Genomic DNA, 60,440 nt, shown 5'->3' with positions numbered 1-60,440 from the left:
TTTTGCAAAATGAACAAATTTTCATTCTATTCTTCAATAACTGGCTTTGGATTCTCCCATTAACGTACGACCGAGGAAAGGTTTTCGATCAATTATCATATAATTAACCAATTTAATAATAAATGAATATAATCATATTATATTCTATCCTATAGTTTGATATCACAAATCTACTACAGTAATTTCTCATCCACTTGATATAAATCATATTTATATCTAATTTCCTCTAAAATAATGTATCTCATACACTTAGTCAATTATATCATATATAATTAACCAGTCCAATTATATCATATATAATCGAACTCTCTCTTGTCAATTTGAACATTTCAAACTGACCTAGACACTGATTCTCGACTTTATCCAAGCTATCCAGAGGACCTAATGGACTTGTAGCTCAAAGCTCCAACAGTACGTGAATAGCTGACTAAACCTTTTAGCCATGAGATCCACCATCCATTAACTATCAAACATTCTACTAAAGACCAACAATTGAACTCTTTTTACCACAGATATATTTTTATGTCCATCGGATATAACTAATCATGAGTACGATGACCCTTCATAGATGCTCGTAAGTACAGTTGGGCCAATTTACTGTTTTGCCCCTGTAGTTACATCTCACTCCTTAAGTACCACTGATTCCTCTAATGAACAATACAACATAATCCAACTATGTGTGAACACCTCTCGGGCCAAGAGAAGGTGTGTGGCGCCATATCGTTCAAGCCCTGGAATCAGCCCTTAAGGGAGCTATCTATCTACTTATCCCTGCCTCGGGGAAGGAGTGAATTCGATCTTGTGTAGCTGAGTTCTCAACTCCCAAATCAGAAGAATCCCCAAAATGGTACATTTGAATCGGTGACCTAGCCACTCACACCCATATAAATCAAATGACCGCTCTCAATGGCAGGAGTCCCCAACTTACTCAAGATTGAGGACATGTTACCTATGGTCATTCTAGTGAAGTGAAGTCTTTGTCATGAACAGTGTTATGAGACGTTAACACTTCGTGATCAGGTCTTATACAAACTTTTTGTATAGAATGCCCCTGCTTACATGTCCCCTATACGAATGATCAGGATCAGACCATCTGTGACTAGTCACAACATTTGTGACCATTCCACAAAGCAGGTCGCATCCATAGCGTTATCAGGATAAGGTTTCCCTTCTATATCCATATACTACAGACCATTTTGGTTATCACTCAAGACATGATCCACTTGTATGTCACCACATATATGCTTAAGTTACATACAGATAACCAGGGATTTTATGTTTATTGGTTTATGATAAAGCAAATAAAACATACAACTGAGCAAAAAACAAGATGTGAAGTAAATATCATATATTATACAACACAAGCGTTTGTACAAACTATTTACACACTACATGACACGAGACTTTAAGGTATCAACCCCAACACGTGTCACCCTGGGAGTGACCTCCATACAAAAAGTGGATGTATGAGTCAATAACAAGGTAAACGGGGGAAGCAGTTTATAGTAAGTGGGTGAAGGAAATGTGTCAACATATCTTGCGCTCTCTTCCGTTAGTTTGGACCGTGAGATTCCTATGTTGCGCCTGTTGGTTAGCTTTAAGCAGTCATTTGCTAGTTATTTAACGATGGATATCCCCACGAAGGGTTGTAACATAGGATTCGAAACAACTCAAGCTTCAGAGATGGATAAGATTTCTTAGGTCCATTTCCAACCTTGACTCTTCACTTCGGTAGCATAGTTAGGGCCGACCTCTGGCATCTAAAAATGGAGGGTTACACTTACAAAATTATTAAATGTTGATAATTTCTGACCAAAATCGGTACCTAAATGACTATTGGAATATGAGTTATTCTGGAGATAGTATTTAGTCAATAATGTCTTGCTGTAGTATTGTTGCAAAAGAATAATCTTGGGTACATTGTTAATTTGCTAAAACTTGATTAGATTTAAAAGTAATTCACTTATAGAATTTGTTTATAATTTCAGAATGACAAGTTCGATAATAAAATTGTTAGCATCGGATAAACTAATTGAGGATAATTATGTAGCCTGGAAATCAAATTTGAACATATTTATCCTAAAGTGGGTATGTTTGAATCTATATGACATACAATATGTAATATGAATTCAAAGATTAATTTAAACATCCATCTGATGCATAATTAAATTAGTTTAAACAGAAAAAATGGGATCAATTTTGGAATTCTAATGCAAAATTAATTCATTAAATTAATATAGCTATTATATTAATTAAATAATACAAAGGGAATTAGGTAAAAAACAACTGCAGCTAAACCGTCCTCGCGTGCGCCGCCAACACTCCGTCAAAACTCAGAGCGTTGAAATGCTATGACTATTTTGCATTGCGTCTGCCTCTCAGCGTTGTAATATTGCGATAGCAGCGTTCCGACACTAAGCGACATAATGTTATTGTTCACATTGTTTTCGGCTCCAAACTTCCCCAAACACTTCTGTTTCTTCCTGATCTCTTCAGCAATCATTGCTCTTTCCATTGACATGGACTTATAGACTCGAATCAAGAATTAAATTGCCCAAAAAATACAATGAGCCCTTACCATTTAATCAAATTAAAAGTAATCTACGTGCCAAAATCGAAAACATCCAATCTTGCAAACCGACATTCAAACATTCCAAATGCATAATAATAAACAGACCTCTAAATTGAATTTGTTTCGAAAAATACGAAGAACGTGGATGCAATAAATTGGCTCTGACACCAATTGAAAGGATCAAATCCTACAGTAGAAGCGTTGTTAACGCCTTCCATCTTGCAGTTCAATTTTTACATAAACAAAATAAGTATACTAAAACAGAATATAAACATGTAATATAACATGCTTTAGGGAAAAAGATTAGAACCATTCTTACCTTTGTAGATTCCTAAGCTTCATGAACAATTATCATTAAGTTCCAATGAATGGCTCCTCGAACGATCTTAATCACGAACGATTTCTTTAACAATCTTGAACACTACCACAACAGTAATCGTTATTTCCTAGGATTCCGATAAAAGGATAGGTGGTATCCAACTATTGGCAAAGTGAGAGAATAAAAGGGTTTTTGAGAGTATAGAGGATTCTCTTTGTAGCTTAGGGAAAATTTTGCACAATAACACTTATGTGTTGTGTATTGTCAGTATATGTGTCTCCCAAAGGATTCATAGGGAGTTCTTTATATAGAGAAGAGCCAAACCCTTTTCCTAATCCCTTTTCTATTTCCCTTTTCCAGAATTAATTAATTAGCACAATTAAATAACATTTATTTAAATTAATTTGCACATTAATTAAATAATTATTTATACATTAAATTAAATTTAATGTATATATATTTAATTATCATAAACATCGTATGTATATGTGTGATACCTCTCTATTAATTAATTATTGTGAATCTAATTCACTTGAATTAATTAATTAAATATTGTTCAGATATTACTCTCTAATTTAATTTGAATTATAAATCATATTCATAGTCAATTATATATTAACCACATTAGTATATGGTTTCCTCAAATTAATTTGAACAATTCAAACCATTCCTCTTAAAATATCCTCTAGTGAGCTAACAAAGGGACCTGTAGATTAGAAACTCCAACGATATGAGATTAATTGGCTAAACTCATTAAACAAGTTAATCAATATTCGTTAACTGTAGGTACATTCCACTAAAGACCCACAACTGCACTCCTCCTACTATAGATATATTTTTGTGTCCAAGATATAGACCAATAATAACAAGTTAGTTCTTCACGAGTGTTCGTAACTCCAACTGGTCAAATTACCGTTTTACCCTTGGGTTACCTCTAATTCCTTAAGTACCAGTTCTCCTCTAATGTACAGCTTGTTTATGGTCCAACTAATAAGTAGAAACCTCTATCGGGCCAGTGAGAGGGTATGACCCTTTGTTCAAGTCTTGGATACATCACTTAAGGGAACATTCATCTACTTACCCTTAAGGCGGGAATAAGTGAATTCCATCTTGTATGTTCCCAACTCCGCACTCGATCTTGTCCTCAAAATGGTAGACATATTGGATTGGCGAATTGGTCATCCTCACCTAGAGATGTCCACAAGGCGGGACGGGACAGGGAAGGCTTCCCCGTCCCCATCCCCGTGGGAAAAATCCCCCCCCCCCCCCCCCCCCCTTTTTTTTAATATATTCATTTTAGCAATTTTGTTTATTCTCAACTAAATAAAATTATATATATTAAATGAGTTATTTCCAATAAACTTTTCATTAAAAGAAAATAGTTACAAATCATTATAAAAATAATACTATTTTATGTGTAAAAATATAATTTAATCCTACAATTTCTAAAAGTTAAATTTTAAATCTTACAATATCATAATCAAGCTTTCCATTTAAATACTACAACATTTATGGCATAAGGTAGAAAGTCTTAAATGTTAAATCAATTTAGAAATGTATTAACGTACAAAAATGTTGAAATGAAAATTAGAAAATAACTAACTTTTCATACCCACATATTTTGTAAAAGTATATAATAATAATAATATAATATATAATAATAATAATAATATATATAATAATAATAAGTAATTATTATTATATAAATATAATTATATAATATATTAATCGGGGAGGAGGGGGAGGGGCGGGGATCCTCGTTTAGCCAACAGAAAAAAAAGTTATCCCCACTCCCTCCCCCATTCCCTGTCTAATTGGGGACTTCCCGCGAGGTAAATGGACATCCTTACCCTCACCCATACAAATCAAAGAATAATCCCTCGTGAACAGAAGTTCATAATATACTCAGACTAAGTTGCCTAGGTCATCTCATTGAAATAGAAACCTAACTAGTTAACGACGTTACATCTAGTGGTTACTATTTTGTGGTCCGGTCTTATGCAAACTCATTGCATAGGATACCCCACTCGTATGTTAACTACACGAACGCGTTGGATAATTGTGTTTGTATCAAATATAAAGTGGGTCGTATCCACAGTGTTACCAAGATAAGGTATCCAACCTTATCTCTATACTATAGACCCTTCAGATTGTATATTAAATATTGATCCTTGTATGTCTCCAAACTCATAAGGTAGCATTGAATATTAGTTTATTGGATTTATGGTTATCAAGATAAAAATAGACAAAAACACGAAGAATAACATATTATTGAATTAATATCTATAACTCATTATTGATGACGATCAATTAATAACATTTACTATCTACGAGTTTTAGAACATAAAACCCAAGACAAGGAACATTTATTTTTTTTTAAAGAATTTCAAATGTTCGAATTAAATAAAGAAATTAATTTTATTAGATATAATTAATATAATGTATATTGATAAACTATAATATAAAGTTAATTTTGAATGAGATTAAAAAAAATACGCTTTATAATATAACATAGATTTTCATTTGAATAAGATTCAAATATTAATTATGTTGAATGAGATTCATATTAAAATTATAAATTATAAGAGAGTAACATATTTGAATATGATTCAATATAATTTAATTAAATATGTGATATATAATTAATTTCATTTATTTAATTATATGTTAAACTAGATTTAATATTAAATTAAATAAATAATTAGATAACTCCCCTTAAGGGGTGATCCAACGTGTGAGGAGGAGTAACTTCTCCTCCAGCTCAAATCCTTCCCTCCCTCAAAATGATGAGATCAATGGTAGAAGAAACATACGTATTTTTGAGATATTGAAAAATTCTCTTAAAATTTATTTCAATAAATTTTAAGAACAAAGAAAAGTTCTCTGTGAGAAATTTTGTTTTTCCTTCCCTTGATTCTTTCATAATTCTCGGATCTTACCATCCATTTCTAATAAGCAAATAGCAGGTAAGATATTAATGGTAGTGTCCATTTGGTGTCCAATTCGTAATTGAAGAGATCGTGATTGCAACGAAGGTTTGGAGAAGTTCGAATAAGTAGTCTTCAAAGGTAATCCCTTTTCTCTTGATTTCTTCATTGTTGAAGCATGCTTAATTTCTCTGTATATTTGAAACGTAAGTTAAAAACACACGTGCTTTCGTTATGAGATTCAATCCCATAAGAACAATCCTACCTTAATAATATAATATGCCAAGTTTGAGGCTTAAACGGATGAAACTAAAAGTTTATGATTGAAAATTGATATAAAATATGTTTAGGTTAAAATTGATTTTTTCCCCCAAAAGGAAAATAATGAGTATCATGAGATTATTAGATTTTTTCCTAGTTGAGTTTCAACGGATACACATAAAATATAAATGGAAGAATATTATCTATATCATGAAACTCAAACTATGTCTAACTTAGGGGTATTGCGACACTCTATGTTTTAGGGCAAGATTGATTTGAATTTTTGGAGAATATATATATATATTTTTGTCGTCTGGTTAAATTGAATTTAATTGGATCAATTGGAATATTAGTTTGAGGTTTTAATTTGAGAAATTAAATTGAATAAAATTAAATAATAAATATATCTAATTTGTTAAGGTTTTTAATTAGCTCTCGAATTCATTATCTTAATCTCTATTTGATAATTATTTGATTTTTGATTTTTAGTTATTTAAAATAAACCTACAAACATCTCTTATACCTCTAGATTTCTTACTTTGTAATCTAATTTATATCTCCATTTTTTTTTAAAAAAAAAATCAAGCCAAAATTTGAAAACTAAAAAAGTTATTTTTTTAAAATTTGTTTTTGTTTTTAGAATTTGGCTAAAATTTCTATTCTTATGCTTAAAAAATATGCAAATCAGTGTAGAAAAATGGAGAAAATAAACTTAATTTTAAAAAACAAAAAAAAGAAGAAATTATTACTTAAGTGTTTTTCTAAGTAGAATGGTAAAAAAGAGTACTTCAATTGAACAAATCAACATGTAAAACATAATCTACTCGTCAAGGATGGCTTTCAGGTTAGACTTATGAAAGGTTGAGACGATGAGCATGGAAAGTTAAAATATGAGCAATAGAGTTTGACAATTGACAAGAAGGAAGCCTTGGATTGAACGGCATTGATATAAGTTGTAGGAAGAATGAATAAAAAAAACCTCAAACCTCATTAGCGTATCTAAATTTTCAGATGGTCTGGAAATTGGTTTAAGTCCAAAGTGAGAATATGCTAGCTTCAAAAGCCTCCAATCCAAGAGGTCGGAGGTTCAATCTCTCACCCCACATTAATTTTAATAAATAAATATAATTTCTTTTAAAAGAAGAAAAAAAGGCAAAACCAAAAAAAAAAAAAAAAAAAAGTTAGACAACTAGACAAAACATGACAATAGGTTATGCGAGCTCAACCAAACTAGATAAAAGAAAATGGCTTTCTATGGCAAACATAACATCACCATAGAAATCAAGAACAATTGCTCCAATACCTACATCTCACCAAGGTTTATAATGTCGATGTCGACGGAATATCGATGTCTTAATTTTACGGAAATTTTGATGGAAATATCGATTTCGATAGACATTTTTGGAAAAATTATAAAAACAAAAAAAATCAATAAATAAATTTAGATTAGTAAATAAACATTTTATGATTTCCAAATAAGTTAATATATCTATTATTTATATAATATCTATATTAGTGGCATTTTAATGATTATTTATTTTTTTATGTTTTGTGAGTTTCTCTATATTGTAATAAAAACGAACCATAAAAATACGAAAATATGGATCAAAATTTCAACATTTGCACGGAAATTTAATACTGCGATCCGAATATACCGTGCATCGCCCTCACCGACGTATCGTATCACAACGGGTGCAGTTTGGTTCGCGAGTTTAGAAACTAAATTTTGGGTTCAACCCGAACCAAACCGGTTTATATATATAAGATTCCAAGCCACGCTTAGTCGCTCTCTCTCGTTCATCTCTCTCCCGTTCATCTGCACTACCGCCGGCCGTCCTCCGTCGCGCCGCCGTTCGTTCTTTGCCGCTCTGTTATTCTCGTGAGTCATTTCCTTCTAACCTTAACTTTTTCTTTCGTTCATCATCCACGCCTCGAATTTCTAAGATTGGAGATTCGATGCAGACAATCGAGTAGAAACCTCCGACTCCGGCTAACAAAAAACCTCCGATCACAAGTCCAGCTTCATCTGCAATCCTTTCTTGTTTTCGCCCGATCTCGATTCCTAGCTTCACTCCCTCTTACTCCTGATTTTCACCAACAATCTTGGAGTTTCAGCTACGATTGCTTCCAACTATTAACCTAAAACCCATTGTTCGATTTCTCAGCTGTACATTTTCGATCTCACGACTTTTAGTTTCGTTTCTAGTTTATTTCAGCTCGTTGCTTCTGCCTATCTCGCTATGAATTGGAGATCTGACCCCATTTGGGATCATTTTCCCCGCCCCTGATCCCGCTTAATCTGATGGGGATTTTCAGTTCGAACTCTTCATTTTTTGATTCAAATGTTTTTCTTGTTTTGTTAATTGGGATCGGTAGTATAATTGTTTATAACTTGTTTTCGTAGCTACATCTCGTAAATGGCTTTGTTTATAACTTGTTTTCGTAGCTACATCTCGTAAATGGCTGGTAAAGCTCAAATTCCTACAAAAAACTCAGCGCTTATTTCTATGATTGCTGATGAGGTACGCCCAATATATTTCGCTATTGCAACAGCTTTTCTGGGTACCTTAAACTATTGAATTGAATTGTGGTTGAACAGGTGTTGATATTACGTACACATTTGATCTTTATTGTTATACGTTTTTACATTTTGGTGTTTGGTTTTATTTATATAGATAAATCATCCATTTATGTGATCTTATTGTTATGCCATATGTGATTCAAGTACCTCGTAAACCTGTGTCTTAATAAGTTTTTACATACCAATTGTAGAAGTAGGATCTTTGGCAAGCAATAAGCACTTAAATAATACAATTCGAGTGTACCATCTTCCTTCAGTCTTTTCCCTTCCCAGATGCTTTTACAAGCCCTTGGATACCTACTTCAGTGAGGACTACACAATCGTCCTGGATTCCCTCATCGCGAATTTCATGTGGGATATCCGCTGTTTTATTTTCAAATTATTTCTGAAATGAAATCAAAGAAAATACTAAATAATAGTACGAATTATCATACGAGCCTTGTTCAACTGTGCCCACGGACCCGTAAGCCCTCTGCTTCCTCGGGTATAATTAAGCATCTAGATAAATGATAATGATAGGGTCCAACTCATTCTATTGTGTTGTGCATCATGAACTATGCATGGGTGTAGGTTGTATGTTTAAACTAAATCATCTTCATAATAGGATACGGTGGTTGGATTCCTTCTTGCTGGAGTTGGTAACGTTGACCTACGAAGAAAAACAAACTACCTTATAGTGGACTCAAGTAAGTATCCCTTTGATCCAAATTGCTTGTAACTTTGATTTTTTATTTCACTCGTAACTCTGACATCCTATAATCTATGTCATAGTGTCTAAATCCAGTGAAATTCCCCATTGTTGAAATCATTGTTATTTAACAGTCTGTTTTGAACTTTTCATAAAAAGATTTCCAGTGATACGGATGATATTCTGAATCAGCTTTCAAATATGTTTTTCTACTTTTAATAAGAAACAATTTCATGTAGAGCTATGAATTTACAAAAGAGGGGCAAAGCCCCCAATCTAAGGAGTTACATAAAGTCTCTCCATTTGGACAGAAGAAAATTATAGCTCTTAGTGGTGAAAGAGTGGAGAACATTTACACCAAGAAACAACCAAAAGAACTATAGCCTAGAAAGTTTGTGGAATAACAGATCCTTATCTTGAAGAATCTGATGTCCCTGCCCGAAAGCCGTCGACGATAATACTCTAATCTAATAAGGGCGTGAGAAAGCGAGAAGTTATGTTAAATATATGAAATTGGAAAAGCATTATGCATGACATTACTTAGGTAAATATAAATATTTATATTTATTAATGTCTTGTGTGTGCTTCTTTAATTTTCATGAATTGATTGATATAAGTGTTATATTAATAAAATTGAAAATCATTGCATTTGCATTGAGCATGACATAAACATAGTATAATATAATTGTTATACTAAAGACATGAAATGCATGTAACATGGTTTTCTAATTAATTAGAATTTGATGGTTAATTAATCAAACCATAGAAATGATTAGCCCATTACATAGTCCATTTTAGGGATTGGCGACTTACCCAAGTCACTGAACGTTCCAAAAATGGGGTACTATCGGGTCGGGTGAATTCAATAGCTAGCTTTCTCTACTTTAACACTTCGTTCACTGCTGGCTCGGAGTGAGCAATTTCAATAATCGGGTTCATTGATATTCCTGGTATAGTAGATGCTACCACACATACAATCATACTTAATTCGATGGAATTGTTTCCAATCTCCAAAAAAATCCCACTTGTTTCGAACTTGGAGGCATTCCTATTGAATACCCCCGCATTCAGGTGATACCCACCTTCACTTATTCTCCCCTGGATGCAGGAATAGCGACATGGACTAAATGTCCAATTTCTCAATTCTGACACAAGGTACTTATTAGATCTAATAAGTATTATTGAACGTAAATCAGTGCACGAGCCTATGCAAACAGGGTTAAAAGTGGATCGGGAATCTAACCCAGCGAAGAAAATGCCTACGACTAAGTCAGGCGCACCTACCTGCGAGCCATGACTGCGCTCTTTCATGATATGATGAACAAGGAAATGGGGGTCTATGTCGATGACATGATCGACAAGTCTTGGGTGGAAGAAGGTCTAGGGGGGACCGCCTTTAACATGTGAGGGGAAGACTAAGCTCAAACCATTGGAAACGGAATTGTAACTTTCTTCTTGTTATTGAGAGAGTGGTATTCTCCGCCCCTGTCAAATCTAGTCTAGGGGGAGAACTGGAAGAGAGAAGGAAAAAGAGCAAAGGATTTACAAGTCTAATGGGAGAAGAATGGCTGACCTTCTGATGGTTCCTTTCTTACCAAATAGTCCAACAGAAAGTTCTAGTGAAGTTCATCTGTAGGAGCGTTTTCTCCCTTTTGAATGGGTGTCTCCCAAGTGTAAGAGAGGAGAGAATAGGGTCATTTGGAAGAGCAGTGGACCACCCAATAATTTTGAGAATAATATCCCAAAATGACCGTTTATATGAAATAAACATTTGGCCTTGTGATTCTCAACTATTTTTGCATAGAGAGCACCATTGTGGGGAGATAGATATACAGGGCACTCAACTTTGGAGTTTGTCGTGTGTATTGATAAGTTTGTGGCTGACTTCCCAAAGGAATGTTTCAATCTTCCAAAAACATCTATCCTGTCTGTGAGTGAGATGGATAGAAGAGTAATCACTCATTAAGGCAACATACACTTCAACTTCAGCCATTTTATATTTCTTCTAAGCTTCAAGTTCCAAATATCAGACCCCTTACCTTCAACGTGAGGAAGATCATATATCAAAGGAAATCTTCTAGCAATTTTAACCTCTCCAAGCCAAATCTCATTCCAGAGTGAAACATTAGCTCCATCTCAAATTCTGTAACAACACGACCAAGGTCAAATTGTTAAACTTTAAAGTAGCCTTCCAAGGATTTTTTGCAGCAGTAACAGTGGAGAGCATCTAGCTTATTAGCCTGACGAGGCTTCCTTAATTAAGATTCTATTTGGGCAAGCTCCGATCCTGAATCACCCGTCATTTCCGAGAGATAATGATCAAGATCACTGGATAACCTCTATGCCCTAAACCTCCTCGTGTTGGGCTTTTAATTCCGACTCCAATCTTCATCCCTTTGATTAACATTTACAGGGAGTGTTGATGAGGTTTCTGACTTCCCTGTTGTTTGGTTTGTCTATTTCGCTAAATTTTGCTCTGTAAGTTTGCAACTTGAAGTTGGTCTAATATAAAGACCCAATTTCCGGAGTTGATGGACTAGCTCTTTGGAGATTGGATGATGCTCTGTATCTTCTATTTGATAACTAGGAGAAGAGGCTCTTGACTGTCTGCTCTTATTATATTATAATCTTTTCCTTTCACCAGAGTTGTCAACTGAGTAATTTGGGCTGCTTGCTCATCTTCGTCTTGTTCTGCTTGATAAATTGGAGAATTAGGCCCTTGTCTTTTACTTCTTATTATCTCTTTTCTTGCATCTGATTTGAGTTTCTTAAATTTTGGTGCCTGGAGAATCTTCAGCCAGGGTAGTGATTTACATTTCCTCCATACAAATCTTTGTTGCTTTTTCAGATTCTGTTAGCCTAAATAGGTCGGTGCTGTTTATAACCCAATCTTCCTCCCTTTGACTATCATCTAGGATTTCCGGTTGAGAATAATCTCCCTCTCAACTTGACACCCTTGAGGTTGACACCGTGCCCAATCTCTCTATTTTTCCTTTTTGTGACTTCTATTTATTTTGGGAAATATCTTCCATAGTGGAATGAATGGGCCCAGTTGTAATTTTGGACTATGACGCCCCAGTAATTGTCTTCAACTTCAATTACCACTTGCATGACATAATCCAAGGACGAGCATTTGTTATTATATTCAAATGAAACCTTCACGCGCTTCACCTAGCTTTTTGAAAGTATACGCATGCCATGAATGCAGGGACAAGTTTCTAAGTTTCAACCAACCACCGTTACATTGAACCACATCCACCCTTCCATGTACAAGATTATAAAAGGGTCCCTGTCTTCAAATTTAATCGCATAAGGGCGTATGATCATCTATCCTCTGTTCATGGTGAGGCGTCTTGCAAAATCTGAGTAAGAGAATTTGAGAAGTGCCTTATTGGGGTAATTGGGTGTGGTCTCAGGATAATTGGGCCTTATCGGGGTAGTTGGGTCTGTTATGAAAAGCTTCTAAGATCTTCTCCCATTCGTCTGTTTTGTCAGCCAGCCATTTAATGCATATAAGTCTGAGGAAAACACTGTATTCTTTTCTGTAATCTTGTTTTTCCTTCCTTTTTGCTACTTATCGAAATCTATAGTGAAGATTTAGATTTTCTTCCTATATTGCATTTTCTGTCCTGAAGGTCGTTGTGAAGTCAAGGAATGATGGTCGGAGAAAAAAGTGGGTGGGAACGGTGGTTGAAGGGTTAAGAGTGTCGATCATTCAGGTAGGTGGGATTGGTGTTGGTTTGGGGTTTGGTCAGGAGAGGAGAGAGAACAGGCATACTATTTGAATTTTTTGTCTTTTGGTGACCACAGAGTTGTTCTAAAATGCTTTAATTAGAAAGCATCACAACCACTAAAATATTTTGAGCAATTAATTCCAGCATCTTGCAGTATAGGAGGGTTGAAAGCAGCAATGCTAAGGGATTGTTTGAGTGCTGTTCTCGACCATTTTCTCTTTTTAAGGACGAAAGTTCAGTGAGAAATAGATGTCATTCTTGTTTATTCTTGTAAAAGATGCACCACTTGGGAGGACATTGAGTGATTTTCCCTTTGAACCAGATCACCCCCTTCCCTCCCCTCTTAAACTATAGGACACTTTGAGCTAAAATCAAGATTTACCTACAAAATCTCCAATGGAAGTTCGGTGAAAAACAGATGATATGCTTGTCTTGATCCACCGAGAGGCCCACCAAAGAATCTGCTGTAGTAAACCGATCTTTGTAGCAAGGATAACAGTTTTTTTAATATTAATCTTTCTAATGGAATGTATTTAAAATGTTTTCATGGACTATTGTACTGATATCTCGGAGACCGCATTTGGTTTGATGCCACGTTCCCGATAGCTCAACGATTGAACCAAAAACAATTTTTCGATGTTTGATAGGAATCTGTTCATCTTACTCAATAGGTTTACAGAGCTGCTGTTTTGTGTCATTTTGTGTGATTACATTTTTTTCCATTTTATTCAAATATGCATTTGGACTCATATTTCTGTCCTCTCTTTGTCTCAAAAGTTTGAACTGTAATGTCTCAGAGACGACTGTTAAACAAATTGAAGATGCTTTCAAAGAGTTCACTACAAGGGAGGATATTGCAATAGTGATGATTAGTCAATATGTAAGTTGTTTTTTGAAAACTCTTTCTTTCTAATGCAAGTGTCATATGACTTATTTTCTTTCTAATGCAAGTGTCATACGACTTATTTTCTATCTAATGCAAGTGTCATATGACTTGTTTTATTATTATTATTTTAACATATATATATATATATTTTGAGTTTTAGGTTGCAAACATGATCAGGTTTCTGGTAGATAGCTATAACAAGCCAATTCCTGCAATATTGGAGATTCCTTCCAAGGATCATCCATATGACCCTGCACACGATTCAGTTCTTTCACGAGTAAAGAACCTGTTTTCTACCGAATCGGTGGCATCTGGGAGGCGTTAAAATGATATTGTAACTTTTGTCCCAACTTTTTATGAACTCATCCACCTTTCTTCAAACATGCTGCTCTTGGCGTTCCCTGCTTTCTGCCTTGAATTTTATTTTGTAATGATTCTATTCATATCGATCACTCTAATAAAACTCGAAAAGTACTTGGCATCAGAGGAGCATGCGAGTGTCCAAGCACCTTAGAATGCCATCATTTTTCTTGTACCTTAATTCCTACATTTGAAACAGCAACTTGGGGCATTACATCTACATATGTCAAATATCCTCTTGGTGCATGTTTGGCAAAAACCAAACACTGTTGTAATTACTCTTCTATTTGAAGGTACTTTTGGAGATTGAAGAACTACTTGTTCTTATTGCCTTCATAAATATTTTATTAGTTTTCAATCTACATTATTTAGTGGAAATTATTGTCAGATTCTTGAATTTGTGTTTACTTTGTTGGATTTAATGTGGGTTCTGAGTTGGTGGAAATTATGAATTTTGCTGGAACTTCTTTGGTGCCCACAAATCCTGGATCCCTTTATGTTTGTCAATCTGAATTGGGATTATTATTTGTTTCCTCAACTCTTCATGGATAAGAAACTTTGTCAATTATTTAGTTCTGGTTAAGAAACTTGTCAATTATTTAGCTCTGGGTTTTAGTTTTTGAAAATTTAATCTAATTTAAATTTTTTTATTTTTTTTATTTAGAGTCCATTTGAATTGATTAGAAAAAAAGATTTTTTTTAAAAAAAATCATTTTAATTTAAACTATTTTGATAAAAATGGTTTTAAATGAACTTTAAAAGTATTTCAAAAGTTATTTTGAATGGTTGTCAAATACTTCATTTTTTTTTTTAAATGATTTATTTTCAAAATTAAACACATTCTTTACTTTCTACCAATGTTTTAAGAACCAAACCAAGTTTTGAAAAAAAAAATTAGGCTTCGTTTGGTAACAATTTCGTTTTATATTTTTTATTTTTGAAAATTATGTCTGTTTTCTCACATTTTCTTATAGTGGTTTGCATTTTCCTTGGGTAAAAAAAAAAAAAGTAATTCTTAGCCAAATTTAGAAAACAAAAACGAGTTTTTAAAAACTATTTTTTTAATTTTTCAAATTTTGGCTTTATTTTTTAAAACATAGATAAAAAGTAGATAAGAAAGCAAGAAATTAAGAGGTGGAATGGTTGTTTGTAGTCTTATTTTTTTTTTAAAAAAAATAAAAACTAAGGTCTCGTTTGGTAATGTTTTTTGTTTTTGAAAAGTAAGCATATAAGCACTACTTCCACCTTTAAATTTCTTTTTTTCTTATCTAATTTTCACCAATGGTTTAAAAAACAAAGCCAAAATTTGAAAACTAAAAAAAGTGCTTTAAAAAATTGTTTTTATTTTTAGAATTTGACTAAATATTTAATCATTGTATTTTGAAAAATATGCAAATCATTGTAAGAAATGGAAAGAAAATAAATTTAATTTTTAAAAATAAAAAAATAAAAAAGAAATGGTTACTAAATGAGGCATACATGGTTACCAAACAGGGTTTTAAAAAATTATTTTTGTTTTTACAATTTGGTAAAAATTCAACTCTTACACAAAAAGGATAAAAAAACATTATAAGAAATAGAGAGATAATAAGTTTAATTTAAAAAACCCAATTGCTTATCAAGTAGAAATTTAAAAGATGGTCTTAGCATTGACAAAAGATATATATAAAGCTAGTACAAGTTTTATTTATTGAGAAATCTCTCTTTCTATATATATGTGTGGTAATTTTAGGTGGGTTTAAGAAGGTAAAATTTATTTCTTTATCCTATTGGAAACTAAATTTTATTGAGTGAATTAAAAATACAGAAAGAGAACGAAACCTCATGCCAGTGAAATTACAAAGGGTTTTCCAATTGGCCAAAACATCTACGATTGCTAAGAAGAGAGTAATATTTCCATCAACATAAAAGCAGTTACTAACCCCATATCAAGAATTTTAAAATTCATGCAAATTTAGGATTGATATGATATAAAAATATGAAGTATATATTATGTAACAATTACAAACTAAAGTAAATATTATTAAAGAAAAGAAAACAAAAATATTATATTAAACGTGACCTCATTTATCACATACGATAGTATTTTGGTAAGAGGAAAATTAAAAATGATATCCATCTTTCAGAGAAGAAAAAACTTTCTAATTAGATTAAAAAAAATACCTCGCACGAGCTTCACGAGCTACATATTGGACTATTGTATTTTCAGCTCTAGACAACAATGACAAAAACTCACATCAGCCATTAGCGATGACACAGAACAAATAGCATCAGTGATATTTTATGCTTTCCATCAGACACTCCAAGCAACTAGTCAGAACATTAGTAACTTCCACAGCGTCTGACTCAACGATGGAAGGTAAGTATAGTGCCAAATGCATCTTCAAAATCTACTCTTTTCTTGACCTTTCTTTCTCAAATTTGGTCCAAAACCACCACAAGGCTATCAACGGATGGGAGGAAAGATGCGAGAATAGGGAGATAAAACGGATTCTTTCACATACTTGTTGGAGTTAGTGGTGTCAGGAACCCAATGGATCTCGCTCATATTTGGTGTTTCTACAAACACCATCTTGAACTCTCCTACCTTCTCTATCTTCCCTCTCTTCCCTGCCCTCAACACCAGATTGTTGTTTCGGCTGTACGAAAATATCCCATTCGTTAATCGTATAATGTCGCTTGGCTCAACGACGTCGCACTCGTCTCCCCATAGCTGGAAGTGAACTGCTGCTGTCTCGTCGGCCACCAGTGATTGGCATGCCTTGTTTTGTCCTTCCATTATTGTCATGCCTTTCTCCAAAACTATGAATTGTGTATTGACATTGTTCTGGGCTGCTGGCACCAAATCCTTGAGAGCTATCATCATTTATCTGCTTTTTTTCTACTCAAACAAGCAACCAAACAATATTCAATAAAAAAACTGGACTTAGTGATGCGATTTGAAAATGTCGTGTGATCTGAACATGTGGGCTATTGGTTCATGGAATGGAACAATCATATCACTATATGAATTCTTTTTCTAAGCTAAAAGTCTTGAGTACGATTTGATAACTAGTTGGTTTTTGAAAATTAAGTTTATATACACACTTGACACTACTTTGGCACATTTATAGTTTTATTAACTACTTTTAAGAGTGATTTAAAAAATCAATCCAAGTTTTGAAAATTTAGAAAGTAGTTTTTGTGTTTGAAATGTAGCTCAAAATTCAAATGTTTTCATAGTAAAAATGAAAATCATGGTAGAGTTAAACGGTGAGAAAATATACATAATTTTCAAAATTCAAATGGCAACCAAACAAATATAGTCTTTTGTATTTTTCATTTTGAAGATTTGTCTCATAATTTTGGATATCACCTAACAAGAATACTCAAAAACACGAAGTACAACAAAGAACATTACAAATAGAAATATATATTGCAATAACAATCCCTAACCTTTCGAGAGAGCTAGACTCTTCCACATTTCCGACAAGGAACTCACAACCAAATTCTTCACACCTTTCCTCTTAACCCACTCCCATAATTTATAACCAAATGTCCTAATAAGCTCGCTATCTAATTACTATGATGCCCCTTTTAATAATCATACTAATATTCTACTAATAATCATACTATCTCCATAACCAGAGGACTTACAGATTTTCATCTTTTATAAGGAAACATTTGAATTCATAGCCAAATTTTGACTTCTGTGTTTATGATTTAGTCTCTAATCTTTGTGTTAGGTGAGATTTTATATACATGTAGTTTTTAAAGTCTAGAAACACAATTGGAAGGACGATTATATAAAACAGTCTAAAACTAAAGCAAAAATACATGAAAGGTTCAAAAACATCACTCAGGCATTTGTACAAACAGGTGGAGGACGCTGTCCAGACGGCCATTACAAAAGCTAATTCCTTACTTCAATAGACCTTTTCCCACACAAAATGGAAAAACAATAATGAAGTTCCTTCTGTTTTTAGAGAAGGAAATTCAATTTCAAGGTATAAGAAAAATAGAAATCAAACTTTGATTCAAAACCCATTGTTATGTCAAAATTACAGTAACAAATAGAAACAGAAAAATGCATTTAAAAAAAAAAGAAGAAGAAATAGAAACTTTACCAACTGGTCAAATACTTCGACTGAATAGTCACAATTTTCCGGCAAAAGATGAGAAATTCCGGCAACAAAAGTTTCTCCAACTTGGCTTTAAAGAGTACGAAGAGTTGGAGTTTTTCCCCACTCCCCTGTCCTCAAAGAGAATGAAAATCAGTACTCACAGCCTTTCATGAAAAGATTTGGTTTTTTTTTAAATTAGAAATTCATTAGATGAAAAAAATATATATATATAGAGGCATACAAAAACTAAGTCCAACTCAAAAGAGAGAGGAATCTCTCTTTTGAAGGACTCCAACTATATAAAATGGATGAGATTTTTGAACGGATAGTCAAAAATTGTTGGCCAAAAAGAAAACTGACCCACCCCTCTAAAAATTAAGTATTTGATCTCCTCCTTACGTCATTTGTCAGGTGAAATTATCGGAAAGATCAAAAGATTTATGTTTTCAAAATTTAGGTCCAATTTCATTTGGACATCCTATTTTGGGATACTCCATATGAATTTTTCAAGATAGAACTTATATGGTATTATAAAGTTATCAAAACCAAAGAATAACAAGAGACCAAACCTCAAAAGATCCAACTAACCTGCTAAACAATGTATTATTCCGTTCCCACATGACCAAAAAGCAGCACATACACCGCCATCTTTTAGTCCATTTTTCTAAAAAGACAGATAGAGGAGAAACTCTCATTCATTATTATTTGTGCAATCATCTAATAGAGTGAACTCATTTTTGGATACAACATGATGTTCATTCATCAAAATTTAGGAATTTAACATAAAACAGTCTCAAACATCCTACCATCCTGATCTAGCACTAAGACATTCAAAAAGTAGAGCCACTTACCTTAATACCAATTCGAAAACTGTTTGGCTCTAACTTGTTCTTGGATCCACCTAGTTAAATATATATAAAAAAATTAATAACAAATTTATACTAATCTAAAAAATTTAATGTAACGTCTAGAAACCTGTCCATGCTGTTTGGGAGGGTTACTCACCAATAATCCTCGTCGTTCGAAAAGCTTTTCGATCGGTCTGAAACTGATAAGAGAATAATTCCAGAGGACCTTAGAGCGTAAAAGGAATACGAAGGCTTGGTCTAGCTCTTGTTTGTTTGTGTTTGAAAGGGAACAAAATGGGAAATTGGGTATATAGCAACTTTTGAGATTGCATTTAGAAATATGGCAAAAAGAAAAATTCTTTAGATTTTTAGCAAATTGACTAATCCTGAGATTGCCCTTAATGAGTTCTAAAATGGCCTCATCATCATTTAAATTCTTGATTTTCCGATCTAATTAGATTTAAATTTTAAATTTATGTAAATCTATTCTAGCATATCTTTTTTAGAAAAATCACAAAAATATTTGTAACAATAATTACATAAATGTAAATATTTTTAAATATTTAAATACAATGTATTTTTTTTTTTTTTTTTTTTTTTTTTTGTATTTAATTTGGTAATTGGTAGATCGGGGAGGTAAATGAAATTTAGTATATTTTACTAAATTTATTTATTTATATATATAATATATATATATATATATATATATATTTTGCGCGCGCTCGGTAAATTATAGGTAGGGATTTGGTAAGTATATTTGTTCTGCGCTATTTTATTAGTTAAATTTTGGTAGAAATAAATCAAATCTTTTTTGAATTATTCTTCCTAGATTTTTGGGATTAGTTGAATTTTGAGATTCAGGAGTATTTTCATCTTTTGCTAATTAGTATTTTGGGTTCATAGAGATCTTCGTCTTTTTGTTAATGAGTATTTTCTATTTAAAAATTTTGATTTGCTATATTTATAATTTTGAAACCTATTTAATCTTTACATTTTGCTATTTCAAATAAGTTGTTTTTATGAAGATGATGTTAGCATGGGTGAAAGTATCTTGGATTTTTTTTTGGTACGTATAGCGTTTTCATCCGCATCTTTATGACTATTGTCCCACCCCACGAATGTATGAAATATAATCTTATAGTTACATTAGAGCACACTTAGGAATGGTCATGTCTATTGCAATCTTGTGGAATGGAGAAAGACTTTGACCGTGATAGAGATGCTAACCCTTCCTAACAAATGTGGTAGTGCGCTTTGATGTAACTTCATCTGTTTGTGAGGGGCGAGTCATTAATCAGTTCATCGGACAAAAATCTCTAGTATCTTTACATTCTTATATTTTTTATTTGTTCATCAATCTAATTTTCGCTGATCGTAATCTTTCTTCAATTTTCACCGATCTTTTCAATCAAAGATTAATTCTCTTTTATCTAATTCTATTGAAATTAAATAAAAAAAAATGATATTGCATCGCCTGAGTGGTTATTAGGAGGCATATACATTTGTTGTTCATATCCCACTGTTATGAAGAGAATCATATTATGACAGTCTTGTTAAATAATTTTTTAAAATCATACCCAATGTTCCTTTACTTTGAAGTAACGAGAAGAATAGTAAAAGAGTAATATATCATTTGGAAAATTGTGAAGTTGGCCAATTCAAACAAATATATTTTACTTTTAGGAACATCTACAACTACATAATTAACAATATTAACCAACATTTTTATATTTATTTCCACTTTGACATATACATTTTTTTAAAAAATATTCTATTGACTTTCAATTATGAATGCAATAAGAGTGCATTCAAGGATTTCCCATATAAATTTAAAAAGTATAGGTCATAGTAATTTCATTTTAAAAGTTGTCCTTTTTAAATTAAGTTGGACATGGTCCTTTAATTTTCAAGACATGAGCTTTACGATATGAATATGTTTTTGTTTCGTTACCATTAAAAAAATCAACTACTTAACTTTCTTTTCTTTTAATTTTAAACGGTTATACTAGTGTATTATTTTTATTTGTAGGCAGACCTAGACCATAAATATAAAGTATCATGATAATGACATGTTTGAACAAGAGATAAACCATAAATATAAAATATCACTATAAAGACATGTTTGAACAAGAATTACCTTCTTCCTTGTTACAACTGCTTGATAGTCACATCTAAGTCATATACCTCGTATATAAATGTGATTTAGAATATAGAAATAAATTATCAATATCTAACAATAAAGATAGTTTTTAACGAACAATCACATCTTTTGCCTTTAAAATTTCATAAATTTCTATTGTTTTTCCCCCTTTAAATTAGTTACAATCATTCAAGTCAAACTAAAAAGTTAATATCTTAGAGTTAAAAAGAAGTTTGTACTTGAGTGCAAAGTTGTGAAAATGAAATTTCTAGATAGCTGCAAATTTTAATAATAAATACTATTAGATTTGGTAGAATAGAGTTATTTAACAAGTCAGAGATCAAATACCCCTATTTAATATCTTAATTACATTTTTTTTTTACTGATGTACTAAAATAAACTTTAACGTGCACATGTTATGGACTAGTAGTTATAGTTTTACTAAAAGTGCCCATGTTTTTACAAAATTTAAAAAAATTTCATATTTTAAAAAGCTCTAATGGAAAGCTTAATCCGGAAAAGATCAAATAAAGGCAGAATAAAAGCCATAATCAAAAGAAAACTGAGACCAAATGGAACGTAACTCTTCAGAAGCCAACCAACATTTCATCAATAATACAAGAGCATTCACCTCAATGTTTACAAAGAAATTGCTTTTATGAATTGAGCAGAATAACGCCCCCCAAGTATTGATATTTGCCAAATTAGTAAAAATAAAATTAAAAAAAGAATGGAGCAGCAAGAATTCTGAGCCTCAGAATGAAACTACTTTAATACTCTCCAAAATGTATAATGAGAAGGGAAACAAACTTAGTCTTTGTGTGAGTAGTTATCAATCTGAAGGAACTTGGCATATCGATCGGCCTTCGCTCCTGATTTGTGATCATAATATTCAACAACTGCAGCGCCAGCAAGAGCAGCTAAGGTAAAAGCCTGTGCGTGTAACCTGAAAGTGATTGGAAATTAATGCAAATATAAGCCATCTAAAATGTTCTGTTATGAAAAACTTCTATACGTCTTTCCCCTAAACAAAGACCTCTGGCTTCTCCAACTTTCCAAACCAGAAAATATAGGAAAACAATGGTTTAAATGCAATTTTGGCACTCAAACTTCTGTCAAGTTTTTCAATTTGAACCCTAATATTTGATCCTTCGCGAACTTTCATCGACTTTCTACTTATGGTCGCCCATGTTCGGAATCTCAAATGTAATAGTCAAACTTCCACTAAAATGGTGTATGAAAGTAATATACACAGATAATGAAATAATGAGAAGAGCTACAATGAAGGATGGTTTAATACATGTAAATAATTCTGATCATGTAGTCAAAGATTGTGAAAAAAAAAATTGTATAAAGATGTCCTTAAATGGTTTCTCTATATAAAGAACAAGCCAAAGCTTTAATCCGAAAAGGCACCAAAAAAGCTTGTGCTGGGCAGTTCAATTAAAGGCCTTGAACTGATGGTATAAATAGAATAGTTAAAATTTCTAAGCTGATGGTGTAAATAGAATAGTTAAAATTTCTAAGCTGATGGTGTAAATAGAATAGTTAAAATTTCCAAAAAAGCTTATGTTGAGCACTTCAATGAGGCCATGATCTGTAGAAGGCCACAAAAGCACAGAAGGCAAAAGCTAAGAGTGTTTTGGTATTCATCAACAAAACAAAAGCAGATTGAGTGCTGCCTGAAAGCTGTTTCCAATTACAGTTTTCAGAATTCTAAAACGAAGATTTAAGAGCAAACACGATCAAGCAGGTGTTTGTTAAAGAGAATCCAAAATTGTTCTACTTACAAAACCATGGACTCAATTATCAAGTACATAACAAATTTAACCTTTCTCAAGCCATCCAAAACATCCATTCAAACAAAATTAAGGGGGCAATAACCTCTGATTTCTCTGAATAGCTCCAGACCATCCTCAAGATTTTAAAATCCAGCCAGATCCCCAAAAGAGGGATGGTTTTTACAGACTTCCATCGAGAAAGGCTAATTCATAAATTTATTCAAGTATAAAAAGTCCATATATAATCGGCACTAGCAGAACCCGAAAACCAGAATTAAGAAAAAAACATCAATAATCAAAACACAAAATTAGAAACTCACCTAGCGTGGATGATCTTCACGCTGGTCTTCATATTCGGTTGAGACCAATTGTACGCAATAGAACCCACAATTCCGCTAAGCCAGAGAGACCCTTCACCCCAAACAACAACAACAATTCAATCATAACCCAAAATCGTACCCCCAAAACGAAATTTCTTATGTAATAAAAAGATTAAACATAATCAATCAATGAATCAATCGGAAATCAAGAACATGAAATAGCGGAGAAGAGTGTGTGATGAGTTGATTTTTACCAACGGTGCGAAGCTTGTGCTCGGAAACCCAGTCCCTGAGAGATTCGAGTTTGCCCTTGGATTCAGCCATGGATGACGGGAACAGAAATCAGCGAAGGAAACTGAAGAGAGAGAAGAGAGAAAGTACGATGGTTTCGGAAATTAGGAGAATGGCGAATTTATAGGGAGAGATTTATGGGAGAAAGGAGGAAAAGTCGAATTTGCCAAACGCTTGAAAATCGGTGGGCGGCGGGCGGGGGAGAACAAAACCATGTTGCTCAAATAATAAACATAAAAAATTATTATTACTATTATTTTTTAGAAAAATATTTTTTTTGGTCTATGATGTTTTAAATGTCTCTATTCTCTCTCTCCCCTCTTCGTCCTTCATCTCTCTCTAGTTCTCTCAACATGAATAGAAAATTTTCAGAAAGTGACATTTTATCGTAAATATGAAAAAATCAAAATGACAACTTTTTAAAGGTATAAAGATCAAAATGATAACTTTTTAAAAATATAAATATCTAAATGAATCAAAGATAAAAGTAGAAGGACTAAAATGAATATTTTTAAAGTTTAGATACCAAAATGAATCAAAATTAAAAGTATAAAAACTAAAATAAATCATTTAAAAATATAGAGATCAAAATGAACAAGATTAAAAATATAAGAATTAAAGTAGTATTTAAACCATTATTCTTTCTTTAAAAAAATCCATTATTAACTAAAAACTTACGATTTCTTTACTGCTCCCCTGCTTTTTTTCTCATGAATTTGCAAATTTCGCTAACATGAAAATAAAAAAAAGAAAACTAATGGACCGGTCGATTATTCCCAACCAAACCGCCCGGTTTGGTCGACCCAAAAAATGAATAGGAAGGAACGGCCCCAAACGATCTTCCCCGTCGGATTCAAGCTTCAGTTCCTATAAATCAGTCTCAAATTTTCCACGCACCAGTCTCTCTATCACCATCAATTCTTTCATTACCCCTCTTCGGAAGGGTAAGATTCAAGGTTGAATTTGTAACTTTTTTCTTCCAGATCCATTTTTTAAGAAAAATTATGACCATCAGTACCCACTTCCTTGTGTATTCTAGTCAGAGTTAGAATTGAATCAACCATTCATCTTTTAATCTCTCTTTGCCTGTTGGGTTTTAGTTTGATTGTGATATTGTCTATGGAAACAACTAAACCTTTTGGATTGAATTAGTTGAAGAATGAAAAACTTGATGATTGTGTACTATTGTTATTTGGATTTTTATAGGGCAGTTATAGGATAGCCATTGCCTTTTGAACTATCCTTATTTACATGTTGTGTTTATGTCTGTTTTTTTTTTTTTTTTTTTTCATTTTTCGTTGTAATGTTGACTGATTCAGTGAGAACAATAGAGGCAGTGAAGCTAATTTGCTTGGAGACTATTACAAATTAGAGGTCATGAATGAAAAACAACGTGGTCTACTTCTTAGGGAATCTGATCGCTTCCCACCTCCACAAGGTTGCTTTCCCCATTTCCATCTTCTTTTACAACTATTATTACTGTTCATAGCGTCTAATTCTTGTTTTTGTTTGTTTTCCATTGTTAGGAGTGAGGTTATCTTATGGAACGGCAGGTTTTAGGGAAGATGCATCGGTGCTTCTATCGACGGTGTATAGGGTGGGAATCCTAGCGGCTTTGAGAGCATTGAAAACCGGGAGAGTGATCGGGTTGATGATCACGGCCTCTCACAATAAAGTATCTGATAATGGGGTAAAAGTTGCTGACCCGAGTGGTGGAATGCTCACCCAAGAGTGGGAGCCCTTTGCCAATGCCCTTGCCAACGCGCCTTCCTCGCAAGATCTTGTTCGAGTATGGCTATCAATTACATTGCCTTGGTTTTCTTAGTTTCTTCTTATTTGGTTAACAATTGATGAGGGTGAAATTCGAGACTTGGCACATGGAGGAAGAAAGTTGGGGAGCAACTGTCTTTTTTTGTTTTTATTTTATTTTATTCATGTTTTTTTATTTTCGTTAGAGTTGTTACTCTTTCGTAGAGGAGTGAGTTTGTTATTATTTCTCATTTATTTGCGTTAACATAACTGGACATGGAACCTAAGATGTTCAATGTAATTTAATTGATAAGCAGTTAATCAATGAGTTTGCGGAGAAGGAAAATATCTTATTAGATGGATCAAAATCAGCTCATGTTCTGGTGGCAAGAGATACGAGGCCAAGTGGAGAAGTACTACTTGATGCTGCTAAACATGTATTTTCCCTTCATTTGAAATAGTAATTCATTTTGTTTCTTGTGTTGTGATCGTTTTTCCTTTACTCTTGGTTGAAATAGTGTTCATTTTGTTCACTTGAACTGTTAAACTTGATGAAGGGAATTGGCTCAATCATTTGGGTTGATGCTCGTGATATGGGAATTTTGACGACCCCACAGTTGCATTGGATGGTTCGTATACAGAATAAAGGCTTGAGAGGATCAGAACTTGATTACTTCTATGAGCTCTCAGAATCCTTCAGGTTGTTTTATTTTATTTACTTCGTTGAGAAATTGACTTATTTGGAATCCTTCGTGAAAGGACTTTTATGTTTGATAGGTGCTTGTTCAATTCAAACCCAAATAATAGTAAACTCAATGATTGGGATAACCAGTTGGTTGTTGATGGGGCTAATGGTGTTGGTGGACAGAAGTTAGAACTTTTGAAGGAAAAGTTGAATGGTCTAGCTATTGAGATTCGTAATTCAGGAAAAGGAGAAGGTGTACTCAATGAAGGAGTAGGTGCTGATTTTGTTCAGAAAGAGAAGATAGTTCCATGTAGCTTTGGTTCACAAGATGTTGGAATCAGGTTTGTCACTGCTATGTTGTTGATTAATAGAGCTTTTTATGGTTATGAAAATTTTTATGATGAAGTTGCTTGGCATCATATCACTTGAGAAATATCTTGATCTTCCCTGCACAGAAATAATCATTGGTTTTGCAAACAAATATTTAGTCAATATGGCAATCTGGTAGGTGCAAATTGAAACAATACACTTTTCCCCTCAGATTGTGTGTAATGTTTCTCACACTCCACGTTATTGACATCTTTTGAATCTTTTGAAGTTATATGGAGATAACTGTAAGCCGGTTATAGTTTGTTGATAATAGACGGGCTTCTACTTGCTTTTTAGCATTATGTCATACAGAATAGGCCCCTTTATTTTCCCATCATCATCATGTTAGGATACCGGTCACCTGCAACTATAAAATATCCCTTCTCAGAACGGAGCAATGCTCTCGATCTTTATTTATAAACTTTCTGAGAAATATTACAGCAAATGACAAAGAAATCTCCAGGAAAACAAGGAAACAGCATTACTCTCCTTCCAGCACCTTTTAGAGGGCTTGTATCCTCTCCAATAGACCTCACTCGGTCTCACAAAAATGGCCTGCCTTCCCCCATATTCCAGACCCCTTTTTATATCTAATTTGCCCCTCATGGTCCCCATTCCCCTAACAAATTTCGTGACACCTAATGCTGCCCCCCCACCCCCCACCTCTCTAACGATTTTCAGAATATTCCTTAACCTCCCAATTCCTCTCCAATTCCTTTTCTACCCTTCCGTTTATAAGTGTGTATTATTGGTGGTCTTACACATCATTATGGACCTTTGGGATAGATATCAATTTTTAGTCATAACAAGTTCAATCTATATCTTTTTATGGTTGAGAATGACACTATGATTAATCAGAGTTCGCATTGAATGCTTGAATGCTTCTAGCTTTTCAGGTGTGCTAGTTTTGATGGAGATGCTGATCGACTCGTATATTTTACTGTGCCATCAGAAAGTAGAAATAGGATCAATCTTGTTGATGGGGACAAGATATTATCTTTATTTGCTATATTCATCAAGGAACAGTTAACAATTTTGGCCGCAAGGAGCAAGACCAGCAAAATTGCCTTTCAGCCCCGCCTTGGTGTTGTGCAAACTGCTTATGCAAATGGAGCATCAACTCGATATCTTAAAGAGTTGGGACTGGAAGTAGAGTTCACTCCAACGGGAGTAAAGTACTTGCACGAGAAAGCCGCTGAATATGACATTGGGATCTATTTTGAAGCAAATGGTCATGGGACTATCTTGTTCTCAGATTACTTCCTTACCGTGTTACAACCCATTTATTGGGAGCTATCTGATATATCTGCAGGTAATATTGGTTACTGCATTTCTTATTTGGCTGAATCACTGTTGGAGGTTGTATTATGAATAATAGGGGTTGACATACTAATAATTGCTTGAGGAGTTTGTTAGGGTGGAGTGATTACGAATAGAGAGGAAGTTATGAAATTTGGGGAAGGAAACATATTGGGAATTAATTTATGTGGGAAATAGAGAGCCCACTCGTAAGCCATTTATCATTACAGTTTTCTTTTTATATTAACATACAATCAGGATCCTAACAACTATATTTTGAGTGTGAAAGCTACTTTATTATGCATTTCAGATTCGGAACCATGCAAGGCAGCCTTGAGATTACTAGCCGTCAGCCAATTGATCAACCAAGCTGTGGGAGATGCTCTGAGTGGCTTGCTTCTAGTTGAGGCTATTCTACGACACAAAAATTGGTCGATTCATAAATGGAGTGAGCTTTATCAAGACTTACCGAGTAGGCAGCTCAAGGTTTGTTTATCTGTTTCTTCGTTATGAAGCAAGTTTACTATTGTATTCCATTTTTTATTTTTGAGAGAAAAGAGGCAAAATTTACGTTGGTTAAGTAGCTTGTTATTAGTGTTCTGTTTTTAGAGCTTTCTTTTGGATGGTTTTTTAGGAGATTTATCAAGTGTTGGTTTTATTCTTGATGTAGAGTTCATCATAAATCTTCTAACGAGTATCTCTCTCTTATTTCTAAGCAATACAATTAAAATGTGAATTCACAATTTTCTCTCTGAAGGAGGTGAATTTTGCTTGTCAGGATTGAAAAGTTAAAAAAACTGTTGCTAGTGGTGAACATAAGCATTTTTATAACTTCGTATAACTTGATGTAATTCTCACGTGACCATCAGAAGATAACATTTCCTTGTTTCGACAGTGGCAGAACCAAATTTGGCAATTCTGTAATAAAAGTTTGGAGGGGCAAAAATTGGAAGGAAAACTTGATGTAAATTTTTAATTAGGGGGAAATTGTTCCCATCCTTCCTTTATCATTCTGCTATGTGTGTGACCATAACATAATTAATGGCATGGTTCGAATGATTTTTTTAGTGCTTAAAAAAGTCTTTTTAAGTGATTAATAATTTTAAAGTGAAAAAAATATTAAGCACTTGAAAAGTATTTCTAAACCATCCCTAATTCAACCATTGTGGTTGGTCAGATTATAAGACTGGGAGGATGTTTGTGTGTTGCTTTTGTATGCAACTATTTGAAGAAGATTCATCTTTCAGTTCTTTGATTAGAGCATTGACTCTTTCTTCGTTAACTTTCAGGTGAAAGTTGTTGATAGAACTGCAGTCGAGACAAACAACGCAGAAACGGAGGTTGTGAAGCCACCTGGGATACAAGAAGCAATCAATTTGGAAACAGGTAATCTTTATTTGCTTAGTTAATTTTATTGCAAGTTTCAAATGACAATGCACATTTATCTTTCTCCACCCTTTTACAGTCTCGTTTTTGGTTTCCACTTTAGTTGTTTATTTAAAACTAAACAACTGGTAGGGCTGTTTTAGATCAACAGTAGGTAAAAATTTTTGAACCGACGACAGCCATGTGATTCAGATGTTTGAGCAGATCCTAGTGAGATTTCTGATTCTGTTGTGTTCTCTTTGCTTCTCTCTGGAGGTCAAACTCTAAAAGTGTTATGTAATTATTCCCCCTTTTCGGATTTTGCCATCTCCTTGCGAATTCTAGTATATTTCGTCCTTTTGAATAGGACCTGTTCCTTATATTCCATTTCAACTAAACTAGATAGATAGACTGTTTCTTTTATTAGAGATTGTTTCTTCTTTGAAATTGGACTACACGGTATCTCCTTGATCAGCTCTATATTCATTATTCTCATACCTTTTCTTCAAAAAATAGTGTCCACGATCGGCTTCATTTTTTGTTGCAGCAAAATATCCTGAAGGACGTTGTTTCATAAGACCATCAGGAACCGAGGATGTTATTCGTGTTTACGCAGAGGCATCTACGCAGGAAGCAGCGGATGATCTAGCAACCTCAGTAGCGAAACTAGTAGACCAATTCCTCGGGGCTGGCAGCTCGAAGTAAGCAGACAGATTAAGGAACGACCATTATGTGCATGATGGTTCCACTTAAATCTTTCCATGGATGCTTATAAACTTATGAACCTGAAGTTTTAGTATTTCTATAATTTAATAATTGCTGAAGTAATTCATTCTTTGAGCTTCGTCAGCAAGTGATTCTTTTTCTTTTAGATGTATGCTTTTGCATTCTCCACAAGAGAACATCGGAATTGAACAGACTTTTCAGTAGCATTTGCCTGTCTTTATGTTTCAGAACTGGGTTTAATTTCTTTCTTCAGAAAGCTTTCTTTTTTAATGCCAAATTACACAAGCATTTGAAGACCTTGTCTGAAAAGCTAAATTCAGCTTAGCTCACAATGGTAATTGGCATAGTCTTTCACCTTAGAGGTTGGAGGTTAGATCCCCCATTCCAACAGTTGAACTAAAAAAAACAATAAACAAGAACCTACATTAAAAACTTTTCACTAGCATCTTCTTTCTCATCCTTGAGAAGTTAGGTGGTTCGTTATTGATTCCTCTCTTGCTTTTGGGACTTGTTGAGCAAGTTGTTGTAGCTCAAATCGGACTTGAGCATGTTATCAAACTGCATTTATATCATTAGCACTCTGTGCCTTGGCTTTAGACTCATCAAGATATTTCTGATAAATATAGGAAACAAATCCCCAAAGAGCCAACACTAAAGCCATGGCCTTCACCCCATTCATTTTGTCATGAAAAAATATCACTGCTAAAATTGGAACCACAGGCAAAGCCAATGTGCTAATCACATTAGAGAATAGTGAAGACACTTCAAAAATCAACCCCAACAAACCAATGGAAGAGACTTGCCATGCCACTGCAGTCCAAACCAGAGTCATAACATAGGAAACTCTCCCTTTTCCATATCCCCTCATCTCATCTCTCAAGCCTCGCCATTCACCACTTCCAAAAAGTCCGACAACACAACAGCAACTCGCCACAAACGAAGGATATATTTGCATATCCAACACTGTGGAGAACGTTTCCCTCTTTATAACCTTCTCAAAACACACTTGAAGAAGACAAAGATACAACGAATAAGTAGCAGATGCACCGAGTGTGCAAAGGAACCCGATTACATACTTTCCTTTACTAGAGCAAGTCACGGTGTCAGACTCAGAATTGAATGCTAAAAGGGAAGCCGAAACCATGAGGAGGACGAGGGAATTGAGTATGTAAGGAGTAAACTTTTGAGCATTGAGAAAGAAACTAAGAACTGCATTGAAAGCCAATTGGGTTGCACAAAGAAGTGAGTAAGTAGAGACAGGAAGATAGAGAAGGCCATAAGAATACATCAAGTTGTCTCCTATCAAAAGAAGGCCAAAAGCAAAGCAAATGAAGGCAAATGTGAGAAAATTTGGCTGTTTGGAGGAAGATTTGGTGGGTTGGGAAAAAAACCAAAGGAAAGGAAGGAGAATTGGGAAACCAGCTGATTGAACCAATGTGGCCATCCATTTGCTATTCCCTCCTTTTTCATAATAAAGTCTTCCCAAGAGAGTTGCAGCAGATTGGCCACACACAAGAAAAAGAGTGTAGAAACCGATGCGACTCCACCGCGTGTACCGTTTGAGTTTTCGAGTTTTGTTTGAACTCTGCTCTCTTTGGTTACCTGATCAAAATCCATATGAGTTAACAAAAAGAATCCTTGTTTCTATTTTTTTTCCCATAACATGTGAAAAAAAAATAATAAATAAAAAAAGGATTCTACCTGTTCTATGAAGTTGAGCTTGTTCAATTGTCTCCTCCATGAAGATCTTGAGGCTTTGGGATGAACAAAGGATCTGTGTGAAGTTTAGTTGAGAAAAGAAGTGTTATAGGAAAGTGAAGGAAAATGAACTTTATAAACTTACAAACTCACAAGAAGTTCTTGGGGTTTGACTGAAATTATAGACATGATTACTCAAATGTCAAACTTTGAAGTGCTTTTATTGGCTGTGGTGATTGAAAGTCAACTAGACAAGTTTGAATTGGCCATGTTTTTGAAACTCTGATTAATGATCACATTTGAATTGAATCATGAGGAGTTGTATGAATGAGGATCACAAAAAAAAAAAAAAAAAAAAAAAAAAAAGAAAAAAAAAAGAAAGAAGTTATTAATGGAGGTGTTCCGTTTTCTCACGATATCCGCTTTTAATGGGTAGAGATTCTCTGTTTAGACAGAAAAGAGGAAAAAAATTTCTGTAAGTTAAATAGAGATTCTCGTCTCTACCCTAGTCTCTACCTCGTTTACCTATTTTTAAATTTATTATAATAACTATTGTTATGCTATTATTTTTATTATTATTTACATGTTACACACCATGAATATGTTTGAATTAAATATTTTAATTTAGATTATATATATATACAAATTCGATAGATAATTTATTTCTTCTACTGGAAACTTGGGTGATTTTTCTTTAACTTTAAATTGTCCATGTAGAATTGATGATATAAAAAGAGTTTGTGAGAAATTTAATTAGGGTCGTTTTCAAATAAAAGTGAATGAGTCAACTTATTTACAAATATAGAAAAAATTCATTGTCTATCATTGATCTATCGCGGTCTATCACTGATAGACATTGATATTTTATTATATCTGAAAATATTTTTAGCAGTTTTACTATTTCAACAATTACCTATTTAATTATTGAATTAACATTTTTTAATTGTAGTTATTTAAGTTAATTGATTTTTTCTTTTAAAAAAACAAAATGTGGAAAAAAAAAACTGTTGTGGGCAAATCGTTGTAGAGATAATTGTTTTAAATAGCAAAATTGTCTAGAAATATTTTCAAATATAACAAAATTTAACAAATAGACACTTATAGATAGTGATATCTATTAGCGTCATTAACACTATATGTCTATCAATATCTAGACAATGACATTTTACTATAATTTTTAATATATATATTTATTGAGGGAGCACTACCTTCATGCTCACTTCTCTTAGAATGATCCATCTACCTAAAACTAGATACTTATTCATATTTTTTACTCATAACATATCGAGAGGTTGGAGAAATAGAAGGAAGGAGATAAAGGAGATAAAGATAGTTTAAAAAAAAAAAAATCTCGACATTTCTTGACATCTTAAGGAAATGACTATTAGAGCAAAAATACAGAAAACAAAGAGACAAGTTGTCAAAGGACTTGGCGTGAATAAAATAATCAGTAGAAAAAGAACAGAAAACGAAAATAAGAATCAGCTTATCAATGCCTCAATCCAACATATCGTATTTTAAATTAAATTGTTAGGGTAAAATACATTTATAGTCCTTGAGCTTTGGAGTTAATGTTTATTTAATCCATGAAGTTTCAAAAGCTACATTTTACTCTATGAGATTTGAAAAATAGTTATACATAGTCCTTAAACTCAAATAGATCGTTAGTTGACTAACAGAAAAACGACTTACCGACAATTCTTGATAATTTTTTCTTATGATAAAATATTGTAATGTGACATTTAATTTTCTTTCGTTCTTTTCTTTTTTCTTTTCCCACCTCGTTCATCTTCTTCTTCTGCGAACTTAGCCAGCAAATTACTTCTTGATCTAAAACAAATAATAAAGACATTGCATCATCGCAATATGGGGTCACAAATTTAATCATAGTCGTTGTGGGGAAGAATCATTACTGTCATATTTCAACAATCACAACCATGAATTTCACCCCTGAAACCCTTCTAAATTTCACAATTGTTAACTAAGAAAAGGGAAATCAAGCAAGCAATTATTCAAACCCAAATCTCTCCAATTTCACCCAATTAATTAAACATATAATCAATCAATTCTAACACTTAATCTTCACAATCAAAAGCCTTGAAAGAACATCCATGTCAGCAAAGAAAGAAAAAAGACCCAATTGGAGGAACAAGTGAAGGGAAATGTACTAAAAGAGAGTGATAGAAAAGGTAAGCAAATAGATGACAAAGAGAGGTTCTGAATTTTGAAAGGGAAAACAGGGGAATTTCAACACAATTTTATTGCATGAAATTTCTTTCACCAAAGGCAACATGTGTAATTCTTGGACAACACATAATTTTGGAGAATTTGTATGGATGATCCAAATATTAGGCAAAAAAATGTCAAATGACCTAGTTTTTAAAAAAGGATCTCGAATGGCCATTTGTTGATATCAAATTTGGGTGAAATTACCAAAATATAGTTGTGCGCACACGAAAAAACATCTCGCTCTTGATCACTCTCGATGCCGCTAAAATCATCTGTCTAATCAACACATGGCTGCCATGTTACTTTTTTGTTAGTCAACTAATGGTTTATTTGAGCTCAAGTACTATTTAGAACTATTTTCTAAACCAGGACTAAAGTGTAGTTTTTAAAATTTCAGGGGCCAAATAGGTATGGACTTCAAATCTCAAAAACCAAAAATGTATTTTACCCAATTTGTGTTTACCCTGCTGAATACATAATAGATCAACAGGAAAAAAAAAAAGTGGGCCCCATTTAATTACTTTTGATGTTGTTTACTTGTGTTGTGCATTTGTATTGACACATAGACCCCACATCCAAATTTGTAATAAAATAATGCAATCTGTTTGATGAATAAACAGTACTCAATTCGATTGCATCCGTCGTATCGTTATGACCATGACTACCATATTATTACTATTATTGTTGTAAAATTATCAATTTTGATATCTTTACTGTTATCATTATCGTTACTGCTTGAACATCAGAGGTAGAGGTAGAGGTAACAGTAATGGTAAATTTGACAAAATTCATAATTTTGAGTAAATATGATAAAAATCAATCCAATTACATTTGCGATTCAAACTCAATACAATTGATTCATCGATGAAATTTAATTATGATTATACAAATTTTCATTATGATTTGGTGAGTGTGCTCTAATTGTGATCAAAGTAAGAGTACCATTTGGACACGTGGTGTTGTGAAATTACCTTTTGATCAGAGGTCGGCAAGTTCTACACGGGAGGGCAAAAGAGTAAAAAGGTTACGCTAAAAAATGTAAGCATGGTACTGAAAGCACAAGATTCCATCCCAGCTTCATCTGACACTATAAAAACCTGTTTTCGCTTTACATTCTCGATCTTTTCAGAAACTCAGAATTCTACAAGAATCATCCCCTCTGTTTTTTCTCTCTAGCCCTAAAATCATCAGGTATCAATTTTTCTCTTTTAATTTTATTTTTTTTTCATTTCAAATTGTTGTTTTCGATTCTTGATAGAATACAGAAGAAAAAAAGAAGAAAAAGAGAGAAAGATCTCGTCATCTCGCGTGTTGATTTTCTTTTTCATTTCAATTTTGTGTTAATTTTGATAGCCATGGTGATGATTGATGACTATGATTATGGCTCCATAGGTTATTCTCTTCCATCCCTTTTTAATCTATACATTGCTTTCTCTATTGTGTGATGCAATTTTTGTTAACATCTATTCTTACCCTTTTCAAGATTTTGTATTTACTGTTCACGACAAAGGAGACGATGAGCAGCAGAAACAGTCGCACCATCTATGTTGGCAATCTTCCTGGAGATATTCGTTTGAGAGAAGTAGAAGATCTGTTTTACAAGGTTTGATTTCCTCAAATTATTATTATTTGTTATATGTACTCTGAGATTTTACCGACTAATTCTAGTTTAATTGCAGTATGGACCCATTGTGGACATTGACTTGAAGATTCCACCACGGCCACCGGGCTATGCTTTTGTTGAGGTAAGATTTAAACTTGGCGCATTTGGAACTCTGGCTCTATGACCTTTAAATTGTGTTTTAGAGTTTTGGGTATTCAAAGAATCCAAGTAGTTGCACTTAGCTGTTGGTGGTCCTTATGGCAAACTCTTATTGTTTTTGTACTTTTCAGTTTGAAGATGTTCGTGATGCTGAAGATGCAATTTACGGCCGAGACGGGTATAAGTTTGACGGATGTCGATTGCGGGTACTAGTTGCTATATGTGCTTCCTTATATTATTCTCCTATGATGTCTTATCTGCATGCCTAAATATAATTTTGAATTCAGGTGGAATTTGCACATGGTGGAAGGGGACATTCCTCTTCCGTGGATCGTTATAGTCGTAGTGGGAGTAGTCGTGGTGGTGTTTCTCGACGGACCGACTATCGTGGTATGTAATTTATATACTTCTAGTGTGAAAGTCCGATTATACTATAGTGATGATATTTTGTTTGTGCAGTTTTGGTTACTGGATTACCTTCTTCTGCTTCATGGCAAGACCTGAAGGTAAGCACAATTTTTCTGTTTCTGGAAATGGCACGCTACTGTAGTAAGTTGTCTATGTCTGTGCTCGATGATAGCATCCCTGCCAATTAGAAATAACAAATAAGTATATGACACCACCCCTGCTATTAATTGATCGTTTTCTATGTGAATTTATTCAGGATCACATGCGTCGTGCTGGTGATGTCTGCTTCTCTGAAGTTTTCCGTGATCGTGGTGGTATGTCATATTAACTTATTTTTCGTTATATTTGCTCTTATATATGTCTCTATGCAAGTGTCTTTTAAACTCGTGGGATCATTGTTTTTTCTTTCAAAATGTAAGTGCATGTTTGAACTTTCGTTAGCTTCATGTGGGAGCATGCAGATTGATATTAGTATTGCAATATCAACCTCCTTATCATTCTCTCTCCCTCTTTTCTTTTTCTATCTAAGTGAAAAAAGAAGAAGATATTTTTGTTTTTAAAATACCTTCCTTTCTTAAGATGAGGTCAGCCCAGGGTCTTCTGACCAGTTCTATCTCATAAAGAATGTATATTAATGAATACAGGAGGCTGGTGAAAAGGTTCTTTAAGACATGCGAGGGACGAGGACGATAGGTCTGAAATCCTCAACTCTCTAAGTACCTGGGATAAGATGAGTAGATAATTCATGTTTGGATCAATAATTTCTCTCATAAAACTCGCTAATTACATAACTCAAATTGCCCTGTGAAGTCCAAATTAGCCATTGCACCAAGTTGTTTATGTCCTGTCATGATTTTTTATTTTTATTTTCATTTTTTAGTTTTACCTCTTGCTATTGGGATGGTAGATTGAGTTGGAGGTTCCATTCCACTTATGAGCTTAGATATGTGGATGATATTGTATACATCGAGTGTTTTCAGTCTCACTCATGTTTCAATTTTGCGTAGATTTTTAAAAACAAAAATTTATAAATCATGTTTAATGGAGCCAATAACCATTTTTTAAAGTAATTTTTTATGGAAATCTGTGCAGGGATGGCAGGAATAGTTGATTATACAAACTATGATGACATGAAATATGCTGTAAGTTGCTTTTTGGATGGCTCGACTTTTAATGTCTTTTCTGGAAGATTTGGTTCATGTTTAATGTTGACAGTCTCTGTTTTGGATTTTGCGTTCCTGTGTTAATGTACTTTAATCGTCTGTAATTTTTAATCTGGCTCATTTATGTAGATAAGAAAACTTGATGATTCTTAGTTCTTTGTTTTGGATTTTGTGTTCCTGTGGTAATGTATTTTAATTATGTCTGTAATTTGTAATCTGGCTGCAGATAAGAAAACTTGATGATTCTGAATTTCGAAATGCCTTTTCTCGAGCATATGTACGGGTATGTGGACTTGAATTTTATATATTGTGTTAAATTCTATTTTTTTAATAAAGTATTTTTTAATTTTTTTTACTTATTATTAAAAATTTGTGTAACTATTCACTCAGGTGAAGGAATATGACTCTAGACGCAGCTACTCCAGGAGCCCATCTCGAGATTCTAGACGGAGTGAGTATTCTAGAAGTCCTAGTCGTAGTCCTTATAGGGAAAGAGGCTGGAACCGAAGCAGAGGCAGAATTCGAAGTCGAAGTCTTATTCGTAGCCGTAGCCATAGCCGTAGCCATAGTGGCAGGAGCACTAGGTCTGTTTTATTATTCTTGCAAAATAAAAAGTCAGATGTCGGATCATGAAATTAAAATGATGTAATATTTTGTTTTGCAGCCTATCTCCAAGGCACAAGCACTCTCGTCGGTCACGATCAATTTCTGAACAATCCCTATCAAGGTTTGCATCATCCCGCTCCCTCCCCCCGCTCCTGAATTTTTTCCTATTGTTTTGGTGCTATTCTTTATAAATGATGTCAAGTCTAGGTTTGTGTGTTGTTCCCATCGATCAAGTTTTGGGAGAACTTGGTTTCCACATCTCCTTAATATGAATTTATTGTGTTGAAAGCTTACTAATCTGTTACATTGTGTACACTGCCTGCCTATTGCATTGGACACGTTGCTTTTGTGGTCATCACATTTCCTTTTCTTTTGCATATTTGATCAATTCTCCGTGTTATGAAAAAAAAGATACGAGGGGCTTTTTAGTATCTTTTTATTTCTTTTTTCTTCTTGAGACTATCTACACAGTTTCTGTTTTCTTGTTTTTCATCTTTTGAAATGTTTTGACGGTATATAGATTTTGGAAAAAGAAGAAATGTTATGAAGTCATCAACCATTGGTCTATACTTGTGTGCGTACATGACCCCTTTTTTTTTTTTGAAAAACGTTTAAAGAATAACAAATAAGAATATGTTGCTGTATGCTGTTCTCTCTTTTTGAGTCAATAAGTGAGAAGGAATAAGAAACTTAAAAAACAAAAAACAAAAAGAACTAAAAGAACAAAGGCGACCAATTCAGCTCTAAGCCTCTAAATCATTCTAGTCATACGTGGTTCAGGAAAATCTTCTGGTAGACATTGTCTTTTATACATAGATTGTTGAATTTCGTTGTGGTTTTCAAGCATTCAAAAATAATTCAAAAAGGACTAAGGATTAACATTCTTGGAAACCCCTGGGCCCTACTTCGTCCATCATGCACCTGTGTAATTGTCATGATTTGCTTTGCAGATGTTTTTTTAATGCTGTGGCTCCAATAAACAAACACTGTTCAACTTTGCTCCATAAGTGGTGGAAGAAAGCATAAAAAGACCCCTTTTTTAAACAAATATTTCTTTAGTTTCCTTTGAGCATGCACGGGCCTTGGGTTAACAAAATAGAGGTTTGTCGGTTTGGGCAGTCATCATTGTTTGTTTATGTTTTGCTAGATATGGGCTTTTGCGGAGTAGTTGGGACTTCGTGTTAGGGACTTGAGGGATGTGGTGCTCAATGTGCTTCTTTCAACTCTTTGGTTGTTGAGGTAATGCAGTTTTGTTGATGAGCACCCCGACAACCTCGATGCTGATATTCTTTCCCTTTTTTCGTGATTTCCCAATTGTTGCTAACACTTGTGGAAAAGCCTGTTGAGTAGAAGTTCTCTCGTGTGGTCGGTTGAGAATTACTTTTCTCTGTAACTTTGACGTACATCAATTCTACATTAGTTTGGTTTATAGTGTGAATGTTCTTCATCTACCCTCTCCCCCTGTTTTGCTCCGGACTGTTCATCTACTTGAATTCTATACTGTTCAACTGCAGTATGACTTAAGAGACAAGAGTCGGTCTTCTATACAACTTTATTGTTGAATGTGGACTCTATCATTTATAGACCCAGACTTTGCTACGAATACTTGAAAGTCTTTTGTTTCTTGTTCCCAGGTCTAGGTCAAGGTCATGGTCGAGATCAAGATCACGATCACCCGTTTCATCTGTGAGTGGGAAATTGAATATATAATATAGCCCTTCCCTTTCTCTGGATTGCTTTAGGAACCCTCCTGTTTCTCATTGTTTTGTTGATTGCAGCGTCATCGTGAAAGTAAACCTCGGAGTCGGAGCAGATCTCGGTCCAAGTCCAGAAGCATGTCCAGATCCCTTTCACCGAATGTAATATCCTGATACAGACCTTGCATATTTCTTAGAATTCAGAGGAAGTGTGGTCGAAGTTATTTTCTATTAAGGGAGTAATAACGAATACAAATGTTGTTGACATAAGCAGGTGAGATCTGATCGAAGCCGAAGCCGATCTGTTGATTCCAGGGACAAATATTCAGAATAGGACAGTGTTGTCGAATGTTGATGGCTCTCAGATGGAACAGTAAAAGCGTAGGAAAAAAAGTAGGCTATGGTATAATTTGGAGGGCTGGCTTTTACTGTATAATGTGTTACGGGTGACTTGTATTAACCCAACCCATGTTTCACTGTATTGTATGTTGACACATAACTTCGGTTGTTTCACTCGAACTTTTTCTGTTCTCTTTTGAATGAATTTGATAATTAATTGTCATAACTTGTCTGATAACTAGTTCATGGATTTCTAGTAATTATCAAAAGTCTATATTATAATTAAGTCTTTGTTCAAAGTTTGATGTGTTTATTCAGTTTGACTCATTTGTGTATGTTCTACAAAAGGTCGAGGTTATGAAATGTGTACTAGGGAATGAAATTTATATTTCGGTTGTAAAATATTAATTGTAATTGGAACATATCTTTTTCATGGAATAGAAACCAAATACTGTTTAATTACCAAATAGTCGATACAAACAAGATGATTATGTCTAAAAAATAAACGTGGGGAAAAAATTCGAACTGTTAATAGTTATGCGCATATTCTATTCACGAAGCATATTGGCAAAACCACTGGCTATTCTCATATTGGCAAAACAGATCGCTTTATCAAAGTCGCTCCTTTCTAAGATCTTAATAATTAACTTACAAATGACACTCATATTGCATATTTTGGTTTACTGCTTTGAAATTTTAGAGTTATTTTTTAACGAGATATCAAGGGTTTCTTTGAACTTTTTCCATTTTTTTCTCTCTCGTTAAACTACGGTATTTTACAACTTTCGAGAGTTTAGATACTTTTGAAACAAAATTTTAACAATTTCTTCCAAAACTATTAAGAGTGTTTTTTTAACTTTTGAAAGTTGGATTTTTTTAACACAAAGTACAATGTCTAAATGCATTTTTTTTTTAAATTTATAATTTAATCCATTTGAAAATACATTTTCACAATAAATAGACCAAATATTGTTATTACAAATCTTTGAAATTTCAGCACCAGGATCCATCCAAAAAGAGCTCATTTCTGCTTTAAACAGGTTGAGAACCCAGAAATAACAGAACTTCAAATTGCAAATGCATAATAGTGAGTGTTCATAATACATATCTGAAGAATCCAAAACCAAAAGCTGGCCTTGCTCATAACATTACTGAAACCACCACATTTCATTGTTTACAAATAAACACTGTATTTTCAACTATCACTGCAAGAATACATTTACCAAATTTAATAATCTGATCCTCTGGAGGCTCCCAAATAAGTCCGACATCAAGTGAATTGGATGGAACAAGGATGTGACCTACAAATCTCAGCTTTCCCATCCAATCCATAATGTTATTCTATAATCTCCAGGGCAGACAAACTCAAGAAAGTCCATCATCACACTAACCAGGCAGCCTGAAACGAGCGTTTTTTTTATCGGCTGCTCACAGCATTTAGAGTCTATCGACATATCAAAGACTCAGCCATTACATATCATCTCAATCATTACATAAATTTCAGTTTCGAGTCATCATAGTGATAGTTTTTTCTTCACCGGAAAACGATAAGTAAATGATGGATGTGGTCTATGACCAGTTTTGCGACGATGTTCTCTCGGAACCGTGCCTTTGACGAAAGCTGCTGGATCTGATGCTTGGATCAGAAACACTGGCACCCTGATGAATCTCTCCCCAGCCTGGATCTCTCTCAATCTGGCTCAACCCAAAAGAAGGCAAGTGATCTCTTTCCCACGCATGAAAACGATTTGGCACGGCATTTTCCGGTTGGAAACTACGACCCGCTGATGCTGATGAGTAGAAATAGAAGCCACTGGGCTGCTCAGATGATGAGGCCATGGGTGCTTGAGAAAGCCCTCTGTGACTACTGGATCTTCTGCCACCAGAAATTGCAGGTGTGCGAATAGTTCCAGTAGTGCTAGGTTGTTGTTGATAATATGCTTGAAGAGCTTGAACTCGATCACGAGCACGTGCATTGCTGCCAGGATAGGGAGGAATCATTGAGGAAGCAACTGAGCTCCCAACCCTTGCACCGGAACTGCATGAGTCAAAAGGAGATCGTGTTCACAAGCCACCATTATTTCAAAGTTAAAGAGGATTCGCTTCAAATAAATGGTCTCTCTATTTGAGAGAAGAGCCAAGAAACCATCACTGAAGGTTTTGAGCTAATTAAAAGGTTGTACTTAGTAATATAGAAAACTAAGTCCTACTCGTACTACAAGCAAACAATAAAGTGGTACACACATAGGCAAGGACCTTTTCTTCTGAAGGTAGGGAAAGTGACTCCACAACAAGGCAGGCAACGCTGCATAGTGTTTCTTAATGCTTGACTAAGAATTTTAACAGGTAACATACAATTATGTCAAGACATACCTATGACCAACAAGGAAGGGATGCAATACACTCCCAGTTCTTGGTAGCTCAGAACCGACCCTAGTAGCAGATCTTTGGGCAACGGATGCAACTGACGGCTGATCAGCACCAGGAACACGATTGTTTGTTGTGGAAAAGGGCGGTGAATGATGCTCCCAATTTTGATAATGAAGATCCACTGCAGGAAAAGCATAAGAAGATGGTATTTCACTGGGAACAGATGGGCCATTCCAATGACCGCTGAAATTAGAAGCTTCAGAAGCACTGGAACTTGATGATGAGGGATGAATAGGTCCGAAGTAAGCAATATACGGGCAAGGATGAGTTGCAGATGATACTGCCGTATGCTCTGCGAAAATAGCATGTTGTCCCAAAAGGTCATGATCTGCATCACAACATTATTAACCCAGTCAAATTGGTTGCTTCCCCAAACTGAAGCTTAAAAATGGATCAACAATTGCTGGGGAAGGGAAGTCTTACAAGCAGTTGAGGAAAAGTCACCATCCCTGAAAAAGTTGAAAATGAAAAAGATTCAAGTCATTGAGAAGGCAAATTCTGTACTTCACAACAGTGAAAAAAAGGCAAGAGACTTCCATCATTCAAAAGGTTAACTCAAGAGAATAATTTTCTAACTTCAACAACAAAAAGTTGTGAGTTTCTGCTAGAGGCAGCACATAACAGCCTACAATGGAACTTTAGACATATATACACATGTGAATCTCCTGGTTGTCATTTTCTAAAGTTGGCAAGGAAGAGACCACCAGAGGAAGGGAAAGGCTCAAACAAAGACCAGCCAACATGTTATATGGGTACTGACCAATGCCGAGCTACTAAAGGAGTGGTCCCGATAAGTGATTCCCTCACCTACCGGTAATGAACTTTCAGGTTCAATAATTTCTTAAGTTAAGAAACCACTTATTCTACAACAATCTAGGCAACAGCTTCATGAGTCAGTTGGGAAATAGTTGGATGTTTGAGACGTTCATTCTCTCTTTTTAGTTGGTATTTGCAAGCGCCACCTTCTCTTTGCCTCTATGTTGTAAGAACAGCTGAAGCTGAGCAGAAGTTGCAGGATGAGTATCGTCCTAGCGTACTAATAAGGATAGAAGAGACTAAGTTCTTGAAAACTTGAAGGCCTTCCTGGCAAATTCTGTCTCTGAAGACTTTATGTGGCGCTGGTGAACTTCCTAAAGAGCTGTCCTTGAAGCTTCTACTGGAAGAAAGACATCCGAATAAGGAAAAGGTACTTCCAAGTTCTATCATGATGGACTATTCTTAAAGGTGGCGGTCTTGACGGTAATGCTAAAGTCCTAGATTTCCAAATTGTGTTCCCTTCAACTGGACTGGTGCATAATCAGTAATAAATTACTAAATTGTAAGAATGGGGATCATTTGTTTATTAAAGCTGCCCTTGCTCACTCGTCACTCCATGTTCAGTGGAAACTGCCTCAAAGCTTCAAATGAATCTGTTTATCCCCAGCTCAGTACAACATATTTCACTCCTTGTTACTCGTTAAAAGGGTAAGCCAATGACTTAAAATATAATGCCATTAAAGCCACTTTTTAAAACATTTTTCTTGAGCAGAATAGAACTTTTCAAGAGATTTTGGGATTGGAAGGCGTACGGGATGGTATTGTTTGGGGTGCTTCCTCGTGAAGCCCTCCCTCCTCCATCTAGAGAATTTAGTGATATTTCTTGCTCTACTATTGCTTCCAATTGGCCTTTTCCCCATAATTCCTTGGAAGTAACCGTTCGCATCAATGAAATTATAATATTTTTTATCCAAAGAAAAAGAGAAAGAGAGAGAAAAAAAGAACAGAACAGAACAAAAACTGTACTGCAGAATAGTAGTTCTGGACACAATTTATTGGAGAGCTATAAATGGGACGTCACCTACATCAAAGAAAAAAAAGCACAAATCTGATGACCAAGCACATACATTCTATTTACTAAAATCATATAACTATTCAAGCCCTCATATTGCTGAATGAGGGCAGTTTCTTTCCTCGCACCTCTTATCAGAAAGGATACCTTTTAAGGTTCCAAAACTCAAACGGGTGTCTCAGAATTTAGGAGGAGGAAGCAACATGTTTTCTCTCCCTCACACCTTAAACTGCAAAAAAGATGTCTTCAGACTCCAAACCCAAGCGATAGAGTTCTGATAGGAATCATATGACCTACTAATAAGTATTGAAGCACAATACATAACAAATTTAGAGAACAGGGATAGAACCAAGAAAGAAAACATCAACATAAAAACTGGAGCATCAATCATCCTAGATCTAAAATTAGCAAATCAAACTTACTCAAACGAAGAAGGAAGTCGAGCTAAGCTGCCAAAAGGACACCATTGAACTCCAAAGGCCTGCAGCAAACAAAATTGCAACTAAACTTTGGTGTAAAAAGCTTAATACTATGAGTAAACAAGCAGGTCATCAACCCATTTAGAATGTGAACCCATACAAGATAAATATAAATTTTTGGGCATGGGCACATAGGGGTACTCCCACAAATATATAAACATAATTTATTACAAAACCCAAGTGTTTAAAGGTGAGTTATTGCACACCGAAGTCAACATGTGTTTTATGAACATCAGCCTTGAGCACATTTCAATCAATTAAAAAAAGGGAACTATGTGAGGGTGATCAAAAAAGAAAAAAAAAAGAACAACCGATTATTGCTCACTGAGTAGACTTCATTTTGAAGAATAAAACTCGCAAACCAAAAAAGAAAAGAAAAACAATAAGTGATAAAAAAAGAGGCCGCAATTTTTGGTGATAAAAAAAAAAGAACCCAAATATGGTCTCAAAAGAAGCATTGAAGTGGGATGACACCCAAACATTCACTACCCGAGATCCCTTAATGCCCAAAAAACTCCTATTTCTTCCTAACCAAGTGCTCCACAAAATTATATATAGAAAAGATCTTGCATGTACAACCAAAACAAGGGTGTAGGAGAATTTCCTTGATCATCTTGTGACTCCCAAGAGTTCTTTTATTTTTTTAGTACAACTATGTCGGTGTGACCTTTGACACCTCGGGTCAATAATGCATGTCTTATGCCAATTGAGCTATCCTCTGGTTGGTGTGACACCAAAGAGTTGAAAACCAACGAAATCTCAAAAGTCAATTGATATCTGAGTACCACCATAACAAATGGTTTTCAAGTGCTTTTTTGTCAAAAAAGTAAAAATAAAAACACCATTTAGGACCAAATATGACACAACTAAAGATTTAAAAACGAAATCAATAGAATTAATCCTCCCAAAGGGAATAAGCAAAGAACCATTCTTTCTCCATAGTTTCCACTTTCAATTTTGGTTCAGTTCCTAACTTCCTTGACAATGTTAAAATTTTTTGCGGTAGTTGTATTGCACTAGTCTTCATAATTATAAACACTTCTTTTGATTCCCCAGATGATCTAATTTACAAAGTCTAACTAATCCCTTCTCAAAATTGGCATAGTGGTTAACACTTGAACCTAAGAAACGTTTGGATACGTGTCAGAGATGAAGAACTCATCTAGCTTGCCTGAGGTGGAATGTGCTTTAATGAAAAAAAAAAAATCCATTAATTGAAAAAAATAATAAAATAAAGTTGAAAGTTATAAATGTTCTATTGATTAGAGTAAAGACATGTGTTACAATAAAAATGGGCCAAGACTCCACACCAAAATAGATTCTCTCTTTTCACATGCTTGGTGTAATTCAATGCTACACATATTTGGTGTTGCAAGGGCATAAATGCACTTGTGAAGTTGTTAAAGCACAATGAAAGAAAAAATAAAAATTTTATTTGTTAATTGAAAAACTAGCATCACTGATTCTAGATTCATAAAATAATTCAGAAGAAAAATCTTTTGATTTTGTCTTATAAAAGGGAAAAAAAACTGGTTCACATTGTAAAAACCAATGTAATCAGGAAACTTAAAACAAAATCCTTCTTGCATATTGCAAGCAACCTAACATCAATTATCAATTTGTTGAAGAAACTGGAATGACTTCAATTAATTTCAACTATCTCAACAATCTCCCTATGAGACACTACATTTCGAGTATGCAATGCATCTAAAATTGTTGAAGAACATTTTTCAAACTGAAAGGAAACATTTTCACAATTATCACTTCCAGGTTAGTTTAACTTATTTTTCTTTACTTGATGCCCCAGTGATAGAGAATTACCATCAACACACATAACGATGCACGTACCAACTGCCGAAAGATGATTACTTACCATTTCCGAGTAGCTTAGATCATAAAGATCTTCTTCATGTGTCCAATCATCCATACTAAATTCTGGAAATGACCTACATCCATTAGCATAAAGCCATTGACCTTTTTCAATCTTCCGGCAATTGGGGCATTGCATTGCCCCCTTAATGTTGAATGCTGAACCAATGCAATCTAAGAAAACAATAGAAACAAAATCAACCGACCAAAAACAAAAAAAAGGATTGTAGCTAAACCATCTTCTTTTCAGACAGGCCAATTGAAATAAGAAAGCACCAACTTCGAAAAAAATGAACAACAGATCTAAAATCACAAGGACCCAAAATCTAACATGAAATCCCACCAAAACTGAAGAACACAAAACACCAATCTAATCAAATCAGATGGGATAGAAAAAAGAGGGAATTCCTTTAAAAGCTGGGATTAGAAGTTAGGAACTAACCAAGATGAAATTGATGACCACATTGAAGCTTAGCCCAAGATCTATCCCCAGAATCAGCAACAACATCAAGACAGATCGAGCAGGAAACAGAACCAAAAGACTTTCCACCACCGGTGCCACAGCCTCCGTCGCCATAGTCGCCATCTTCAGCCACCGCATCTTCGTCGTTGCCCAACCCCATGTAATAAGAATCACAAATCTAAAAACCCTAATCCAGAAATCAAAGAACAAAAGGAAAAAAACCAAAGAATGGTTCCCAAAAACACCAAATTAAGTTGCAGTCAAGGAAGGGAAATTGATGAAGGAAACAAAGTGGAAAAAGGGTGAAAAGAAAAGGGTGTTCCTTAAATCAAAAGCAAGAGAAACAAGGGGGTGAACAACCAGGAGAGAATTTCTGAAGAACAAAGATGTAAGAGAGAGGAAGATGGTTTTTTTCTTTTTTTTTTTTTTTTCTTTTTCTTTTTTTCCCCTTCAGACAAAGATACATAAAAAAAGGAAGAAGGATTTGGGGATGGGGAAGAGAAAAAACGAAACCCACTGTATATTTTATCTGAAATGTGGACCGTCGGATTGCTTATTGGTAAGGAGAATAATATCGCTAATCAAGCGCTGTCTAAAATTTTCGATGGACTGTGATACGAGAAAGAGAGTGGTTTCTTTTAAGGCCGTTTCTTTTTTCATTTCTCTTTTTTTTTTTTTTTTGGGAATTTTGTTAAATTTTAATTAGTTGAATTTATTCATTGTAATTGTGTGGGATAGAATTGGGTCGACTTCAACTTTCAATTTTCGACCTCATGATTTTGACCTTTAGAAACTTTTGAGAATATAAAACTTATTTTAATATATTTAAATTCGAGTAGAAATATCAATTCAAACATCATTTGAGTGTCAAGAAAATTCGTTGATGATAATTTTAGATAGGTGGAAAATCAATGACATCTTAGCCTTTTATCAAGAAAATGTTCCCTTATTTACTACTAGGCTAATCCATGATAGTTTTCAAAATGGAACTTATAATTGTACTAAGTTTCATAAATGAATCAATGTAGACTCTTATTTAAATTTTTCTTTAATAATCGTCTTCTTTTATTCTAATAGTCAATTTTGTAAAATCAAAAGTCTACACATATTTGAAAATTAATGTAGGCAGGCCCGACCTTTAGAATGTGTGGGTTGTGACTTATTATGGCCCTAAATTGAAAAGGTTACTTAAAAAAAAAGCTTCTACAATTGTTGGACTGCACGGGTAACAAACAAAATTTTCTCTTTTCATCAATTCTTACCTCTTTAGTTCTCTCTCCTCTCCAACCATGAAAAATTCTTCCAATTCCTCCCTTTGTCAATTCTCATTACTAAATTAAACACCAAACCTTTTAATTTTCTCGTTTATCTTAGAAACTAAATTATAAATCAATTATACCTAAAAAAACTTACTATGTTCAGGCCAGACCTTTAGTAAGTGTGGGTTGTGACCCATAGGACCCAAAACTTAAGAGCTCCAAATTGAAAAAGTTGGTTAATTAAACAAATAAAAAAACTTCTCTAGTTTGTTCACTTGCCTTGGAAACAAATAAACTTTTTTTCACATTTCTCACTTCATTTCTTGCCTCTCTTCAACTCAGAAAAACTCTTTCAATTCCTCTTTTGTCGATTCCAATAGTTAAATTAAACATCAAATCTTTTAATTTTCTTAACAAGGTTCCTATCCACCTACTTCTATTTATTATATTGAAGTTTGAATTTGGAGATTGTGGGAATTTGAAGATTTTTTTTATCCAATTCGGTGGTCTTGAAAGTAAATGCTTTTCTTATGTTTTTTTTTTTAAAGAAAGATTAAATTTGTTGCTAAATTTAGCATCTTACTTTTTATTTTTTGGTATTAAAATTTATCAATCGCATTTTTGTCAAGGTTAATTTTTTAATTTAGGGGATAAAATGGATCACTAAGGTTCTTCAAGTTTTTGAATCTTTGATTGATTAATAACTAATGTTTCCGACATTATTTTCAAGTTCTTTTTATCCTTTTGTTTTTTATTCTCTCACTTGATTTATTTATTTAAGAATTTGACCATGGATCATATGATTATAAAATATGATTTTGGATGTGAAAAATATAAGAGAAAAAAAGAGACTAGACGAGTTAATTCAATCTCAAAGAGGAGTTATTGATAAGTTTTTGGTGGAGGAATCAAACACTCCTATTGAAAGTAATGTTGTTGTTGATGAAAATATTTTGAGCGAAAATTATGATAATTTGAATGATAATGTTGATAACGGTGTTAATTTGTATGAAAATGTGTCTAACGAAAATGAGAACTCTTCTAGTGATGTGCCCATTCAGAATACTAATCTTATTAATGATAATCATACTAGTTAGACTAAGAACAATGATGCTTTAAATGTTGAAAATGATATCGATGTTGCGAATATGGATGGTATATTTGATCCTAAAACTTGGAATGATCTTATTGCCAAAATGATTGATCTCTTAATAGCTAAAGATCCTAAAAGAGATTTGTATATAGAGAAAGATCCTAAAATAAATTTTTTAAGTATTTTTTCTACATTTGTCTACGAGTATTACAAAATGGGAAAGATGTGATGGAGAGTCGCTTGTTTACTCAAAAAAAGATTTTTTAAGGAACATGAGAATAGCATGATGAATGGAAATAAACACAACTTTATTTGAAACCTCACTGTACAAAAATAAGAACTTACAAAATTGTAGGATTCATATTTTAGAAATCCAATTTGAAAGAATACAACTTGTTTTATTTGAAACCTCATCATCAAAAACCAAAAACAAAAAACTTGTAAAAGCTATTCTTTTGAACATAATGTATGGAAATTCTAAAAAATGAAGAATGTCTAATTGCATAAAATATTATTTATTTTAACACACGATAGAAAGATTTTAAAATAATAAATAACACTTAAAAGAGATTATTTTTAACCCACGATAGAAAGATCTTAATTGATAAATAATACTCAAAAGAAGTTATGTAAATGCAAAGATGCAAGTTATATAAATATTTATGCAAGATGCAATAAACTATTTTTCATATGATCACTCTTGTAAAAATGTGATAAGTGCATTTGTTAGTGCATGTTTGTCCTAACTCGGTCATGAATGAAGCAAGCATATTGAGAAGGGTAATGCAATTATCCATGAATGGCAACATATGCTTAATTTTGACTCCCAATGAGTTTGACTCTAAAGGCATGTACACGATATTTATAAGAATCCTTTACTTAATTCAACCATGATATGATATAAAAAATAAGTTTTTAGTGAAAAAAGTGAGATACGTCATGTCAATTAGTTGAATAGTGAAATACATGATTTGTAAAATCATTTCATCTTCTTCGCATGATATGTAACTATTAATTAGTAATGTGATTAATTTTTTTTTTGTCTACTCTCATCCTTCTCATTAGCAAATATTTAGCATAAACGGAATTATAAAAATATGATCATCACTAGAGGAGACATGTATGTTGTTCCTTTCCTTCAATCTTTTTTCTAAAAATAAATTTTATGAATGCTTCTATTTAAAGAAATCTTGTAAGACCATATTGGACATGGTAGGTTTCTTTGGACCATTTTAAACAATTCAAAAGAATTGATAATCTACTTAAATTGCTTCATAACCTTATGTAATAAATAGAGAATGATGAATACAAGAAAATAAAATTTGGCTTTAAAATCAAACAACAAAAGTCTCTCTTTGAATGAAAAAATAATGGGCTTCTTTGTAGAAACTCTTTTGAACAATAAGGCCTTGTTTGTATAGTATTTGGATTTTGTTTTTTGTTTTCGTAAAGTTTAACAAGTATGTGTTCGGTAGACGATCAGAACTATGTTTCTAAAAGCTGCTTTTAGACTTTGTGAACTAAACCGTGCAAATTTTGAAAACAACATTTTTATATTTTCATTGAATTCATATTTTGAATTTTAAATTTTAAAAGGAAGAATTATATTAAATAAAGATAAAAAAAATTTAGAAAAAAGAATATTTCATCTTATAAACTCAATTCATTTTTTTTAAAATATAATATATATTATGTGATGTATTATAAATTATATAATATTACAAAATAATAATTATATAAATTTTTTTTAACATAAATTATAGGGTTGTTTTCAAGTATAAGAAAATGAATAAAAAAAATTACAAATATTACAAAATTTCACTATCTATTTGGGAAATCCGTGATAGAAGATAGTAGTCTATTATGGTCTATCAGATAGACTGTGATATTTTGCTATTATTTGTAAATATTTTCAACAGTTATGTCATTTAAAATAATTTTCCTAAATTATATTAATAAACGAATCAATAATTTATTGTCAACTAAATATTAGTGGATAACTACAACTAGTTTAAATTAGAATCAAAATTTTGAAATAGCTACAAAACACATATGAAAATATGAAATATAATTTTGTTTTCATTGAATTCCTTGTATTCAAATTTATGTTTTCAAATTCCGTACCAAACATGCCTTGAGAGATTAAGTATGTTTTTCAACACTTAAATAATAGATTAAGATATGATCAAATGAATAGATCAATGAAAGTATCCCATTTTTATGGATGAAAATTTTAAGAACTTGAAATAGCTTTTCAGTAGGTTTGGTATAACAACCCTAGAGAAAAGTGAATAGAGTTTATCTGAACTAATTAAAGTTTTTTTTCTAGTATAGACCCAAATAAATAAATTAATATATATATATATATATATATTTGTTAATAAGTATTTTAAAAAGAATTTAATACAAATTAATTCCCATTGAATTATACCAGAAATCAACCATAACACTTTAAAGAACCCAACTTAACTCTAGTAATAAGATTGGTAATAGATATAGAAATTTTAGAACTATCAATCAAAATAAACAAACGTGAGCAATTAATTTCAAGAACAAATATTACCATTAACTTAAAGCAATAAAATATAATAATAAATTAATTACGAAATTAAATAGGAGAAAGATAGATAAATTAACCTCGAGAATTTTCTAGTGTTTGGACACAACTGGCCTATTTAAATCTCCAAGTATCTCTTGGGTATATAAATAGAAATTCCACCAACTCTTTTCATAGATTTGCTCTTTTTGCAAGTTCAAGAACAAACTCGTCAATTAACAATCAAACCATTACATTTACTCTTTTTGGGATCAGAGCAACCAATGGTATGGAAGAATTAAAGAACACACTTGACAGATTCTTTAAAAGAGTGGATTTACAAGTTTGAAGCACTCAACAAATCAATTGTTGATAATTTAGGGAACGGTTTTTGTTTTATTTTATTTATAAGACGGATGGGACTGTACATGAATTCATACGTTGACATGACTTATGCATTCGCACCCATACATCTGAGGTCATGCGTCGGAATGAGGATGCGTTAGACTAATATGCAATGACCATGCATTCCTATCACAAGTTTTCTTACGCTCGCGCCAAGTATAACGCAAACACAAGTTTCTCGGGTAATCCGAGGTCGAACACAGAGACTTGTCACTCAATAATTCTTGTGAAGCAATGCGAAAAGAAAAATAAAAAGAAGTTAAATGGATGTACACATTATTCCTACTTCTAACTAAACAAATTGAGTAGTAGAGGATTTGTGATGAGAATAAGTGGAGACACGACAACCATTAACGTATAGTAATGTTTATTATCTTAAATCGCCTAAGTAATCCCAGCTCATTGCACTAACATATTGCACACCTCTTGATGGTCAGCCGCATGACTTTATCTCTATAGTGCATGGTTGCGTCGAGCATAAGATTGTGCCTATCTTTAATAACAATGCGAACCTTGCTTTAGTGCGTTCCATCTCTTACCTTCTTAGGCAGTTAGATGCGGCTATTTAACTTATAGACAAGCAATGCAATATCCCATAGACAGGCGTTGCTACAGCGTTTCACCAAGCAAAGAGGATTAACTCACTATACTTGCACAACGCACACCTCTCGGTGGGTTGCTTCATGCGTCCTATCTCTAGGCTACACGATTAAGCATGTGATTGTCTTTGATAAATAAACGCTGAAGATAAACTATGATAGAGATGAAGATGATGAAGAAGACGCAATGAAGGAGTTAAGATTTGCATTGATCACAAAATATCTTAATAACTTAAGCTAAAATGTAATACAATACAAAGATTAGAATAGAAAGGAGGGACTCTGCGTCAAGGCTACCGGTTGTGCCATGGTTGAATGGTGGAGATGTCTCTCTCGAGCTCTATCTCCGACGAATGCTCCGATCGTCAATCGGTTTAGGTTGTGGAGATGAAGAATTCTCACTGAAAATCTCTTTCAAGCTCTCATTTGTGATCACAAACTTTTGCCTTGAGGCAGAATTTCAGATGTCTTAAAATGAAATTCCCAAGGGCTATTTATAGAGTTTGGATGCCGATAGCTATAATGATGACGATATGGTTCACTGCTGCTTTTGTCGTGGTATGGACATTGTCACATCGCCTTATCTTGTTGATACTCCCAAAGTATGCGTCCGAGCTTAATTTAGCTGAAGTTAACAACGCGTTCTACCCATCTTGTGATCTTTTATTATGGCTATCACTCCTTGGCTGCAATCTCTATTTGGTCACCGCAAATCCCATGCATTGGACGCATGTGATTATCGCAACTTCCATGTGTTGGACGCATGATTACCGTCTGCGATTGTTTAGCTCATGCGTTTATCTTTGTAATCGCCTGGCTTCAGCGCATACGTTTGTCTTTGCGATCGCCTGGCTTCAGCGCATGCGTTTGTCTGCGATAGCTTATTTCAAACGTATGCGTTTGATTCCTGCGATAGCTACAAAAATAGACACTTTGGCATGGAGTAACACATAATATTGGGGTCAGTGAGGATTTAGGTGCTAATTGATGCAAAACTCAAATTTTCACAAATTCTAAGTATTATCACCGCGTTTTCTACTTATTAGCCCTCATGATTCTAAATAAAAGGCTTATAATAACTGGCATTTCTGCCAGTTATCATCAATCTTTATAATATAATATCTCTCTCTCAAGAACAAGATGAAATAAAGAAAATTGAAGCTTGGAGAGAGCAACAATGAAATAAGTGAAAACCAAATTTATTGTAGAAATTTGAAGAGGAAGATGAGTTTAAATAAAAAGAGAAATAGGTGAAAACCAAATTTAGTTTAGGCCATTGGATCTTGGTAAAATTCAAATCAAAGGTGGAATTTAAAAGTAATGGTGGTGGTGGTGGTGATGATGACGATGACGATGATGTTAAGAATAATAATAATTTTTTTAAAAAAATCCCAACGGTAACTTTCTAAATTTAAATGGACTGATGTTTTTTCTTTAATAATTTAAACTTTTTGTTCACTTGTAGTTCCATATATATATATATAATATATATATATATTATATATATATATATATTATAAAATTAACTTTCTTTCTAAAACCAATCGACTCTTCATGTCACCCTTTAATTTGTTGATGCCAAAATCTTGGTATAATATAAGTGCACAAAACTATAATATTGTGAAATGGTCAAAGAGATTGAGTATCATCCTCTAGAAATCAAATGCCCGAATTATTCTTAGCTATTCTAGAATTTTGTTGATTTTAAGGATTGGACTCTAGATGATATTTTATTTTTAAAATAAAGAAAAGTAAGTAAAGATAAAGGTTGAAATTCAAGACACAAAGATGTTCAAGAGTGTTGATTTTCTTAATTACTTCATTAAGTAATGCAAAGATTTCTATGAATTATTTTGCCAATGATATGTTTAAATCTAGAAACTATTTTCTAGATTATTATCCCTCGATAACAATCATTTTTCATGCGACTATAATTGATTACTATTTGTCTAAAGCCAAATTAAGAAGCATGATATTAAGAATAGTCATGATGAACTTTCATTACCAGCCTAACTATTTTCATGATAGATTAGATAATGATCCAATATTTAGGTTTGATTAAACATACATTCTTTTTAATTGAATATTTAATCTAGCATTCATTAATGATCAGTCAATGTAATAAGCACAATGATCGACCAAATGTGTATTAGTGACAAAATGAGATTAAATATGGTCTACGTGCAAGCATGCATTGTCGAGTAATAAATCTTAAAATATTCCAAGTGTCGAATCCCATGAGACAATATATACAATCCAATTTTTCTAAGAAAGAGTTTTTCGATATAAACCAAGTGGTAACTAATAAAATGAGTGAGTTTAGGTAATATGTAGAATATTAAAATTAGTAGAAGATGGAAGCAAAGATTTACAATCAAGTTTCAACCAATAGGCTTTACCCTTTGAGTTATGTGGCTGCATCATACCTCGACAGTGACTCAACATGGACAGAAAACTTCTCCTATTCGATCTTGTGTCAAGTTCCTTTAGGAGCTCTAAGCAGCTAATGTTTATATTTCTATGGTTAGCTGGATCTTAGATTACCTTCTTGCAATTTCTTTATCCTATGCTGTGAAGGAAATCACAAACGAAGATCTCCATGAGCAGTAGAAGTGGATCGTTCCAAATTCCATTCTGAATGAACGCAACGATTACAGTCTTAAACGGAAACATACAGATTATGCATATACAGAAATTACAGCATACTATAAGAGAATACAAGGAATAGAGTATGCGTACCTTTGAAGAACCAGTTCTTCAAATACCCCTCAACCAGTCTCCAATGCGTCCACAATAACACTCGAACGCAACGAATAGAACACAAATAGCCAATAGCTCTTCGAACTCAATTGAGTCCATCTCGATTCATAAACAGAATAAGAACATCACCACAAGTGTTACCTTGGTATTCTTGGTGTGAGAATCCAGGAGTTGTGGGCTCTATATGATTTTGGCTTGAGGAACGAAGGAGGTATGCGATCAAGTAGACGATCGAGTAAGTGAGAGATATGACACTGTCTATCGCATAGACAATGTACTCGATCATTTAGTAAACGAAAGCCTATTGCATAGGCTTTGCTACTCAACCGTGTAGTAATGATCAAAAGAGTAACTATCGTATAGTCAACTTTAAATGATCGCTTAAGCTCTCAACAACTATCAATTAGTAAAAACTATTTTTACTTGATAGCCTTTTTCCGTGAGAAATTTTCAAATGAAACAACTACTCAATTTGGAAAACAATTTTTCTTTTATCTCACAGTTACCATAAAACTTCCAATAACCTCCCACTCAATTGGTTATTAGAGAAAAAGAATTAATTATCATATAATTAATATATTATAAATAAATATGTTAACCAACTTATCATATTATATTTATAACCTATAGTTTTAATATTTCATCATATGAAACATATAAACCATAGTTCTTTTTCTATTTTATGGTACTTAATATAAATCATATTTATATTAATTCCTCCAATTAATGTATCTAATATATCACACCAATTATATCACATATAATTGAATTTTCTCTTGTTAATTTGAACACTTCAAACTAACCCAAAATCTGATTTTCAACTTGGACCCATTGAGCTACTAAGGGGACCTCATGGACCTGTAGCTAGAAGCTCCAATGGTATGTGAATAACTGATCAAACTCTTTAGTCACGAGATCCACTACCCGTTAACTACCAGGCACTCCACTAAAGGTTGACAGCTGCACTCTTCGTACTACAGATATATTTATGTGTCCATATTAACCAATCAATAGTGCAACAACCCTTCACAAATCGCTCGTAAGTGCAGTTGGGCCAATTTACTGTTTTGCCCTGTAGTTACATCTAACTCCTTAAGTACCATTGATTCCTCTAATGAATAACAAGTCATAGTCCTACTATGACTGAGTCCTCTATTCCAAAGAGAGGGTGTGGCCACTATGTTCAAGACCCTGAATCAGCCTTTAAGGGAGCAATTTATCTACTTACCCCTACTTCGGGGAATGAGTGAATTCCATCTTATGTAACTGAGTTCCTAGCTCTCCAATCAGTCGAATCCCTAAAAAGATAAGCTTGTTAAGTTGGCAATCTGGCCACTCTCACCCATACTAATCAAAGGACCACCTCATAGGCAGGAGTTCGCAAAACACTCAGGATTAAGGTCATGTCACCTATGGTCATTTTAGTGAAATGTAGGTCTTAATTATCAACGACGTTATATAAAGAGACTAATCATCTCATGCTCCGGTCATATACAAACTCTTTGTATAGGACACCCCCGCTCGCATGTCTTCACATGAATGGTTAGAATCAGACCATTTGTAGCACTTTACAACACTTGTAAATATCTACAAAGCGAGCCGTATCCATTGTGTCACCAGGATAAGGTATCCCTCCTTTATCCTTATACTACAGACCATTTAGGTTATCAGTTAAGGCATGATCCACTTGTATGTCTCACATACATGCTTAAGTTTACAAGAAATAACCACGGATCTTAGTTTATTGGATATGAGTAAATGCAAATAAAATAACTCTTATTTTATTAATAACAATATGTGCAAACTGTTTACAAACTACGAGACTCCGGGAGAATTAGGACACAAATCCTAACAATCTCCTACTTGTCCTAATGCCTCGGGAGACTAATGTACAATACATAAAACAGTACAATATACAATAAACTAGGGCATACTCTATACCCCAGTATCATTTCGCACTTGTCCTAGACAAGGTGTCGCATGTCCCGTAGACCTAAACTCTCCAGATGACCCTCGAACACTTTAGTCGTGAGAGCCTTTGTAAACGGATCAACAACGTTGTGCTCTGATGCAATCTTCATGACTATCACATCACTGCGATGCATAATCTCCCTAATCAAATGATACTTCTGTTCAATATGCTTGCCTCTGCAATGACTCCGAGGTTCCTTAGAATTTGCCACAGCCCCGCTGTTATCACAATAGAGTGTGATCGGCAAAGACATATTTGGAACAACTTCCAAATCTGTAAGGAACTTCCTAAGCCGAACAACCTCTTTAGCAGCTTTGCAAGCGGCTACATATACGGCTTCCATAGTGGAGTCCGCGATGCATCCTTGCTTGATGCTTCACCAAACTATAGTCCCTCCATTTAGAGTGAACACTGACCCTGATGTCAATTTACAAGAATCTTTATCAGTCTGAAAGTCGGAGTCTGTGTATCCTGTAAGGATCAAATCCTTATCTCCATACACGAGCATATAGTCTCTCGTTCTTCGAAGATACTTGAGAATCGGTTTGGCCGCCATCCATGATCTAATCCTGGATTGAAGTGATAACGACTGAAAATCCCTACTGTATAGCATATGTCAGGTCTAGTACATAATATTGCATACATAAGGCTTCCAATAGCCGAAGCATAGGGAATCCGTCTCATTTCCTCAACCTCTTGAGGTGTCTTAGGACACTGATGCGTTATTTTATTAAGGTGTGAAAAATATGAATGATATGTGTTGATAGATAGCGTTGTACACTCAAGTTTCCCTAGCGGAATCCAAGTGTAAATTCCTCTGAGTTTCCTGGTAAGTCCAGTGTCGAACACAGGGACTTGTGAAAATAGTTACATTGGAGATTTTTATGAAAACTTGTGGTAACCAGTGAAATAACAAGTGTTGGGTGGTTGTTGTGTTGATAAAAATAATAATAAATGTGACAGAGTTTGAAAAGAATTGGTAAACGGGAAATACGATAAATATGCGGTGAACGGGTTGAGAAGGGTTTCGGCTAACACTCCCTAGGTTGTGTTCATGTTTTGCGATCGTGCAACATGCATACAATAGTAAACCACCTCTCAGCGTGAATGCCACTGCTTCTAAGGCTAGAACACATGCGATAAATATGCGATAAGTCTACAGGGTTTACACATAAACTACTATCTCTATTTATGTGATGACAACATGACATTCACACAAATATGCGACCATATAATATCATTCCTATTCCTAGGATGCATGTGAGGCAAGTTGACAAACAGAGCTTATCTCTAAGTCCCTATCTCTTGTTTATGCAAGTCTAATCTTGCTCTTTCGAGACCAGATTCTAACCTAGCTCTCTCGAGACATTAGGTCCTTTCTTTAGATTCTCTCTCGAGTAACTCTAAAGGGGTAATTTGCACAACATAAAACAAGACAATCGCAAGCAATGAACTTCCTAGATCATGTTAGCTTAGTTCCTCTCAACCCATTCAACTAGTTTAGCTACTCATGCGTATTAAGAGAGTGAGTAGATGTAGAAATAGAACTTCCATTGAATAGATATAAGATGAAGTACAGAATAACAATGCAAGTATAGTAAAGAGCCTGGAGCAATTTTGTGCCACCAGACGTTACACTGTTCTACTCGTTCTCCAAAGATATTCTCACTTTTGCGAGAGTCAACCCGTTCTCTGCTCTTACGCCCCAAGGTTCTCTCTCGAGCCGCCTTGAACGATCTCCGACGTCACCACTTTTCTCTAGCTCCGTGGTAAAATGGAAAAGAAAACTATGAACAGAGGTGTGAACTTATAAAGTGATGTGAAGTAATCGACTACTTAACCCCTTTTCTGAAGAATGCACTTGGTATTTATAGGGCATCAAAGGTGAAAGGCGGCTTCTCTCTCCTGGTTATATAGATGGGACAACTTTAATTCCTGACTGTTGAGCCGGATAATTGTCACCGATAAAGCCGGATGTACTTTGTGACCGTTATCGGCTGTCAACTTACTTTGGATCCGACTGCCGTCAGCTTTTTGTCCCATCGATCTTAATTGTCCTTTCATCCGGATGCGCCCACCTTATTGCGGTGATTCTTCTTGGGTGAATGTTTGCGAGCAGGATCAACGGAAAGTCTTGCAGTGAAGTTGCGCTCGACCAATGTATTCCTATGATCACATTCTTTGCATTGCGTTAACGCATTATTCTGCACAAAATATAAAGATCAATTACTCTAATGCATTGGATGCGTGCGACCGCAATATTATAGAATTTATGCTTAATGGACGCAATTTAACATATTTCATCAACGCAATCTAACATTGTTTAAGGATTTAACACTATGATAACGTGCATTTATGCCCGTTATCAGACATTGTTCTTTAGACAAAATAATTTTATGCCTGAAGGGTAATAAACCTCCTCTTGGAATTCTGCATCGAGTACCTGATCAACATCTTGTCACTGTACGATTATTAATACAAGGCCAACCTCTTGTTCTTACGATCCCGAATGATTTGGATCTCTAGAATATACTGCGGCTCTCCCAAGTCTTTCATTTGGAACTGGGTGGCTAGCCACAATTTAATGTCAGTTAGAAAACCTACATCATTCCTAATAAGTAGGATATCATCCACATACAGTACCAGGAAAGCTACTGAGCTGTTGATGATTTTCTTGTAAACACAAGGCTCATTAACATTTTGATCAAAGCCAAACGATTTGATCACACTATCAAATCTAATGTTCCACGATCTAGATGCTTGTTTCAGCCCATAAATGGACCTATTAAGCTTGCAAACCTTTTACTCTTGATCTAGAATAATGAATTCTTCTGGTTGAGC

The 60,440-nt window shown here is 34.0% G+C and overlaps 7 protein-coding genes across 13 annotated transcripts; 3 read left to right on the top strand and 4 right to left on the bottom strand.

Annotated features, from left to right (window-relative positions):
* The first annotated feature begins 7,820 nt into the window (after positions 1–7,820).
* LOC120071421 (V-type proton ATPase subunit F) lies at positions 7,821–14,706 on the top strand. Its single transcript, XM_039023696.1, has 5 exons — positions 7,821–7,958; positions 8,526–8,601; positions 9,265–9,346; positions 13,880–13,962; positions 14,129–14,706. The coding sequence occupies exons 2-5, from the start codon at positions 8,539–8,541 to the stop codon at positions 14,291–14,293; spliced, it is 393 nt and encodes a 130-aa protein (XP_038879624.1). The 5' UTR covers positions 7,821–7,958; positions 8,526–8,538; the 3' UTR covers positions 14,294–14,706.
* Positions 14,707–16,448: 1,742 nt separating this feature from the next.
* LOC120070596 (SOSS complex subunit B homolog) lies at positions 16,449–19,701 on the bottom strand. Of its 4 annotated transcripts, XM_039022406.1 has the most exons (5): positions 19,437–19,688; positions 19,283–19,332; positions 19,020–19,095; positions 18,435–18,559; positions 16,449–17,209 (listed from the first exon to the last, which is right to left on the bottom strand). In XM_039022406.1, the coding sequence occupies exon 5, from the start codon at positions 17,192–17,194 to the stop codon at positions 16,775–16,777; it is 420 nt and encodes a 139-aa protein (XP_038878334.1). In that variant the 5' UTR covers positions 17,195–17,209; positions 18,435–18,559; positions 19,020–19,095; positions 19,283–19,332; positions 19,437–19,688; the 3' UTR covers positions 16,449–16,774. The 4 variants fall into 4 exon arrangements, with proteins under 4 accessions (XP_038878334.1, XP_038878335.1, XP_038878336.1 ...); XM_039022407.1 differs by lacking the exon at positions 18,435–18,559 and having other exon boundaries at positions 19,437–19,700; XM_039022408.1 differs by lacking the exon at positions 19,020–19,095.
* A 2,281-nt stretch (positions 19,702–21,982) lies between these two features.
* On the bottom strand, positions 21,983–24,012 carry LOC120070626. The gene is made up of 3 exons (XM_039022446.1): positions 23,775–24,012; positions 23,521–23,611; positions 21,983–22,365 (listed from the first exon to the last, which is right to left on the bottom strand). Exons 1-3 carry the CDS (start codon positions 23,842–23,844, stop codon positions 22,230–22,232), a joined length of 297 nt encoding a protein of 98 aa, XP_038878374.1. The 5' UTR covers positions 23,845–24,012; the 3' UTR covers positions 21,983–22,229.
* Positions 24,013–24,657: 645 nt separating this feature from the next.
* LOC120071765 (phosphoacetylglucosamine mutase) lies at positions 24,658–30,231 on the top strand. 2 transcript variants are annotated; one of them, XM_039024146.1, is made up of 10 exons: positions 24,658–24,755; positions 25,131–25,249; positions 25,338–25,600; positions 25,878–25,997; positions 26,118–26,260; positions 26,338–26,586; positions 27,511–27,926; positions 28,224–28,399; positions 29,203–29,299; positions 29,826–30,231. In XM_039024146.1, the coding sequence occupies exons 2-10, from the start codon at positions 25,189–25,191 to the stop codon at positions 29,981–29,983; spliced, it is 1,683 nt and encodes a 560-aa protein (XP_038880074.1). In that variant the 5' UTR covers positions 24,658–24,755; positions 25,131–25,188; the 3' UTR covers positions 29,984–30,231. The 2 variants fall into 2 exon arrangements, with proteins under 2 accessions (XP_038880074.1, XP_038880075.1); XM_039024147.1 differs by having other exon boundaries at positions 24,662–24,767.
* A 166-nt stretch (positions 30,232–30,397) lies between these two features.
* Positions 30,398–31,837, bottom strand: LOC120071766 (probable purine permease 11). The gene is made up of 2 exons (XM_039024148.1): positions 31,706–31,837; positions 30,398–31,606 (listed from the first exon to the last, which is right to left on the bottom strand). Exons 1-2 carry the CDS (start codon positions 31,743–31,745, stop codon positions 30,558–30,560), a joined length of 1,089 nt encoding a protein of 362 aa, XP_038880076.1. The 5' UTR covers positions 31,746–31,837; the 3' UTR covers positions 30,398–30,557.
* A 3,164-nt stretch (positions 31,838–35,001) lies between these two features.
* On the top strand, positions 35,002–40,132 carry LOC120071468 (serine/arginine-rich splicing factor SR30-like). Of its 3 annotated transcripts, none has more exons than XR_005480269.1 (15): positions 35,012–35,122; positions 35,285–35,323; positions 35,415–35,534; positions 35,611–35,676; positions 35,825–35,899; positions 35,981–36,083; positions 36,153–36,199; positions 36,358–36,415; positions 37,194–37,243; positions 37,491–37,547; positions 37,655–37,848; positions 37,929–37,991; positions 39,018–39,109; positions 39,505–39,556; positions 39,649–39,734. XR_005480269.1 is itself a non-coding variant. In XM_039023777.1 (15 exons), the coding sequence occupies exons 3-15, from the start codon at positions 35,448–35,450 to the stop codon at positions 39,899–39,901; spliced, it is 993 nt and encodes a 330-aa protein (XP_038879705.1). In that variant the 5' UTR covers positions 35,012–35,122; positions 35,285–35,323; positions 35,415–35,447; the 3' UTR covers positions 39,902–40,132. The 3 variants fall into 3 exon arrangements, 2 of the variants coding, with proteins under 2 accessions (XP_038879706.1, XP_038879705.1); XM_039023777.1 differs by lacking the exon at positions 39,018–39,109 and adding an exon at positions 39,842–40,132 and having other exon boundaries at positions 39,649–39,729; XM_039023778.1 differs by lacking the exons at positions 35,285–35,323; positions 39,018–39,109 and adding an exon at positions 39,842–40,132 and having other exon boundaries at positions 35,002–35,122; positions 39,649–39,729.
* An 830-nt stretch (positions 40,133–40,962) lies between these two features.
* LOC120070986 (E3 ubiquitin-protein ligase RFI2) lies at positions 40,963–47,548 on the bottom strand. The gene is made up of 6 exons (XM_039022957.1): positions 46,955–47,548; positions 46,517–46,686; positions 44,587–44,645; positions 42,760–42,785; positions 42,280–42,664; positions 40,963–41,944 (listed from the first exon to the last, which is right to left on the bottom strand). Exons 1-6 carry the CDS (start codon positions 47,133–47,135, stop codon positions 41,476–41,478), a joined length of 1,290 nt encoding a protein of 429 aa, XP_038878885.1. The 5' UTR covers positions 47,136–47,548; the 3' UTR covers positions 40,963–41,475.
* Between the last annotated feature and the right edge of the window lie 12,892 nt (positions 47,549–60,440).

Source organism: Benincasa hispida, chromosome 2 (genome assembly GCF_009727055.1).
Source record: "Benincasa hispida cultivar B227 chromosome 2, ASM972705v1, whole genome shotgun sequence".
NCBI classification, from domain to species: domain Eukaryota; kingdom Viridiplantae; phylum Streptophyta; class Magnoliopsida; order Cucurbitales; family Cucurbitaceae; genus Benincasa; species Benincasa hispida.
This window is presented reverse-complemented; position numbering and strand designations above follow the sequence as displayed.

Bases quoted from the DNA above. Each gene is read 5' to 3' on its own strand.
- LOC120071421 (XM_039023696.1), top strand. From the start codon at position 8,539: ATGGCTGGTAAAGCTCAAATTCCTACAAAAAACTCAGCGCTTATTTCT. The intron at 8,602-9,264 runs GTACGCCCAATA...TCTTCATAATAG, and splicing joins TTTCTATGATTGCTGATGAG to GATACGGTGGTTGGATTCCT. The intron at 13,963-14,128 runs GTAAGTTGTTTT...TTTGAGTTTTAG, and splicing joins TAGTGATGATTAGTCAATAT to GTTGCAAACATGATCAGGTT.
- LOC120070596 (XM_039022409.1), bottom strand. From the start codon at position 17,194: ATGATGATAGCTCTCAAGGATTTGGTGCCAGCAGCCCAGAACAATGTC.
- LOC120070626 (XM_039022446.1), bottom strand. From the start codon at position 23,844: ATGGCTGAATCCAAGGGCAAACTCGAATCTCTCAGGGACTGGGTTTCC. The intron at 23,612-23,774 runs GTAAAAATCAAC...TTTGGGGTGAAG, and splicing joins GCACAAGCTTCGCACCGTTG to GGTCTCTCTGGCTTAGCGGA. The intron at 22,366-23,520 runs GTGAGTTTCTAA...AATCACTTTCAG, and splicing joins GTGAAGATCATCCACGCTAG to GTTACACGCACAGGCTTTTA.
- LOC120071765 (XM_039024146.1), top strand. From the start codon at position 25,189: ATGAATGAAAAACAACGTGGTCTACTTCTTAGGGAATCTGATCGCTTC. The intron at 25,601-25,877 runs GTATGGCTATCA...ATTGATAAGCAG, and splicing joins CCTCGCAAGATCTTGTTCGA to TTAATCAATGAGTTTGCGGA. The intron at 28,400-29,202 runs GTTTGTTTATCT...GTTAACTTTCAG, and splicing joins TACCGAGTAGGCAGCTCAAG to GTGAAAGTTGTTGATAGAAC.
- LOC120071766 (XM_039024148.1), bottom strand. From the start codon at position 31,745: ATGGAGGAGACAATTGAACAAGCTCAACTTCATAGAACAG. The intron at 31,607-31,705 runs GTAGAATCCTTT...GATTTTGATCAG, and splicing joins AGCTCAACTTCATAGAACAG to GTAACCAAAGAGAGCAGAGT.
- LOC120071468 (XM_039023778.1), top strand. From the start codon at position 35,448: ATGAGCAGCAGAAACAGTCGCACCATCTATGTTGGCAATCTTCCTGGA. The intron at 39,557-39,648 runs GTGAGTGGGAAA...TGTTGATTGCAG, and splicing joins CACGATCACCCGTTTCATCT to CGTCATCGTGAAAGTAAACC. The intron at 39,730-39,841 runs GTAATATCCTGA...TGACATAAGCAG, and splicing joins CCAGATCCCTTTCACCGAAT to GTGAGATCTGATCGAAGCCG.
- LOC120070986 (XM_039022957.1), bottom strand. From the start codon at position 47,135: ATGGGGTTGGGCAACGACGAAGATGCGGTGGCTGAAGATGGCGACTAT. The intron at 46,687-46,954 runs GTTAGTTCCTAA...TTGTTTTCTTAG, and splicing joins TGGTCATCAATTTCATCTTG to ATTGCATTGGTTCAGCATTC. The intron at 44,646-46,516 runs GTAAGTAATCAT...TGTTTGCTGCAG, and splicing joins ATCTAAGCTACTCGGAAATG to GCCTTTGGAGTTCAATGGTG.